Here is a 67252-nt window from a genome sequence, read left to right as displayed (position 1 = left end):
CATGCAGCAACTGCATCCAGTACACAAATGCAGAAGCTTTTTAAGTTTACACCTTGTATAATTTGTTAAGATTACGTTGCTGGGCTGGGCACCATGGCTCATGCCTGTAATCTCAGCACTTTGGGAGGCTGAGGTGGGTGGATCACTTGAGGCCAAGAGTTAAAGACAGCCTGGCCAACATGGTGAGACCATGTCTCTACCGAAAAAAATACAAAAATTAGCTGGGTGTGGTGGCAGGCGCCTATAGTCCCAGTTACTCGGGAGGCTGAGGCAGGAGAATCACTTGAACCCAGGAAGCAGAGGTTGCTGTGAACCGAGATCGTGCCACTGCACTTCAGCCTGGGCGACAGAGTAAGACTCTGTCTCAAACAAACAAACAAACAAACAAAAAGATTACATTGCTGGCATATGGAGATTGGGTCTCACAATGCTGCCCTGGGCTGGACTCAAACTTCTGGTCTCAAAGCAGTCCTCCCACCTCAGCCTCCAAGTAGTTGGAACCAGGGCCTAGCTTTGCTGGCAACTAATGATAGCTGGTACTTCCTAAATCATTAGTAAATTTCAATTTCTATTTTTAAAATTATCCAAAAAGGAAACACAGCACAAATTGCTTTCAGCCTTTTACAAATAAAGGGATAATCAGTGAGTACTTTATAAAGTGGGAATGATGTTTCTGAGCTTTTTTTAAAAAGGAAGTCATTTTTGTTAAAGAAGCATTGATTTAGTTGAGCACTTTAAGAACTTAGTTTCTGTGCTTTATACAAGTGACACCAGCTCTGCGTGCCATTTCAAGGGTTGTGCATCTGGTGGTACCAGTAACATCAAACGGTGATTAATAATCCAATATTATGAATGAATACATGGATATTGGTATTAGAGGTCAAATACTATCTTTGCCCGTGAATTTTTTATGTAGACAAGGGTGATGTAAAATTATAAACTGAGTGGTTTTTTTTTTCATATGAACATTCCCCTATCCTCAAGAGTAGGACAATAATAGTACATTCACAGAACAATTGGAAATTAACATGGGTGCTGGCCAATCTGAAACCAGTATATTAAATGTTCAAGGAGAATCAGGCTGGGCTCAGTGGCTCACACCTGTAATCCCAGCACTTTGGGAGGCCAAGGCAGGCAGATCCCGAGGTCAGGAGATCAAGACCATCCTGGCCAACATGGTGAAACCCCGTCTCTAATAAAAATACAAAAATTAGCTGGGTGTGGTGGTGCGTGCCTGTAGTCCCAGCTACGCGGGAGGCTGAGGCAGAAGAATCGCTTGAACCTGGGAGGCAGAGGTTGCAGTGAGCCGAGAATGTGCCATTGCACTCCAGCCTGAGCGACAAGAGTGAGACTCTGACTCAAAAAAAAAAGTGTTCAAGGAGAATGAAAAGACGGAGGGAGTTGGGCAGATTTTATTTTTTCAAAGCTGGCCACAGCACTATTTCCCATCCTACGTTAACTTGCTAAAAAGCCCAATAGTTCTCACATTGTGTGCCCACAGAACACTGACCAACAGTGCTTTTTAAGGGGGTTAGCATTAATGCAGCACTTCCTATTTATTACTGTCTTTAAGCTGCCTAGACTATGATTATTATAACAACCACCACTAGCATGGAGCATTTACTATGTCAACTGCTTACTGTGTCTCGTTTAGTTGTGTCATAACACTAAGATGCCATTACACTCATTCTGCTGGTGAGGAAACAGAGAAATACAGTAACTTGCCAAGGCCACAGAAATGGTGAAGCTGGGCTTTTCCTCACATACCACACTGCTTTGTCCCAACATTATAATGGTGATCTGTCTCCACTTCACAGGAACATAATTTAAAATAGCCAATAGAATGCTCTCAAGTTGGAAACATTCTTCTATCCATTTTTTTTACCTTTTACATTTCTTTTTCTTTTTCTTTTTTTTTTTTTTTTTTGACTCTGAGAGAGTATTTATCTATGCACCCTGGAGGCCAGACTCTAAATTTGAATATCCAGCCTAGGGCCTTGGCCCTTCTGGCTGTGGGTGGCTGTAGGGATGGGTCCCGGAGCCCTTCCCCGAGAGTGGAACCCAGAGCCTGGAAGTGGGATGCCCCTGAGCCAGCAGCTGCCAATAGCAACCAGGGGAGAAGGAGATGGGAGCCAGGCACTCATCCCAATCCCAGAGACGCCAAGGGGAGGGGAAGATGCTTTGGGCCCCACAGCCAGGCTGAGGGTTGGCCAAGCTGGAGGTGCACACATGTGGAAGAAATGGAGGCCCAGTGCCATGGGCAGAGACTATACCCTAGGTGCCCGCCCCAGTGCCAGCCAACCCAAGACAGGAGAAAGAGGTTGGCAGTTTTGCGTCTGAGAGATACAAGTAGTGCCTGGCCCTCCCGTGAGGTGACACAGTATGGGGGGAGGCACCAGCACGGCAGTCTAAGGGCTTACGGAAGGGGGAGTCTCTGAGACTTTTGCATGGGTGCATGCCCGCCCACGCCCCGCCCCGCCAGTTCTTCAGAGGCTGATGTGGAAGGCAGCCTGCAGCCACTGGTCACAGGCACTGTGTGTCTGGGGCACAGTGAGAAGTGGTGGGTCGGGGGGCAGGCTGGCATTGGGAGGCTCATCATCATCAGACAGGCCAGCATCTGGTGGGTAGGAGCTGTCTGAATGCAGGGAGATGGCGGGTCCTGGCATGAGCTCATGACCTTTCATGTTTCTAGAGAGCAAGTGCCAGCAGATGACAGAATGAATGAACAAGTAGCAAATATACATTCATGGAAAAGGTCAGAGCAGCTGGTTTTGTTTGGTTCACTCGTTCGATTGTGGGTGTGGGTGTGGGTGTGGTGTGTGTGTTTGGGGCAGGCAATGTGGCAGCTGCTCCTCGTTGTGAATATATTACATGCCTATAACACTGTTTTCATGTTTGCTAAGTTGTTGTTTCCATGATGAAATTAAATATATCTTTTCATGGGACTACACAAAGATCAATCATTCTGTGGCAGCAGCTTTTCATGAATCCCCTAAAACTGTGTGCAAAGTTGCGTTCTGTGTATGTGTATGCATGTGTTGTTCTGCTGAGGGAGTTCTGAGGTCAAGCTATAGTTTGATTCCCAAAGAGGTCTGTGATTCCAGAAGGATTAAAAACCACTGACCATCTGTCATTCTACCTATCTGCCATCTCTCTATCATGTTTACAACATCATCTATGCATGCATCTATCTATTTATCCACTGAGAGACAGATTTCTTTCCAGATGGTAGCATTTGAGATGATTTATTTGTAATTTTCTGTCCTGCTTTACTCCTTCATAATAACCATTGTATTAGTCCATTTTCACACTGCTATAAAGAACTGCCCCAGACTGGGTAATTTATAAAGGAAAGAGGTTTAATTGACGCACAGTTCAGCATGGCTGGAGAGGCCTCAGGAAACTTACAATTATGCCAGCAGTCAAAGGGAAAGCAAGGCATCTTCTTCACAAGGCAGCAGGAAGGAGAAGTGCTGAGCCAGGGGGGAAGAACCCTTTATAAAACCATCAGATCTTGTGAAAGCTCACTCACTATCACGAGAACAGCATGGGGGAACCACTCCCATGATTTAGTTACCTCCACCTGCTCTCTCCCTGGACAAGCAGGGATTATGGGATTACAATTCAAGATGAGATCTGGGTGGGGACACAAAGCCTACCCATATTATCCATGTATCATTCTTAGAAAAATAAGGAAGTGATTAAGAGAAAAGGACAAGGGATCTGGGTGTCCCACCATGTGTCCAACTTATCTTTATACCTCCCTTGATGGGAAACTCAACCAGCTCTCTAGGTGGCCTAGTCTGTCTGTTTACCTCAAAGTATTAACATTTCTTCCACATGCTGAATTCATGGCTAGGCAATAAACAAATCAATGAAGAAGGTTGGGCACGGTGGCTCACACCGGTAATCTCAGCACTTTGGGAGGCCAAGGGGCAGATCACTCAAGGCCAGGAGTTCAAGACTAGTCTGGCCAACATGGTGAAACCCCATCTGTACTAAAAATAGAAAAAAGAGCTGGGCGTGGTGGTACATGCCTGTAATCTCAGCTACTCAGGAGGCTGAGGCAGGAGAATCATGTGGGCCTGGGAGGCGGAGGTTGCAGTGAGCCAAGATCAGGCCACTACACTCAAACCTGGGTGATAGAGCTAGAGTCTCAGAAAATAAACAAACAAATCAGTGAAGCTCCAGTGGGCAGATAGAACAGAAGCGAGTCTTGGGGTGGGAGACAGGGAGAGGCATCTGTGGCTGGATCCCTAGAAGCCGTTTGAGAACACCTGCCTGCTTTGCCATCCCAGATCAGGGACGGGGTGCCAAGGACAGCAAACAGGGCTCAGCACAGCCTGGGCATGCAAATGGCTTATCTGTGGTTCACAGAACAAGCTCAGGGAGCTGACAGGGAGAAAGGGGATATAGTGAGGCAGAAAGGAGAAGAACAAAGTTCAAATACACAAGGGAAGGGAGTAGGTGGGGCTCACCTAATATCAAAAGCCTTTGGGTGCAGGAACTCTGTGGGGAATGTGACCCCAAGAAGGGAGTGGTGGCAATGCCAACATGCCTTGGTTGAGAGAAAAGGCCCTTTGGCTATAATACTGCGTCCTAGTTCCCAAGGCAGCCCCAAACTGGACTTCCCTCAAAATGCAGGTGTGTTTATGGGTATGTAGAGAAGGTAGAATAATCACATATACCATATTTTAAATGTCAACCTATTTTTACCTCAAAAATTTCATCTGATCCTCATGGAACCATTAATGCAGGCAAAGTCAAGACTCAGAAAGGAGATGTGCCTGGACTAAAGGACATACAGCTTGATAAGGCAGCAGAGGCATCAGCAAAAGGACCCTATTTTGTGTGTGCATTTATTCCAACTTGTCCCCTTTAAAATAGGCTTTTTAAATGTATCATTTCCCCTTCACTCTTTGATTTGCTTTTTTAGAGTCTTCCTGTATTTTATGTATTGGAATTGATCTACAATAAAATACAAGTAGACTGCGACTCCAAGGTCAATAACTGTTGGAGATCCATTGGTTATTCATGATGCTATGGCATTTCAAGACCGCCTGGGAACTGATGAGAAAACAGATGTAAGTTTGGACTATGAACAAGTCCAAACTTAGCCCATGGGTCACTCCAGCAGACCACAAATGACTTAAAAACCATACACGCATGCACACACACACACACACACACACACACGCACACACACGCACTCCCAGCTTGCCTTTAGTAAGGAGTCACAAATTACCATCCTGAAGTTTTTATTGGAAAAAAGTGTCCCCGGACGGTTGAAGAGTCATCTCTGAATAGAAGGACAAGTCTGTCACTGACATACTGAGTATTTTTACGGTTACAGTGACAGTGAGGAAGAAAAAACTACAGGAGAGGTTGGGGATGAGAGAGAAAAAAACCCAGGACAGTAAACCAAGGAGACTTCACACAGGTGAGAAGAAACTTGGGAGGCTCCCGTGAAGAGCACTGTGTTTTGTTCCAACAAGCTGGTCGAGAAGGGCTTACTCAAGGTGTGCAGATCCCACCGCCTCTGTTCTGACACCACCTGGTGTACCGCACCACAATTCTAACGACCAGCAGAGTTAGATCACATGCCATGGGTGAAGGGACATAGTCCCCAACAGGCTGCCCTCACTTCAGACACCAGCCCCATGTGGGGATCCCAGGCCACCAGCACTTGTGACCAACTGGCTACAATCCCAGGAGGGTACCATGACCTTCCTCAGGTTCAATGATTCACTAAAAATCACAGAACTCACGACTATACTTATGATTAGTTTTATTGTAAAGGATACAAATCAGCTCCACAAGCCAAATAAGACATAGGGAAAGGTCTGGAAGGGTCTCGAGCACAGCGCTCCCATGCCCCCTCTTCGTGGAATTAGGGCACACTGCCCTGTGGGCACAGCCACGGCTTCACCAACCAGGAAGCTGTGCTGAGCTTTAGTGTCCAGAGTTTTTATTGGGGTTTCATGATGTATCGATTAAAGCACTGGCCAGATGATTAAACTCAGCCTCCAGTCCCCCACCGCATAGGGCAGGCTGACTCAAAGCCTCAACCCTCTAATCACATGGTCAGTCTTTCTGGTGACCAGCCCCAGCTCTGAGTCATCCCACCTTTTAGCATAAGCTCAGGTGTGATCCCATGGCCTCACAAATAACAAAGACACTCCTATTACCCTGGAAATGTCAAGGACTGAAAGTCTCCCTCCCAGGAAGCAGGGACAAAGGCCAGTCCAATTCTTTAGACAACCTCCAATCTGCACCTCCTGGAACTCCTACCCCAACTGAAACAAGGATAAAATCCACTGAACAGGGAGGACCCATTGCTGCCCTGAACTATTTTTGTTTCTCTTTTTTTTTTTTTTTTTTTGAGACGGAGTCTCGCGCTGTGTCACCCAGGCTGGAGTGCAGTGGCGCGATCTCGGCTCACTGCAAGCTCCGCCTCCCAGGTTCAGGCCATTCTCCTGCCTCAGCCTCCAAGTAGCTGGGACTACAGGCGCCCGCCACCACGCCCGGCTAGTTTTTTGTATTTTTAGTAGAGACGGGGTTTCACCATGTTAGCCAGGATGGTCTCGATCTCCTGACCTCGTGATCCGCCCGCCTCGGCCTCCCAAAGTGCTGGGATTACAGGCTTGAGCCACCGCGCCCGGCCTCTTTTTTTTTTTTAAAGCTTTTTATTTATAGACATTTTCAAACATATACAACAGTAAAATGAATAATATAATGAACCCTCAAACCTCCATCCCTAGCAACTGATTATCCGTGTGTGGCTTACTCTTTGATCAATACTGCCCCGCTTTCCCCTAGCCCCCGCAGTTAGGATTGTCCCACAGCAAAGCCCAGACAGACATCCTATCGGTCTGAGAATTCCTTATCAAAAGCTTCCCGAAGAGGAGCTCTACTGGGGCAAGACTAAGTGTGCTGGCTATAGGTCTGCAGAAATCTCGACATTTGGGAGCCCTGGGTGAGGCCTGGGCAGGTCCCTGCGTAGTAGCCATCTGTAGTGGGTGGCTCATCTGTTGACAACAGTATGACGAACAAATAGCATTTTCTACCTGCACTACAATGCAGGAGAGAATGCCAAACACCGCTTTATTGCATTCAAAGCTTCTAAGGCACATCAGCCAGCCCTGGCCTTGTCTACAGCCGTGATTATCTCCTTAAAGAATTAACTCTAAAAAAATATTAAGCTCAAGAAATAACAGTTCAAATACTCCTAACTAATTAAAATCAATAGTAAGAGGCAGAATATGGTAAAAGATAACATATTAGTATTATTGATCGCAGATCGATTTCAGAGTACTTAAAACAGGAATAATCAGCTACCACATCTTGAAATACAAAGACTTGATCCTAACCTTTTATTTATCATGCCACACTGACTGAGACAGTCCCCAGTACCTGGGTCTAGGATAGTATTTTATGTGTGTGTTTCTGGGAATTTCTGATACTTCCTGGTGTACCAGAGTGTTTCCCTCACACATGCTATCAGGCATCTCCTCCCTAATGGAACAGCAAGAGTGGTGAACAGAGTGATCCTCTACTTTCTCATCATATTCTGCAAAATGAGAAGTCAGATGGATACAAAGGTTCCTCCAACTCTAGGACTCCAGGGGTGTGTGGCGGCCCTGCAAGGCTAGGTTATGTAAGGTCTTACCATTGCAAACAGAATGGTTCAAGACAGCAAGGATGCATTCCTCAATTTACAACTCCAAAGCACCTTGCACAGAGCTTGGCTTTGGTTACCTACTTGACTCTGTTTTAAACAGAGGGTCTCATGCTTCCCTGTCCCAAGCTGCACATTTGCCAGGGAAGGGGCCTTACTGTTACCCTTATTTCTGCAGAAGAAAGCCAGAGCAGGAGCCACGGATTTATCTCTGGCATTCTACTCCTCCAAGCCCAGCTGTTTCCCAAGTATTAATTGGTTTCAGACAAGGCTTTCATTTCAGAAAATCAATGAAGATGCTTTTGATCATCTTCAAAAGCAGAGAAGAATCACCAAAGAACTTTTCTTCCAAGCAGTAAAGGAAGAAAACTTCTAAGGACCACATATCACCTATTGCAGGGATGTCTTTCCTACAAAGATTATTGCTCTCGAGGAACTGAAAATCCTTGTTAGGAGATGACACCGATCAGGTATGTACCTGCATGTCAGGTGTGTACCTATAAGGAATATCAAGGGTTCTGAGCCTGCCTAGAGTGCCCTAGAGTTCCAGCACAAGGCCTGAGATACATTATATTCTCAGATATCCATATGAAAAGGTCTGGGGTCTCTACTTCCCCAATGGTGACCTCTTTTCATATTATAAAAAGCCTGACAGGAGCTCTCCTCTAAGCAAAGCCCAGAGTTGGACTCATTTCATTTTAAGAGGGTAAATTCCTCACATTCACATCCTGATGACATCAGGCTATAAGGAGCTTGGGGAAAATCCAGCAATCCATTCACTCCCGCCCCTTAGTGGACTGGGTTATTTTCACCGCACAGAAACACTGCAGGGAAAATAGCCACTTGTGTGACCCTCTTTAGCTCTTTCCCTCCCTGATCAATGTGAGCTTATAGAATTGGCTCAAACGAGGAAGGCAGTAGAAGGGGCTAGGGCCAGCTCCAGGCTCTGACTCACGCGAGGGCCATTGCTGGGTCTGCAGCCTGTGGCCAGGGATGAACAGGAATGTTCCTGTTCCCCATGAGGTTTGCTAAAAGACCCTTTTGGTGATAGGCTGACGCCCCAGCAAGTGGCCTAGTGTGGTCCCGAGGCAGCTGCACAGCCTGTCTGCGTGATAGCAGGCTTCAGGGATCCAGCTTAGCTGGCTGCTTGACTGTGCTAGCCTCAGTGGTACCTGCACTGTCACTCCGTATCTCACAATCCAGGGGAGAGAGGCTATCGCTGAGGAGAGTTGTCAGTAAGAAGGCAGGACACTCTAACACGAGCAAACCCACCAGGCTTCTGTTGACCCAGGGCAGCGTCCCCCTCGCCTGGCAGAGTTCCTTGCCCCTCAGCCAAGGATATGGGAAGCAAGGCCTCCAGCAAAGCTCATGGCTGCCACCAAAGCATCTCTGCCAAGATGCTTCTCATGATACTTGGGAAGGATTTCCACCCAAACTGGATCAGGGTCACCGTGATCTTGAATCACAAATCCAACACAGGCTCATTCCAATCACGGTCTGAAGCCTTAGCTGAAAAGTTTCCTGTTTGAAAACCATCAATGGGGGGGCGATGGGTGAGCAGGGTAGGAAGGGAATGCACTATGTTCCAGTGGAGGAAGAGGGCATGCTTCTTTAGGAAACTCTGTTCTGGGGAGAGACTGCTGTGGATGTTTCCTCAAGCACAGATAATGACCAGGAGATCAAGCCCCAACATGCGGGTAATGGAGGTTATATAATATGGAAACTCAATGGCTTTGGAATTTTAAAAACATCTGTAGCGAGTAATCAAAATACCAAGATCTGAAGGCTACCCCAGAGAGCAAAGGGGCAGCCTTCAGATCCAAGTGACCCAAGACAGAACCTACAGTAGCTATGGATTTTCTCTAAGAGGAATCGGGCACTCATGACTTCACTCCCCAGAGCTCTGCCCAGCTGCCCAGCAGCCTGGAGATTTCCAGAACAATGGGGAGCAGGTCACTCTGCCCTGATAGGCACCGAGGGGTGGAAATGCCTCCTCACCTACAACACAATCACCCTCACCCCTTTCCTGGCTAAATCCCATATCCCACCCTCCCACCAGCTCCCCTCCCATGCTCCCAATCCTTGGTACCTCTTGGGGAATTGTCTAAGGAGAGTTCTGCCTGCTGCATTTTCACTAGGGTCTTGGGACCTCTGCAGGCAGTCAGCCCAAGTGTCTACAGCCTGCCTACTTGGGGGAGCAGATGGAGAGTGTGGCACCAGCAGAAAACACCCAGAAAGCCGGGTACAAAGCCTCGGTAAAGTCCACCTTGAACTTATACATCAGGTGGACCCTGTCGGCAACAGCGAAGAAGATGACAAAGCCGTGGTCACAGTTGAGAAGCACGCCCACCCGCGTGGCCTTGGTGGAGGGCAGGGTTTTCTCCACGTTATTGTGCCAGGCAGAGATCTTGGTGTTGAACCACTCCACGCACCAGGAGGCGCTGTTGCGGCCGAGCCTGCTCTCTGGGCCCTGCCGGTTCATGCTGCCGTAGCAGATGCCTACCCCACAGAAGTTGTTCTTCTGCAGCTCCACCTCCCAGTAGTGGATCCCCTTCTTGTAGCAGTGCAGGCCCAGCACCTGAGAGCAGTATGTGAACCTCTGGGGATGCGGCCGGTAGTTCTGAGGCATCTCAGCCACAGAAGCTACTGTATAGGATTCTGACAGAGCCACTTTGTTGTGGGCGGTGTTGTAGTCCAGGATGACTTTAACGTAATCTGAGAAAACATCATCCCAAGGAATTAATTACAAGGGGCCCAAAGTGCTCTCACCTTTAGACCTTTCCCAAAGTGGTACTATTTATTCACTAGTTTTATCCATCCATGCACCCATCTACCCATTGGTCCATCCATCCACTCATCTGTCTGTCTATTCATCCATCTATCCATGTATCTATCAATCCATCCATGTATCCATCCATCCATCTATCCATATACCCATCTATCTACCTATCTATCCATTCTTCCATTCATCCATCTATCCACTTATCTATCCATCCTTCTGCCTTTCCATTTATCCATTCATTCATTCATTAATCTATCCACCCATCTATCTATCTGTCCATTTATCTATCCATCCATCTACCTACCATTATTCATCAGCTCATCTATCCATCCATTCATCCATCTATTCTGTCCAGCCAGCCAGCCATCTATCATCTATCAGTCATCCATATGTCTGTCCATTCATCCATCCAAAACCATTTACCAGGCACCTGACTGACACCAGATTCTGGCACAAGATACACAACCGTGAACCAGAGAGACGAGGTGCCTGGCCTCATGGAGTTCACACTCCAACAAGCAAGGCAAGTCCATCAGTAACAACATGATGAGACTCACACTCTGCCAAAAGGGTAGGCACACACTGTAGGGACACAGAGACAAGGCAACTGATGCTACAGTTGGGGAACATTTCACTGGCAGGCTGGCATTGGAGCCAAGTAACAGATGATGAGAACTAGACAGAGAAGAACAGAGAGAGAAAAGCTGTTCCAGACAGAAGGAACAGTGAGGGTGAAGCCACGGAGTGCCAAGAGGGTTGGCATGTGCCAGGATTGGGGAAGCTGGGTGGCTGGGAACACAGATGCATCAGGAGAAGAGAAACATGATGGGGTTGGAAAGGGCAGGGCTCAGGAGTCTAGACTTTAACTGGTGGGCAGCAGGGAGCCAAGCGAGGTCTGTAAGCACAGACATGGCCTGACTATATTCTTGGTGTGACACGAGAATGCCCTCCCTACTCTTTCTGCCATTTACAAGCAGTTCCAGGACATCTGAGGATTAAGCTCCCCTTAGTGTCATCCCCATACTCAATCTCCTCTGCCTCCGCCCTCACAAGCGATCCTGGACCCATGGGAGATAGCTTATGGGGCAGCAAGGCAGACAGGGACAAACCTAGCTTGGGAACTTGGGAACCAAGAGACTTGGGCTTTCACCCTAGTCTCTTTTGTCCTTACTCACTTGCTAGGTGGCTCGGGACATGACACTTTTCACTGAAGCCCGAGTTTCCCTCCAGGCAAAATGAATAAGCTGGGGGTGGAAAAGGCCCTAAGTTGATAGAACTTTACTTTCCCGGCTTATGCGGCTCTGCCACAGAGTGCACAGCAGCTCCTGAAACACGTGGTTCAGCACCGCTGCTAGCAGCTTGGGCAAGAGTTAGCTGCGCCCAGGGCTGGTCTGGGCCTCTCATGGGGGGCAGGGACAGCGGAGGGCTACAAGAAGGCCAGCCTGAGAAAGCAAGGGACCCACAGATCCCCACCAAGCCTGCTGCAGCTGCTTATGATAAAGGAAGGGCTATATTTTTCAGTGATTGGTTTTGGCCACCACATGGAAGTGGGTACCACTGGCAGGTGCTGCCTGGAGAGTTGCACATGGGTGCAGAGGAAACAAGAAGACGGAAAGTGGGAGGGCCCTAGGCCTGGCCTTGACAACGGAACTCCACCCACTTCCAGGTTGGACGAGCTTGCAAAGGAGGGGTGGGTGGAAACCCCGGGGGTATAGTGGCTCAAGGGGCAAGAGGAGAGAGTGTCAGAAGGAGGAGGAATGCCACTGACAGGTGAAGCTAAATAAAAGCTGAAAGGCATCCCTTGGATTTTGTGACACAGAGGACACTGATGACCTCAGAGCTGCCTGGGTCAAGGGCAGGACACAGGTCAGACTGCAGTGGCACAAGGATTAGACTTCAGGCTCCCACCTCGGCCCCACACTGCAACCCTGGGCAGCCAAACACCGAGATTCTGAATGAATCAGTCTGGAGGACAGCCTGGCATCAGGGATTTTAAAAACTCCCCAGGCTTCCAACACGTGGCTACAGCTGAGAGCCACCAATGTAGACAATCTGCAGAGCTGCTTTTCCCCAACTGTCCTCAAAAGGATCATGGAGGAAATGAGCTAATCATACAGCTTTCTGTGCTTGCCTGAGTCTCATCTTGTAGGACTGGAACAGGGCCCAGTAATTTGTTTTTTGGGGTTTTCTGTTTGTGTGTGTTTGTTTTTTAAGACAGAGTCTCACTCTGTTGCCCAGACTGGAGTGCAGTGGCACAATCTCAGCTCACTGCAACTTCTACCTCCCAGGTTCAAGTGATTCTCGTGCCTCAGCCTCCCAAGTAGCTGGGATTATAGGCATGTGCCACCACGCCTGGCTAATTTTTTGTATTTTTAGTAGAGATGGGTTTTTGCCATGTTGGCCAGACTGGTTTTGAACTCCTGACCTCAGGTGATCCACTCACCTCGGGCTCCCAAAGTGCTAGGATTACAGGCATGAGCCACCGCACCCAGCTAGTAATTTGTATTTTTAACAAGCATTCTGGTGAAAGGGAGGCAGAAAACAGAGCTGCAGCTGAGACAGTTTTGCTGGGTTTTTGTGATTTGGAGAGATGTAAACATGCTACAGATAGGCAAGCCTAGGTAGAGATGCTGAGGGTGAAGAGATGGGAATGGGAAGGCCTAAGAAAGAGCAGAAGATTCCAGAGAGCGCATGGGGAGCAGACTCCAGAGCCCAGGGCCAGGGACTAGCCTTGGGAAAGGGGCCAGGAAGTGAGAAAGGGGGCATGGTAGAAGCAGATGTGATGACAGTAACAGAGCAGGGGGAGCCCCTTTTACAGTGTCTGTCTTTTCCGTGAAGAAGGTGGGAGGGACAGGGAGAAGGCTGGAGCTATGGCCAGTGGGAAGTCTTGGGAATGGTGGCTCTGGAGAGTAGTGGGGAGGAGACAGGAGATGCAGGGCAGGTGTGCCGGCAATGGGACGCCCAGTGAAGGCTGGTGACCACAATCGCCCTGCCTTCTCTGCAGGGGACATGCAGGCGCCAACCCACAGAGAAAGGTGAGCTCAGTTGGGCCAGACTAGACGGCAAGAGGGAGAGTCAAAGGACCGATTGTGAAACCTGAGCTGGTTAGGAAAAGTAAAGAAAGGCACTGATGACTGGGAGAAAATAAGGGAGCAAAGTAGAGGACAAGTGAAGGGGAGCGGCTGATACAGCCAGCCAGCGGCCTCAGAGAGCTGCACAGAGCGGCACAGAAGAGACAGAACCAGTGGAACTGCGCACCAGCCCCGAAGCTACTCACACTCCAGGAGCTCGGGTCTGGACTTGGCCAGGAAGGTCTCCAGCACCTTGGCCTTGAGAGCTGCTGAGTTCGGATGCAAGCTGGTGGCTTTGGCTGCAGCTGGGAGAGGAAACAGAGAGCGATTTGCAGAACAAACTCCGAGTGGACACCCCAAAGCTCCTTGCCTGTGATAACTCACCCTCCGAGCCAGGTTGTTTTAAATCCACTAACTGTTCCGGGGCTCCAAATGTGGGAAGCTTGCTGGATGAGGCAGGGACAGAGGCTGGGGGTAAGGAAAGAGAAACATAATACAGAGCAACGGGATGGCCTCTACTCCCTTCCACACTGATGAAGACCCGCTTCTACAAACACACGCCTGAACAGCAGGGCAACACAGGGGACACCAGACCAGGCTAAAGTCACCTTATTCATCTCATTTATGCTGTCCACCCCTCCAGCCTCAGGCCTGCTGCCATTACAGAATGGACTCATATAGAACCCACCACGGAACCCTGATGAGCGAGGTCGACTCTCTCTACCAGCATTTAGTTCTGTGCTTGGGCAGTCTCAAGAAATAAACAGTTGCAGAAATGTATAACTTACGAGGTTTCTTGGATTTCTTTTCCTCTTCTGCAAAAGAAAGTTTTCAGAATTAAAATCTTTTAAGGTGCAACACAATGACATTTTCAAAATAGTAACATTCATGTGCATTAATTTGATCCAGACAAATAAAAGGATGTTTTAACTTGAAAAATAGAAGGAGTCAGCAGGCAAAATGAATCTATAGTGATAGAAACCAGCATGAGTGGTCGTGGGGGCAGGGACCGACTAATAAGGAGCATGAAGGAATTTTCTGGAGCAAGGGAAATCCTTTATCTTGATTTGGATAATGGTAACACATGGTATGCATTTGTCAAAATAGATCTAACTGCACATTTAAGATTTACTGCAGGGAAAAAAGAGATTTACTGCAGGTAAATCATATTTCCATAAAGGAAAAAACACAAATAAAAACCAAATAGGTAATCAGCAAACAAAAAAAAAAAAAAAAAAAAAGCTTGCCAAGGGCTGGGTGCACGGTGGCTCACGCCTGGAATCCCAGCACTTTGGGAGGCCGAGGTGCAGTGATCACTTGAGCTCAAGCATTAGAAACTAGCATGGGCAACATGGGGAAACCCCATTTCTACAAAAAAAAAAAAAAAAAACTAGCCGGGCCTAGTGGCACGCACCTGTAGTCCCAGCTACTTGGGAGCTGAGGCAGGAGAACTGCTTGAGCCCAGGAGGATGAGGCTGCAGTGAGCTGTGTTCTTGCCACTGTACTCCAGCCTGGGCAAAAAAAATGAGACCCTGTCTCAAAAAAAAAAAAAGAAAAAGAAAAAGAAAAAAGCTTGCCAAATCTTTTAAAAATATCTGGAGTGTCTACCAACAGGAACTGAGTTTGGCTAAAATAGTCGTTCTCAAAGTCTGGTGCCCAAGCCAGCTGCAGTGGCATCACCGGAGAACCCCTAAAAAATGCAAATTATTGGTCAGGCACTGTAGCTTACTCCCACAATCCCAGCAATTTGGGAGGCTGAGGCGGGAGGACTGCTTGAGGCCAGGAGTTCAAGATCAACCTGGACAACATATCAATATCCCATCTCTACAAAAAAAAAAAAAAAAAAAATTGTTTTAATTAGCCTGGTTTGGTAGCACATGCCTATAGTCCTAACTACTCAAGAGGCTAAGGCAGGAGGATCACTTGAGCCCAGGAGTTTGAGGCTGCAATGAGTTCTGTTCGCACCATTGCACTCCAGCCTAGGCAAAAAAGTGAGACTCTGTCTCTTAAAAAATAGTAAATGCAAATTCTTGGGCCCCAAGCCAGAGCCACTGAATCATAAAAGGTTGGGGGTGAGACCAGCAATCTGTGGCGTACAAGCCCTCCAGGTGAGTCCAAAGTCCACTCAAGTGGGCTAGAAGATTCCAGGTTCCTTCTTTGCCACCTTCCACAACACTGGAACAAAAAAGGGTGTTTTTGAAATCATATCTCTGCCCACCTGCAGGACACCTGACATCACAGATAAGCCCCGCTCTCTCCTATTACCCTCTACCTCCCCAGCAGAACTCTGTCACACCACGACGCTCCCGCTACCGCTTCTCCTACTTCAAGGTCACATCACTCGCCGTCGCTCACTCTCTGCCCCATTTCCTCACCTTCTGCCACTTTCCCACCTACTCCCTGTGGACCAGCATCCTGGGAGGCCCAGGCTGTGATATCAGTCTAGGGCACAGGCACCTCCCTCATCACCTACCCTTAGACATCTTTCTGCACTAGGACTAGTCCATCCCTCCTCCCCTAGTTCCCCATTTCAGCCTACAGGAGCCTCGATTCATTCCCGAACTTTATTCTCCAGGGTGTCATTCTGCTGTGACAGGAGGACCTCACCTCACCGGGGAACACACCTGCCTGCTGGCCAGCATCCCCAGCTCATTCATACCAAGGGACGAGCTTTCAGAGGAAGGTGACTGAGGAAGAACACAGGCCAACAGTATTTTCCACTTGCTCTTTCACTTCCCTTTTCACATAAAGCACCCTTTGAAGTTTTCCGGCCCAGCTAAGGGCTCTCTCCTCCATCTGCACCAGGCATCCCAGCCCTGACTCTGTTCCATTCAGGGACCGATACCACACTCTGCCTGCTACAGGAGACCTAAACACTAAGCACAAGCAACAACAACAAAAAAGAGCAAGCCCTGGCTCTCTCATCCCCCCCAACACCAGCAGTGTACAGCCAGCCCTCCTGGGTTCACACCGACTTTTCAGGGAAGCAATGACAGCTAACATTTCAGTGGTATATGGACATGTCAGTGGTATATGAACATGTCAGCACTATATGGGCATGTCAGCAGTATATGGGCATGTCAGCGATATATGGACATTTCAGCAGTATATGGACATGTCAGCGGTATATGGATATCTCAGCGGTATATGGACATTTCAGCGGTATATGGATATCTCAGCAGTATATGGACATTTCAGCCGTATATGGACATGTCAGCGGTATATGGACATGTCAGCGGTATATGGACATTTCAGTGATACATGGACATTTCAGCGGTATATGGACATCTCAGCGGTATATGGACATTTCACTGGTATATGGGCATGTCAGCGGTATATGGACATGTCAGCGGTATATGGACATCTCAGTGGTATACGGCTCATAAAGAGCTCTCATAGTCAGTGTCCCCTCATCACTCACAATCATCCTGTGGTCTCGATATCACTGTTGTCCACATTTGCAGAACAGGATCACTCTTCTCCCCAACCCCCATGTCAATGGCAGGTGCCTGCCCAATGAGGGGGATAGTACCCCTAGGAGGCCAAAATGGATCCTTAGGGGAGGGGGAGTAAAAAATGATTACTCTTTTTATGTGTAAAAGCACAGAACATAAACAGTTATGCAGTAGATGGGAGGTATTAAAATTTCATGGCTTGTAATTAGGAAAAAAAATTTTCTCAAATGGTTCAGGGGATGAAGCAGAAGGAGGGCAATAGTGAGAAACCAAAAAAAAAAAAAAAGGTTGAGAAACATGGTAATAGCAGAAGCCCATTACAACCCAGAGACTGAACGCTGCTGAGATGCCGAGGAGGTTTAGCCTCCGCCCTTCCCGGACCACCATCAGTCTCCTCACCCAAGGCTCTGCCCAGGGACTTGGGTATAGTAAATATTTCTCAAAACAAGCCAGCTTCAGGCATCTTGCCGTTCCAGGCAGCCCCAAAATGCAATGCTGATGGACAGGGGAGCTTCTGCCACAGCCTTGCAACCCCCTGCAGTGGGGACTGCCGCCAACTTCTTTCTCACTGAGGTCCAGACTCCACAGTGACTCGGGATGGGCTGGAAGTGACTTGGCCAGAGCCTGGGGAGGCCACAGCCCATGCTGTTGCCATGGAGACAGGGGTGGGGCTACTTACTGGAGACCTTCTTCGCAGGGCGTGTGGATTTCTGTGTGGACGCTGGGTCATGCTCTCCAGGGTCACCTGTGTCACAGAAGAAGGGCCCAGTGTGTGTGGCTCCTCTCACTGACCTTAGAAGCCAGCTTTGCAGAGGGTTTACACAGACAGCCCCTTCCTCCAACCTTCCCCATCCCATCCGTTACAAGAGCTACAAACAAGGTGATCTAAGAACCAGTTTGGTGTGTTCCCTCTTTTCTCTGACTTAAAATGTAGCGAGGGTCAAGTCTTTTTTCCACCAGCACCCAGCTCGGTGGCCTCTGGACTTCTCTGGGCTTTGGTTTCTTCGAGCACACAATGGGGATGACTTCACCTTGCTCATGGTTGATGTGACTCCTGAATGAGATCAAGGTCGTGCAGCGGAGGCTGGGTCAACACTTGTTCCTTTCCCACCGTTCTTTCTCTCCCTTCCTCCCACATACCAGCCACCTATAGCTTTGCCCCCACGCAGCACTTCCACAATGGGGCTGCACCACCACCGATTTCAGAAGCCCTTCTGCAAGGACACTCGGCAGGCCAAGCTGAGATTCAAGCCCAATCCTGGGCTACACAACAGAGATTTACTATGGGCCAGGCTCTGTGCTAGGCACTAGGGAAATAGCGTTGAAGAAAAATCAGACAGGCCAGGCACAGTGGCTCAAGCCTGTAATCCCAGTGCTTTGGGAGGCCAAGGCAGGAGGATCACTTGAAGCCAGGAGCTCAAGATCAGTCTGGACAACTGAGCGCGACCCTGGCTCTACAAAAAAAAATTTTTTTAGACTGGGCCCAGTGGCTCACGCCTATAATCCCAGCACTTTGGGAGGCTGAGGCAGGCAGATTAGTTGAGGTCGAGAGTTCAAGACCAGCCTGACCAAAATAGTGAAACCATGTCTCTATTAAAAATATAAAAATTAGTCGGGTGTGGTGGCACATGCCTGTAATCTCAGCTACTCAGGAGGCTGAGGCAGGAGAAATGCTTGAACCTAGGTGGCAGAGGTTGCAGTGAGCCAAGATTTGGGCCATTGCACTCCAGCCTGGGTGATAGAGTGAGACTCTGTCTCAAAAAAAAAAAAAAAATTTTTTTTTTTAATTAGCCAGGCAAGATGTTGTGTATCTATAGTCCTAGCTTGTCGGGAGGCTGAGGCAGGAGGATCGCTTAAGCCCAGGAGTCTGAGGTTACAGTAAACTATAATCACGCCATTGCATTCCAGCCTGGGCGATAGAGCAAGATCTTGTCTCTAAATAAATAAATAAATAAGCCACAGCCCCTGACCTCATAGAGATCACAACCTAATGAGGGAGATATATGGGGATCCCGAGGAAGAGTGCGATACTGCCCATGCAAGAGCCCCAGGAGGATGATAAGGACCCTGGGCCCAGTCTGAGGAGTGGGAGCAGTGGCAGGGGAGGCTGGATATAAATGTAATGTTTTGGAGATCTTTGAAGGGTGAGAGGAGTTAATGAGTGAAGACGGTAGAGTTCAAGCCTTCTGGAGAGTGGGGAAGAGCAAACACAAAGGCACTGTGGCAGGAAGTTTTGCATATTTGAGGAACTGAATGCAGAGAGATGTACCAGAGGAGGGTGGGGGGCACCTTGGGGCTGGAGAGAGACCAACAGGGCCTGAGCTGGCTTCTAGACCAGGGTCAAGGGTTTGGTCTGCATCAGGGAGTAATGGGAAGCCTAGTGAGAGGGCAAAGCAGGATAGGTCCCAGGACATGAGCTCTGCATCATGAAAATATCTCTCTGGCTGCCGCAGCAGATGCAGAGGGTTTAGGAAGCTGCCACAGTCATGGGGCGACAGGTGATGGCAATGGAGAACAGGCAAGCAGCGCTAGGATCAGCAGACTGAGTCAGGAGATTGAAAGAAGTGAAATTTGGCAATGGATTGGATATGGGGTGATGAAAAGGGGGTGTCAGAGGAATTCTAGATTTCTCCCCCAAACGAGCCATTCCCCCACCAAACACAGTAACAAGCCCTAGCCCATTCAAAACCCATCCAAGTTGGCCTCAAGATCACAGGTCAAAAGAGCCTATCTGTTCAGCAAGTCCAAGCATGAACATCAAGTCCCCGAAAATGCTTTAGGAAAGATCCTAAAATGTCAGGATGAAGCAGACACCCCACCAGCCTCCAGACGGAGGGCGGATGTTTCAGGAGCCCTGAAACTCAGGCCCCAGGGCTCGGGATCATGCCCCAGTCTCCCATCCCAAAACATTGAGGGGACCCATCGGGTTACAGGGCTCCACAGGGGGCAGCACAGGGGGCTGCTAAGGTCACCTGAGCTGGGGGTGGGCTCCTGGAGCTGCCTGATGCACTGCTTCAGCTCGTTTTTGAGGTCTAAGGTGCTATGGTAGATGCCTTTTATCAGCTTGCGGTTCAGTTCCACCTCGGGGATGTAGACTGGCTTTGTTGAGATTCCTCGCAGTTTTGATGCTTTCTGAAACATGCCAGGGGGTTAGTGCAGGCAGCTCTGGTGAAACTGGGACCTGGGCTCAGTCTTCACCAACCGCAGGAAGCTCTCCCCTAGGCCCATGAGTGCTAAGTTCAATCAGCCTTCTCAAATTACAGGCCAGAGGTCACCAGGAGTTTAAATAACACTTGAAGACACAGTAATCTGGAGCTGGAAGGGTCCCCAGAGGTCACTGATCTTACAGATGGGGAAACTGAGGTCTAGACATGGCCGGTAGCCTGCCAGGAACTCCACCAGCTAGGGGAACAGACACAGCTGGGACTGAGGTCTTCTGATCCCCCAGGACGATGTTCTTTCCACTTTTCTAGCTGAGGGTGGAAAAGCACAGGAAACTCAGGACCGCTCCAATCCTAGGGGAACAGCTCTAATCACACATTCTGGTAACAGACAGGAACATCTCAAGGGATGTGGATTCCAGCCAGGGAATATCTTATGGGAAAGGAGGGTCTTCCTGGAAGTCCCAAACTTTGAGAAAAATAGGGTTGTACAGTATCAAGAGGCCTAGATGTGCACTCAGAACCTTCGAGCGCTCAGGGCAGCTACTCCAACAGACAGGAATGAGCACTTGGGATGAAACTTAACGCCATCCAGACTAGGCACGCATCAGGCCTCAGTGCACAGAGAGAAGGTTCCCATTCACTTCTGCACTGTCTCCCCACTCCGATCTGAACAAGGAATCTAGGCCTTTCAGGTAGAGCTGCAGGTCACCCAACCAATGGGGCACACCACTATATGCCAAGCACTCTGCTATGTGCTGGTCAGATTTGCAGGAGGATGAATGGGGGTAATAAGAGATGGGCTTACAGTCAAAACAGCCATGAAAAAATGCACATCTGAAACAACATCACCCAATGCTACTGTAGAAGCAGTGGGGCATGCTTGGGAACACCGATATGGCAGGACAATGGGATCCAAGGCCCCGGAAGGATACGACTCACTAGGCAAGAATGCCCGGCATAGCATCCCGCCCACGCCCACTGTGTCTGGGGAACAGTGAGTGCACAGGGCATGACCCAGGGGTGGGTGATAAGAGATGAGGCTGCTGGCACAGGCAGGGCCCAGTCACCCAGGACCCTGCAGGCCGTGCTAAGGGACATGAGGCCAGAAATAGCAGGGGGCCCATGCTTTAGAAAGATACTTTGATACAGTCTGGATGTTTGTCCCCTCCAAATCTCACGTTGGAATGTGATTCCCAATGTTGGAGATGGGGCAGGGTGGGAGGTGTTCGGGTCATGGGGGTGGATCCCTCATGCATGGCTTGGTCCCCTCCCCATGGTAACAGGTGAGTTCTTGCACAAACTAGTTGTTTAATGGAAGCTGGCACCTCCTCCTCTGTCTCTTGCTCCCCCTCTAACCCTGTGACATGGCTGCTCCCAGCTTCACCTTCTGCCATGAGTAAACGCTTCCTTCCTCACCAAAGGCCTCACTAAAAGCCAGACAGATGCTGATGCCATGCTTGTACAACCTGTAGAACTGTGAGCCAAATAAACCTCCTTTCTTTATAAATTACTCAGTCTGGTTGGGCGCAGTGGCTCACACCTGTAATCTCAGCACTTTGGGAGGCCGAGGCAGGTGGGTCACCTGAGGTCAGGAGTTCGAGACCAGCCTGGCCAACATGGTGAAACCCCATCTCTACTAAAAATACAAAATTAGCTGGGCGTGGTGGTGTGCACCTGTCATCCCAGCTACTCGGGAGGCTGAGGCAGGAGAATCACTTGAACCTGGGGGCACAGGTTTCGGTGAGCCGAGATCACGCCACTGCACTCCAGCCTGAGCGACAAGAGCAAAACTCCATCTCAAAATAAATAAATAAAATAAATAAATAACTCAGTCTTAGGTACTCCTTTATAGCAATGCAAAAGGGACTACTAACACACACTTCCAGGGGCTGCTGGAGGAAGGATAGGAGGAAGAGGTGGAGTGTGTGTGGTAGGCAACATTCTAAGACGGCCCTCAAGCCCCTGACCCCAACTGATGTACATACCCTATACAATGCCCTCCCCTTGAGCATGGGCAGGACGGTGAATGAAATAGGATATCACTCCTGTGATTAGGTTATGTGATATGGCAAAGGGGGTGGAATATTGCAGGTGTAATTAGCATCTCAAATCAATTGATTTTGAGTTCATCAAAAGGGCAATCATCTGGGGTGGACCTGACTTAATCAGGTAAAAGCCCTTAAAAGAGGGATTGCACCTTTCTAGAGGAGAAATTCTCATGCTGGCCTTGAAGAAGTCAGCTATCAATCTGAGAGATAACCAGCAGGAAATTGGAGGGCGGGGGCCTCAGTCCTACAACCATAAGGAACTAAATTCTGCCAACAACCACATGAGCTTGGAAGACAACCCTGAGCTCCAAAGGAAACAGCCTGGCCTTCCCTCGCAGACTGTAGCCTGGTGAGACCCTATGCAGGCCACCCATAAAGCCATGTCCAGATTCCTGAGCCAGAGAAACTCTGAGAGAATAAATAAACATTTTTTGAAGCCCCTACATTTGTGGTAAGTTGTTGCCCAGCTCAGAAAACTAATACAGCATGTGTCTCAGGGATGCTTCCAGTGACCTCTTCCAGTCCCCAGCTCCTTGAGGGCCTTATTATCAACAGCATGATCTCAGGCAAAAACAAAAAAACAAAAAAACAAAAACCATTCAACAATGCCTCGTGGCCACCCACCTCCAGAAACTCGAACTCATCCCCCTCGGTCAGGCCCTGTTCAATCTCCTCCTTCAGGGTCTGGATCTCACTCTTCTTCTTGAGGAGAATCTGATAAATGGTGTCAAACTTGGTGTTGACCCTCTTCTCCTCTTCCTTTATCTTCCTTGTTGAGGTGGCCTCTGAGGCGTCCAAGAGAGCCTTCATTTCCGTGTATTCTTGTCGTAGCTGCTCCACCTTTCTGTTTGCAGTCATCTGAGAGGGCCAAGGCAAGAGGACACTCATCAAAGGGGAAAAAATGCTAAGGCTGCAGCCTCAAGCATTGGTGAGATGTGGGGTTCCAGGAACTCTTACCTGTATTTTGTGGGAGAACAAACCACTTTGGAGAGCAACTTGGCAATATCTAATAAATTTGGAGGTGCTCATATGCTTTGACTCAGCAACTCCAGTCCTAGGAATCTATGCTACAAAAAATCGCAGCCACCTGCCCCTGAGACACACATAAGAATGTTCACAGGCAGCATTGTCTGAAGTAGCAAAAACCTGGAATCAACCTGAACATCCATCAGAAGATTTGATGCGAAGACTGGGAGGTATTCATAGGATGGAATATTAAAGAGTTATGAAAATTAATAAACTGGAGCTATGCCTGGATGAATCTCCATGAGAGAAAAACAACTTGCAGAAGAAGATCCACCATATGATGCTCTTTCAATAAAGCTTAGAAACAAACAGAATGGTTATATGCACAAAGAAACACGTGAGAATGAATAAATAAATTCAGGAGAGTGGTTACTTCTGGAAGAGAGTAAAGGGGGTAGAATAAGGGAGAAACAGATGGGAGGGGCTGCGTCGATGATATTTTATTTCTTAAGCTAAAGGTGGTTCATGGGCAATTTTTAAAAATAAAAGTCAGCAAGAGATCAAGACCATTCTGGCCAACATGGTGAAACCCCGTCTCTACTAAAAATACAAAAATGAGCTGGTTGTGGTGGCATGCACCTGTAGTCCCAGCTACTTGGGAGGCTAAGGGAGGAGAATCGCTTGAACCCAGGAAGCAGAGGTTGCAGTGAGCCAAGATCGTGCCATTGCACTCCAGCCTGGGAGACAGAGTGAGACTCTCTCAATAAAATAAAAATAAAATAAAACAAAATAAAACGAAACAAAAAACAAAACAAAATAAAAAGTCAGGATGCAGCTCTGGAAAAGTTCTAGAGAATATCATGCTCTAGAACTGTACTTTCCAATAACATAGCCACTTGCTACATGTGGCTACTGAACACGTGAAATGTGGCTAGTCCAAACTGAGACTTGCCATGAGTGTAAAATACATACTGGCTTTCAAGGGTTTCATACCAAAAAAAGGAATGTAAAATACCTTAAAACTTTTAAATTGATGATATGATGAAAGAATAATACTTAAGATATGCCAAATTAAATAAACTGTAATATTAAAATTAATCTCAGTCAGGTGCAGTGATTCATGCTCATAATTCCAGCACCTTGGGAGACCGAGGCAGGAGGATCGCTTGAGGCCAGGAGTTCAAGATCAGCCTGGGCAACACAGAGAGACCCTTTCTCTACAAAAATAAAAAAAAAAATTAGATGGACTGTACTCCTAGATAGTGGGGAGCTAAGGGGGGTAGAGGTTGAGTCAGGTGGATTACTTGAGCCCAGGAGTTCAAACCTGCAGTGAGCTATGATTGCTCTACTGCACTCCAGCCTGGGTGACAGAGTGGGACCTATCTCTAAAAAAGATAAATAAATAAAATAAAATAAATCTCATGTACTATTCAAATTAACTTAAAATTACATCTGCACTCCTACTGTATTTCTGCCGGACAGCACTGCTTTAGCAGCTGCAATTTTGTTTCACATCTTGGGTAGCCTCAATAGCTGCTATGGTTTGAATGTCTCCTGCAAAGCTCATGCTGAGACTGAATTGCCATTGAGGTGATTAGATCGTGAGGGCTTTGCCCTCGTGAATGGATTCATGTCCTTATCACAGGGTTTGACCTCCTTTTTCCTGTCCCGCTCTCCTGCCTTCCATCCTTCCGCCATGGATGATCCTCACCAGATGCCGGAAGCACGCTCTTGGACCTCTCAGCCTCTAGAACTTTGAGCCAAATAAACTTCTCTTCTTTGCAAATACCCAGTCAGTAGACTGGAAGAGAGGAATTCAAGTATTTCTTCCTCAATTTTTTTTTTTTTTTTTTTTGAGACAGAGTCTAGTTCTGTCGCCCAGGCTGGAGTGCAGTGGCGCGATCTCGGCTCACTGCAAGCTCCACCTCCCGGGTTCACGCCATTCTCCTGGCTCAGCCTCCCGAGTGGCTGGGACTACAGGCGCCCACCACCGCGCCTGGCTAATTTTTTGTATTTTTAGTAGAGACGGGGTTTCACTGTGTTAGCCAGGATGGTCTCGATCTCCTGACCTCGTGATCCGCCCGCCTCGGCCTCCCAAAGTGCTGGGATTACAGGCGTGAGCCACCGCGCCTGGCTTTTTTTTTTTTGAGATGAAGTTTCACTCTTGTCACCCAGGCAGTGCAATGACATGACCTCGGCTCACTGCAACCTCTGCCTCCCAGGTTCAAGTGATTCTCCTGCCTCAGCCTCCCGAGTAGCTGGAACTATAGGTATGCACCACCACACCCGGCTAATTTTTTGTATTTTTAGTAGAGATGGGGTTTCGCCATGTTGGCCAGGCTGGTCTTGAACTCCTGACCTCAGATGATCCACCCGCCTTGGCCTCCCAAAGTGCTGAGATTACAGGCGTGAGCCATCGTGCCCAGCCTTCTCTGCCAATCTTTTACTGTGCGACTTCTAATGTGACTACAAGTGTCCCCCAGTGTTCATTTTCCCTTTTTTCCTTTTGGTAAGAGAACATCCCTGGAGTTTCATCTGGGCATGTGGCTACTCAGACTACATTTCCCAGCCTCCCCTGCAGCTAGGCTAGGTGACGTGACAAAACTCCTTCCAATGACCCACGCCCAGGAATGATATGTGCAACACTGTATCGCTTGTGTAGAGGAAAATTGATTGTCCTCCACTTCCTCTTTGTCCCTTTTCTCACAGGCTAGAACAAAGATGTAATGGTAACTCAGCTCCAGTCAAAGAGGTTGGGACAATACCTTGTAGAATAGTAGGGTAATAAGAAGGGAGAACCCTTAATCCCTGAATGATCACATGAACCCTTAGTCTGGGTTACTCATGTGTGGGTTTGGACTGTCAGTTGGCAAAATAAACTTCGATCATATTTAAGCCTCTGAATTTTGGTGTATCTTTGTTATAGCAGTATAGCCTGCCCTCTAACAAATACAGGTACTTTCACGTGCATTCTTTCATTTGTCTCACAATCATCTTCAGAAAGTTGTGATTCCATTGTGCAAACTGGGAAACGAAGGCTCGAAGATCTGTCCACATGACCAAAGCGACATAAGCTAGTATGTGACAGAGCTGGTATTCTAACCTAGATCTCATCTAATTAAACCATAACTGCTGCCATAAAACTGGGTGCTGCAGCTCTGAAAAGGGGTAAAAATCTGATCTTTTCATTTAAAAGCAATTTAAACGTATTGAAAATCTGAAAAACGGGGAACAAAACAATTCCTAATTTACCACTCCAACACTTCCACTATGATCCTTCTATAATATTCCCTTTCAGTTTCTTTCCATGCTCTCTGTAATGGGTTGAATGCTGGGCCCCCAAAAGACATGTCCATATACCAGAACCTGTGAATGTAATCTTACTGAGGAAAGAGGTCTTTGCAGATGCAATTAAAGATCTTGAGATTCGATCATCCTAGATTACGCAGGTGCTCCCTAAATCCAGTGACAAGGGTCCTTATTGGAGATGGAAGACACTAAGGGAAGAAGAGGCAGATATGTGAAGACAGAGGCAGAGATTGGAGTGATGCAGTCAAAAGCCAAGGAATGCCTGAGCCACCAGAAGCTGTAAGAAGCAAGGAAGGGTTCTCCTCTAGAGACTTCGGGAGTGTGGCCATGCCAACATCTTGATTTTGGACTTCTGGCCTCCAGAGCTCTGCCAGAATACATTTCTGTTGTTGTAAGCCACCAAGTTGGTGGCAATTTGTTACAGTAGCCCTACAAAACTAATATACTTCCTTTTTGTAAATGCAACCCTAGGAGGTATATACTTTTGCTTCCTCTTTTTCTCCCACTTTATATCATAATCATTTTTTTGAATTACTACTTTTTAACCCTAATTTATAATGACTTCCCCCACAGTTGGGCTTACAGGTAATTTTCGGTTCGGGTTTGCAAAGGATCTCTCTCGGACACACAGCGGTCTGCATGCTTTGCAAGGTTGATGTTTCATTCTGACACCATGAGTGCACCCAACACCAGCCTTGTCATGGTGAGAGCCACGCCTGTCCTGCCTGGAAGGCGAGGGAAGCCAAAGGGCAGGGCTGGCCTTGGAGAGCCCTGCCACTCACCCGCACATCCTGCTGCCTGTTCCTCACATCATCCAGCGCTCTCGATGCCCCGTTGATCTGACTGTACATGACAGTTAGTTTGTGCCTTAGGGTGGCCTGCAGGGAAAACAAATGAGGGTGAGAATGCACCTCTTCAGCCCAGCCCCACCAGAAGCCATCCCTGGATCTATCCCACAGGATAGATTCTTTCCTCTTCCACTCCACCCAAGTCTTGCCACCCCAAGTTCTGTCACCCAAGTCTTGCCTGCCTGGAGCTTTTTGAAGTATTCTAATACTTACTACCTCCCTTCATCCTTCTCAGAGGACAGTACAGACCAGGGTTCCAGTCCCAATTCCCAGCTGTGCAGCTGTGTCCTTCACCTCAGTTTTCTTTTTTTTTTTTTTTTTTTTTTTTGAGACGGAGTCTTGCTCTGTCACCCAGGCTGGAGTGCTGTGGCCGGATCTCAGCTCACTGCAAGCTCCGCCTCCCGGGTTCCCGCCATTCTCCTGCCTCAGCCTCCGGAGTAGCTGGGACTACAGGCGCCCGCCACCTCGCCCGGCTAGTTTTTTTTGTATTTTTTAGTAGAGACGGGGTTTCACCGTGTTCGCCAGGATGGTCTCGATCTCCTGACCTTGTGATCCGCCCGTCTCGGCCTCCCAAAGTGCTGGGATTACAGGCTTGAGCCACCGCGCCCGGCCCACCTCAGTTTTCTTGGACACAAAATAGCTACAACTGTCCCCAGCTCACAGGGATATTGGGAGGATTAATTGAAACAATGTAAGTACTCAGCCCAATGCCTGGATCTTAGGAAAAACATACTACATGTCAGCTTATATTATTATGAGTTTCTTCTCTAATTACCCATTTTACAGCCAGTGAAACTCAGGCAAGGAAGACAGCAAGGTGGCCAAGCTCACACAGGAATAGAACGAGCTGGGACAGCTGCTTCGGTAATGGCAGGTGGGGCCACTCAGACCAGTCCTCCCACTGCAAACAACCAGGAAAGCAGTCCAAATAACGGGGCAGGGGGCAGATCTGCTAAAAGACGCTGGAGAGCCAATCAAGCAGAGGATTAAGAAGTCAAGGTCCAGGAGAAGGGGGAAGGGGGCCCAGAGAGATAAGCCTGATATCAAGGATGTTCACTCCAGAGGCATCTGCCAATCCCAGAACAAAGCTGGGAGCCTTTGTCAGCCTCACAGGGCAGGGAGACAGAAACCAGAGTCCAAGGCTCACTGTAGACTGGGACCACCAAGGGCTGGGAAGATGAATCAGCCAGCCAGGCGCAGTGGCTCATGCCTGTAATCCTAGCACTTTAGGAGGCCCAGGCAGGTGGATCATTTGCACTCAGGAGTTCGAGACCAGCTTGGGCAACATGGCAAAACCCTGTCTGTACTAAAAATACAAAAATTAGCCAGGCATGGTGGTGCACACCTGTAGTCCCAGCTACTTAGGGGGCTGAGGCAGGAGGATTGTTTGAATCCGGAAGGTTAAGGCTGCATTGAGTCGAGATGGCATCACTGCACTCCAGCCTAGGTGACTAAGTGAGACCCTATCTCAAAAAAAAAAAAAAAAAAAAAAGATGAAGCAGCTCACAGGGGCTGAAGCCCAGCCGTAAATCTGCTCAATCCTCGCCACCTCCAGAAACAAAGGCAAACTGTGTATGACGGAAGCTAATATCCTCATCTGATTTCTATTAATTTTCATAATCAATATCTGAGTCTCCTACCTCCTTGCTCAGATGAAATAATGGGGCACAGAAATGGGAAGGCAAATCACCACCACTATAACAAGAGCAGCTAGTATTTATTATGCACTTACTGTATGCCAGAAATGTTCTAGTGCTTTACCTGTATTAACTTACTTAAAGCTAAGAACAACACTACGAGGTAGGAATTACCCAGCCTTTACAGACAAAGACACTGAGGCATGGAACAATTACGTGACTTGCCCCAGCTACACTACTAGTAACTGGCACAGCTAAGATCCTGATATTAAAATCATAGACACATGTCCAAACTGAGCATGCTGGAGATTTCCAGAAAAAAACCATTTCCTTCCCGAAACTAGCAGACTCAACATACTCTAGCCCTGTCTTCCACTTTCCAGACTCTTCAACTCCACCCAAGATATTCTGGGCGGAACCTGATCTTGAATCTGGATTTGAACAACCCAATGACAGTCACCTGTAGGGGCTGGAGGCAGGGACCAAGGCCACACTAACTCAATCCGAAAAGCCCAAGCTGCTCATGATGTTTCAAACTTGACCTCTGTGACACCGCCCTTCGACCTGGCCTCTAACAGTGGCCAAGATAAGGTGTGGGCCAAAGACCAGGCCTACATACATCCGGCCTTGCTGGCCTCCGAGCAGGAAGAGACCTCATAACACCCCAAGGCTGCCAACTGCTTCACTTTCAAGAGCTGCTCATAGCACTACACCCTGAGCCCTGTATTTTGAAAGATGTGATGCACCATTAATCAAACACATGCAGCAGTACCCTCATCATGAATGGTGCCCACATGACTCCAGACCAAAGGAAAGTGACCCGAAAACGTTGGTAGCAGCAATAATCCCCTAATCAAAGGTAAAGGGCTTTTTGAAATTCTGAGGATCCCTTCACAGACTGGAGACTTGGGTCTTCCACATGGGAGGCACCAGAGTCTCAAGTCTGCCCATACCAGTGGCCAAGACAACCCAACCCCCAAGGCCAAGGGCATTGCCCAGCTGAGACTGGCTCTGCCAACAGTGATGGGCAGCAGTAGCAGGGCTCAAAAAGCAGACCTGTTATAGGACTCAGCAAGTCAGGACAGCAGGGCAGGCGTTGGCAGAGGAAGGCCTGTTGTTAGGAATAAACAGCAGAGTTTAGGCCAGGCTCCTGGCTCACGCCTGTAATCCCAGCATTCTGGGAGGCTGAGGTGGGGGTGGGAGGATCCCTTGGGGTTGGGAGTACAAGACCAGCCTGGACAACATAGTGAGATCCTGTCTCTACAAAAAAGGTTTTAAAATATTAGCTGGGTGTGGTGGCACATGCTTGTAGTCCTAGCTACTCAGGAGGCTGAGGCAGGAGGATCACCTGAGTCCAGGGTTTAAGGTTATAGTGACCTATGATCATGCCACTGTACTCCAGCCTGGGTGACAGAGTGAAAACCTATCTCTAAAAGAAAAGATTAAAAAAATGTATATATATGGGCTGGGCGTGGTGGCTCACACTTATAATCCCAGCACTTTGGGAGGCCAAGGCGGGTGGATCACAAGGTCAGGACTTTGAGACCAGCCTGACCAATATGATGAAACCCAGTCTGCACTAAAAATACAAAAATTAGCTGGGTATGGTGGCACACGCCTGTAGTCCCAGCTACTCAGGAGGTTGAGGCAGGAGAATCGCTTGAACCCAGGAGGCGGAGGTTGCAGTGAGCTGAGACCGCACCACTGCACTCCAGCCTGGCAACAGAGCAAGACTCCGTCTCAAAAAAAAAAAAAAAATCTGATTTTACAGCCAGGCCGGGTGGTAGCACACCTGTAGTCCCAGCTACTCGGGAGGCTAAGATGGGAGGAGCATTGAGGCCAGAAGTTCAAGACCAGCCGAGGCAACATAATGAGATCCTGTCTTTACACAAGAATTTTTTATAACTTAGCCAGGTGTGGTGGCTCACATTTGTAGTACTACCTACTCAGGAGGCTGAGGCAAGAGGATCACCTGAGCCCAGGAGTTTGAGATTACAGTGAGCTATGATCACCCCACTGTACTCCAGCCTGGGTGACAGAGTAACATCCTGTCTCTAAAAGAAGGAAAAAAAAAGCCAAGTTTATAGCCAGGCATGGTGGCACACCTGTAGTCCCAGCTACTCAGGAGGCTGAGATGGGAGGATCCCTTGAGGCTGGAAGTTCAAGAACAGCCTAGGCAACATAGCAAGACCCTGTCTCTAAAAGGAAAAAAAAAAAAAAGCCAAGCTTATATGCTACACAAAGCTGGATGCAGACCCCCAACTCTGACCTTGCTCAGGCTACTGTCTCCTTTGACAACACGAAGACGGGTCTTGTTCTCCCTGAAGGTGCTGTGAGAATGAAATGAAATCAGGCCATGCTTTGGATCTTAGGCTGATGTAACAAAAGGTGGTTTGATTTCAGCCTCTGCTTTGAGTCCACAAGGGAAAGGTATGATCCCCAGACAACCTAAAAACATTGCAGACCTGAAAGGCCCTTAGGAATCCACCTAGTCCCACAGCCTCACTATACTGGTGAGGACCCAGGTCCAGGGGCCAAACCCTGTGCTCAAAGTCACATGGCCAGGACAGAGGACACTATGGTGCAAGAGTGTTGGCTCTCCCTGTGGTTCTGATCCAGTGGTTACTGGGAGGCTGCCCACCCCCCCTCTTAGGCCTCTAATAACAACCCTTCCTGATCACACGAACTCTCCGGCCCACCAAAGGCTTTTGCTTACATGACCTCAAGCTTCCTGGACTGTTTGGTGCTCCAGACTCTACGGACCTGGATACCAGGCTGGTCCATGGGGAGAAATGCAAACTATGAAATCGAACCAACCTGGGTCGCAATGCCTGCGTGGCCATTTACTGCATTAGGTCAGGCTAAGTTCATTTCTCTGAACCTCAGTATCCTCAACAGTAAAATGAAACTAAATCATATCCACCTCCTGGGTGCCACCAGGACTTGGTGAGGGAACAGAGGTTACCTCCAAGATTCATAGTTGACATTCAAAACCCTCTACTAAACACCATCAGATGGTGGGGTGCAGTGGCTCACGCCTTTAATCCTAGCGCTTTAGGAGGTAGAGGTGGGCAGATCGCTTGAGCTCAGGAATTTGAGACCAGCCTGGGCAACATGGCGAAACCTCATCTCTACAAAAAAGTAAAAAAATTAGCGAGTCTGTGGTCCCAGCTACTCTTGAGGCTGAGGTAGGAGGATCCCTTAAGTCCGGGAAGTCAAGGCTGCAGTGAGCTGGGATTCTGCCACTGCACTCCAGCTTGGGTGAGAGGGACGAGACCCTGTCTCAAAAAAATAAAAATAAACACCATCAGACAAAGACAGGCTTACGGCAAGCAACCTAACCTGTCTTCATGGATGATGGCAGAGGACTATAAAATCTCCCAGCCCCTTTCTACTCTGACATTGGAGATGCCTCGGCCTCGAATTCAGGCCCATCTCCCCCAGGGCGTCCAGAGGGTGGCAGAGAGGCCCCCGGTGGCCCCTCTGCACCACCCAGCAGGCCCAGGCTGCCCTCTGCGCCCTCCCGGGCCATTCTTTACCTCCAGGTTGGCGCTGGCCTGGCTCAGGGACGCGGGAGAGCAGGCCTTATGCTCCACCAGGCAGATATGGCAGATGCACTCGCCGTGCTCGGGGCAGAAAAACTCTCGCAGCCGGTTGTGCTGGGAACATTTGCGGCGCAACAGGTCGCGAACGGGAGACTGCAGCGGATGGTCCTGGAAGGCGGGGCTGTCGAAGTGCGGCTGCAGGTGCTCCTGACAGAAGGAGGCCATGCACACCAAGCATGTCTTCACGGCGGCCTCCTTCAGGCAGTGGTCGCAAGCCACCTGGGCACCCGGGCTGGGTGCAGAGGCGCGGGCGGGCGGCGTCCAGCCGTCGGCGGGTGGCTCCCGGGCCAGCTCGGCCTGCAGGAACTGCTCCACCACGTTGCACAGCACAGTGTTCTTGTGCAGCTGCGGTCGCGCCTGGTAAACGGCGCGGCACTGGGGGCACAAGTATGGGGCGCCCTGGACGGCCCACGTCTCGTTCAGGCACGAGCCGCAGAAGTTGTGGCCGCACGGAGTGGTGACCGGCTCCTTGAAGGGCTCCAGGCAGATGGAGCACGACAGCTCCTCGGCCAGGGGGCACAGCTGTGCCATGATGCTCCCAGGGGTCGGGACGCGACTACTGCAACCGCGCTCCAAGGCTGCCGAGGAAACGAAACCTAGCCCGGGAAGGGCAGTCCCTGCAGCCGTCAGGAAGTCACGTGGGGCGCGGAGGGGCGGGCGGCGAGGACTGGGCGGGCCTCGCGAGGTACCCTCGGAAGCCTGCGGGCACCGAAGTGCCAGTCGCCCACGAAGTGGCGAAGGTCGGCCGCGCTGCGAGCCTCGAGAGCTCCCGCGGGCTGGGCGCGGGACGCCGGGCTCGGCCTTAGCTCCCGGGGTTTAGCGCATCCTCGCGACCACCCGGAGGCTTCTGGGGGCCACTCTGCGGATGAGGAAGCTGACGACTGGGTGCAGAACCCCGGACCCCCAGATTCAGAGCCCAGGCCCAGTCGCGCTTCCGCACAAACTTGCGCCCGGAGCAAGTCCCCTCCTTCCCAGCACTCATCTGAGACCAGAGGTGTTCCCATAACTATGGGGCAAGCTTTAAAAAAAGCAAAAAAAAAAAAAAAGGAAACCTGTAGGAACTGTTAAACCACAATGCTTTTTTCTTCTTCTGTTTTTAATCCTTCCTCTTTCCTCGTCCCAGATTGGGACATGCGAACATACAGTCCCTGAAGACTGGAGCCCATAGTCACACACTCAGATTTAAACCTGGTGATTTATTTCCATTCTACTGATACATTATGCTTTTATAAAAATTCCCATTTCTACTTTCCTGGGATTTGGAGTTACCCAGTTTAACAAAGGCTTTCTCTCTCCTTCTCTCTGTCTCTCTCTCTCTCTCTCTCTCACACACACACACACACACAATATTGGAACTTAAATATTTTTCTCAAAGTTACTGATTTAAAGTTACTTCCTTTAATACTTTCTTTTGCTCTGTTTTCCCTCCTCTGGCTTGAGTGCAGGACGTATGGGTGGACTGGAGAGTAGAAGTGTTCAAAAGAGGTGGGAATTGGCCGGGCCCGGTGGCTGACGCCTGTAATCCCAGCACTTTGGGAGGCCGAGGCGGGTGGATCACGAGGTCAAGAAATCGAGACCATGCTGGCGAAAACTGTGAAACCCTGTCCCTACTAAAAATACAAAAAAATTAGCCGGGCGTGGTGGCGGGCGCCTGTAGTCCCAGCTATCGGGGAGGCTGAAGCAGGAGAATGCAATGAACCCGGGGGATGCAGCTTGCAGTGAGTGGAGATGGCGCCACTGGGCTCCAGCCTGGGCAACAGAGCGAGTCTCGTCTCAAAAAAAAAAAAAAGGCGGGGGGGGGGCTGGTGGCAAAGAGAAAGATGGTGTTTTGGAAGGAATTAGTTGGAGTTTGCTTTGGGGACAGAGTGGGTAGCAAAACGAGGAAAAGATAAATGTCTTAGTTTACCTTGTAATAGCTACTCTTTATGGGGTACCCACTGTGTGCTAGATAAGTCACATGGTTATCTCTTATTATCCTTATAAACCCTGCAAGACAGCCAGTCCATTTTAGGAATGAGAGTCTCAATTTATACAAAACAGGACGGGGATTGTAGCTCAGAACCGCTGACCTCCACATTGTCACTCACTCCTGATTCCCCTAATTCTTGTTCTGCAGGCCCCTTTTCCCCTAAAACCTTTTACCATTTACCTTTTTATTCTTTTTCCCTTCTTTCTTTCTTTCTTACTTTCTTTCTTTCTTCTTTTTTTCTTTCTTTCTTTTAGACAAGGTTTTGCTCTGTTGGCTAGGGTGTGGCACTATCATAGCTCATTACAGCCTCGACCTCCTGGGATCAAGCAATCCTCCCACTTCAGCCTCCCAAGTAGCTGGGAATACAGGCACGTGCCCCCACACACAGCTAATTTTTAAAACTTTTTTTTTTTTGTAGAGACAAGGTCTCTCTATGTTGCCTGGGCTCATTTTGAACTTCTGACCTCAAGCAACCCTCTCACCTCAGCCTCCCGAAGTGCCAAAATTACAGGCGTGAGCCACCATGCGCCTGTCCCACGTCTTGTTTGCACAGAGAGGAGGAATACAGAAGAATGAGGGGATCGGAAATGAAAACTGTGCATAGTATCTCATTTCCTCAAAAAAAAAATGTCACAGATGAGGAAACTGAGGCTTAGAGAAACTAAATAACTTGTCTAAGAGTGGACATTGGCACATAACCCATCTGCTTTCTGAAGCCAAGAGTTTCCTACCATAAAATGCTGCCTCACAAGGGAGGAGTGGAGCAGTTTCCAGGAAACACTGTGAAATCCCCTCTGACCTATTTATCATGGGCAAGGTGGCCTGGTGATTCATGCCAGAATGTGGAATTCACTTTCCAGGCTGATTGGTTTAGAAGGGCTTGTTAGACCAATGAGGATGAATAGGAGGGCCATACTTTATCAAATTCCAAGCAGTAGATATTTACTAAGACCTACTGTGCAATAGGCATGCAACAGACTGAGTGCTAAATGAGTAAGATGTGAGTCAAACATGGGTCTGCCTTCCAAAACAGGAAGAAGACAACAACATAAAGCAGTAAAGAGGAATATGGGGAGAAGTCAGGTCCTGCTAGGGGTATGGATTCCTCATCTGGACAGTAAGAATCCCAATAATACCTTCTTCATGGGACGTTGTGGAATAAAAATGAAACGCATGAGTCAGCCACAGTGGCTTACATTTGTAATTCTAGCACTTTGGGAGGATGAGGCAGGTGCATCACTTGAGGTCAGGAGTTCGAGATCAGCCTGGTCAACATGGTAAAAACTCCATCTCTACTAAAAATACAAAACTTAGCCAGGCATGGCAGCGGGCCTGTAATCCCAGCTACTTGGGAGGCTGAGGCAGGAAAGCAGGAGAATCACTTGAACCCAGGAGGCGGAGGTTCTAGTGAGCAGAGATCGTGGCACTGCACTCCAGCCTGAGCAACAGAGTCAGACTCCACCAAAAAACAGAAAGAGAGAGAGAGAGAGAGAGAAGGAAAAACATGTAAATCACAGCGATTTTATTTTATTTTATTTTATTTTGAGATGGAGTCTCGCTCTATCTTGCCCAGGCTGGAGTGCAGTGGTGCCATCTCGGCTCACTGCAACCTCCACCTCCTGGGTTCAAGTGATTCTCCTGCCTCAGCATCCCAAGTAGCTGGGATTACAGGTACGCACCACCATGCCCAGCTAATTTTTATATTTTTAGTAGAGATGGGGTTTCATCATGTTGGCCAGGCTGATCTGGAACTCCTGACCTCAGGACCCACCCACCTTGGCCTCCCAAAGTGCTGGGATTACAGGCTTGAGCCCACCGTGCCTGGCCTTGCTTCTTTTGTGTTTTTTGTTTTGTTTTGTTTAAACACAAGTAAATTATGTAATGTAGGCAGGATTGGGGCATCATGAATGTTAATCCTTAAATGGGATTTGGTGGTCCAGGGTCTGTCCCCAGGGCTGGAGGGTGTGTTTATCATCAGTAACCACGTAGAACAATGTTGCCAAGTCAAATATAACCCAGCTAGTTAAAAGGGAGCTATATGGCCTAATCCAGCAGATGGCTGGCTATCTTAATTAGATTCTTACTCTGCATCTGTAGGCTGGGAAAATTAGGTGGGGTAATAAACTTTATTTGTCTGCAAATATAATCTGCCAATTATTTCTACCAATGGCAATTCACAGAATTTAAGGTAAGATTGTGAGTGTGGTTGTAACACCAAGTGCTCCAGTCCTCAACCCTTTATGAAGGACATCTGTTCTTTTTCTCACTTGAAAGATGACCAGAGAAGTCTAAATCACCTATGATCACACAAACGGCTAGAGACAGTCATAGGATCGTCATTCCTGAGATATGGAAAAGACTATGGTGTCCATGCCCCCACATGATGAAATTTTAAAACAAGCAAACAAACAAAAATATATTCTTAACCATAAAATAAGTGTAAAGAGTTCTAACAAAGTTTCTATCTTTTCCATAATAACTATGATCATTTTGTTGTTGAGGTACTCTCATTAATTTATCAATACTTTTCTAAACAACACTGATCATAGTTTTTTTCTTTCTTGATTTGGCCAATATGGTGAATTATACAAATGAAACATCAAACCAACCATGCATTCCTGAAATAAACCCCCTTGGTCATGATGCATTATTATTTTACAAATTGCTGGATTTGATTTATTGGTATTTTGTTAAGGGTGTTTACATCTGTGAGCATGAGGGATGGTAGTCTAAAATTTTCTTGTAATATCTTTGTCAGGATTTGCTATCAAGGTCATGCTGTCTTCGTCAAAATGAATTGAGAACTGTTCTTTGCTTCTTTATTTTCTGAAACAGCTTGTGTAAAATTAGCATTATTTCCTAAATGTTTGATATAATTCACGGATTCTGAACCTCTTGAACTGGTCTTTGTTTTTTCGCTCTGCCTTCTAGGAAATTTCCTTAACTTTCTCTTCTTTTAAAGCTATCCCAGGGCACATCAGGACCTCCTGACGCTGAGTCATAGTCATGTGTCCTAAAAAAAAAAAAAAAAAAAAAGCCAACAACAACAACAAAAAAACTATCTTGGCCTGGAATTTTCTTCGTAAGAAGATTTTAAATTACTAATTCAGTTTTTTTAACTGTTATAGGAATATTCTGAATTTTTGTTTCTTCTTTTATTTTTATTTTTAACCTTCCTGGCTGAGTGACTTTAAATGAATATTTCTTCTTGTGTCAGTTTTTGTTAAGTTGTATTTTTCAAGGAATTTGTTCATTTTCTTTAATGAATTTATTGCCAAAGGATTGTAATATTGCCATATTATTATTATTCTTTTATTATTATTTTTTAACCTGGCTCATTACTGACAGACCTTTTCCATTATTTTGTATTTTATGTTATATTTTGTATTGAGATATAATTCATATATGATAAAATTCATATTTTTAAGTGTACAATTTGTTGTGCTTTAGTATGTTCAAAAGGTTGTACAACCATCACCACTATCTAATTCCAGAACATTTGCATTATTCCAAAAGAAATTCTACACCAATTTAGTAGTTACTCCCCATTCACCTCTGTATCCCAGCCCCTGGCAATGACTAATCTACTTTCTGTCTATATGGGTTTGCCTATTCTGGACATTTCACATAAATGGAATCAAACATTATGTTCTTTTATACCTGGCTTCTTTCACTGAGCACGTTTCAATGTTCATCCATATTGTAACATGTATCAGTAATTTGTCCCTTTTATGGCTACCTAATACCTGGCTCTTTTACAGCTACAATCATAGATATATCACGTATTTTGTTTATCCGCCCATCTGTTGATGGACATTTGGGTTGCTTGCACTTTTTGACTATTATAAATAATACTGCTATGAACATTTCTGGTTTTGTATGAACATGTGTTTTCTGTTCTCATGGAGATATATACCTAAGTGGAAATGCTGTGTCATGTGGTAATTGTGTGTGTAACATTTCCAGGAACTGCCAACTGTTTTCCAATGCCAGTGTACCATTTTATAATCTCACTAGCAGTATATGAGGGTTCCAGTTTTGCAACATCCTCAGAAACATGTGTTATTGTCCATCTTTTTTAGTACAGTCCTCCTAGTGGGTGTGAAGTGTTAATTGTGGTTATGATTAGCATTTCCCAATGACTAATGATGTTGAGCAACCTTTCATGTGTATGTTGGGCATTTGTATATCTTCTTTGGAAAAAATGTCAGTTGGAATCCTGTGCCTTTTCTTTTTTTCTTTTTCTTTTTTTTTTTTTTTTTTCTTGAGACAAGGTCTTGCTCTGTTGCCCAGGCTGGAGTGCAGTAGTGTGATCACAGCTCACTACAGCCTCAACCTCCTGGGCTGAACCTCCCAGGTAGCTGGGACCACAAGTACTTGCCACCACATCCATCTAATGTTTTAGTTTTTTATAGCGACAGGGTCTCACTATGTTGCCCTGGCTGTCTCAAACTCCTGGCTCAAGCAATCCTCCTGCCTCAGCCTCCCAAAGTGTTGGGATTACAGGCATGAGCCACCACACCTGGCCTCTTCTATGAGATTTATAGTTTAGCTCTTCCATTTAGGTCTTTGATCCATTTTGAATTAATTTTTATATATGGCATGGGGTAGGGGTCCAATTTCATTCTTTTACATCTAGTTATACCAACACCATTTGTTGAAAAGGCTATACTTTCCCCAGTCGAAATATCTTGGCAACCTGGCTGAAACCAATTCTCCCTAAATGCATGGGCTTATTTCTGGACTGTCAGTTCTATTCTATCTATGTCTCTCCTTATGCCAGCACCACAGTCTTGATTACTATATCTTTGTGATAAATTTTGAAATCAGGAAACGTGAGTCTTTCAATTTTGCTCTTCTCTCTCAAGATTGTTCTAGCTATTCTGGGTCTCTTGAATTTTAACATCAGCTCTTCAATATCTGCTAAAATTCCAGCTCAGATTTTAATGGGAATTGTGTTGAATATGCAGATCAATTTGAGGAGTATTGCCATTTTAACAATATTAAGTCTTCAGAATTATGTACATGCGATGTCTTCCCATTTATTTAGTTGTTTCATTTCTTTCTTTTTTTTTTTTTTTTTTTTTTTTGAGACGGAGTCTCGCTCTGTAGCCCAGGCTGGAGTGCAGTGGCCGGATCTCAGCTCACTGCAAGCTCCGCCTCCCGGGTTCACGCCATTCTCCGGCCTCAGCCTCCCGAGTAGCTGGGACTACAGGCGCCCGCCACCTCGCCCGGCTATTTTTTGTATTTCTTAGTAGAGACGGGGTTTCACCGTGTTAGCCAGGATGGTCTCGATCTCCTGACCTCGTGATCCGCCCATCTCGGCCTCCCAAAGTGCTGGGATTACAGGCTTGAGCCACCGCGCCCGGCCGTTTCATTTCTTTCAACAAGTTTTTTTAATTTGTGGTGTACAATTCTTGAACTTAGTTTGTTAAATTTATTCCTAAGTATTATATTCTTTTTGATTCTGTTGTAAATATAATTGCTTTCTTTTCTTTTCTTTTTTTTTCATTTGTTTGTTTGTTTGTTTGTTTGAGATGGAGTTTCACTCTTGTTACCCAGGCTGGAGTGCAATGACACGATCTCAGCTCACCACAACCTCCGCCTCCTGGGTTCAAGTGATTCTCCTGCCTCAGCCTTGCTGAGTAGCTGGGATTACAGGCATGTGCCACCACATCCAGCTAATTTTGTATTTTTTTTTTTAGTAGAGATGGGGTTTTTCCATGTTGGTCAAGTTGGTCTCGAACTCCCGACCTCAGATAATACGCCTGCCTCGGCCTTCCAAAGTGCTGGGATTACAGGCGTGAGCCACCGCGCCTGGCCAGAATTGTTTTCTTAATTCATTTTCAGATTGTTCACAGATATTGTATAGAAATAGAATTGATTTTTGTATATTGAGCTTGTATCCTGCAACTTTGCTGGACTAGTTTATTACCTGTAATAGTTTTTATGTGTTAATTCATTAGGATTTTCTATATACAAGATTATGTCATCTGTAAGTAGAAATAGTTTTACTTCTTCCTTCCCAATATTTTATTTTTTAATTTATTTGTAACTTGTTATTTTTATTTTTATTTCCTTCTTGGTCAATTGTTCTGGCTAGAATCTCTAGTACAATGCTGAACATAAATGGCAGTAGCAAACATCCTTGTCTTATTCTTCACCTTAGGGAAAAATTTTTTAGTCTTTCACCACTGAGTATGATGTTAGCTATGGGTTATTTTTGATGCCCTTTATTAGGTTGAAGAAATTTTCTGCTCCTAAATTGCAGAGTATATTTATCATTAAAGTGTGTTGGATTTTGTCAAATGCTTCTTCTGACTCTATTTAGATAATTATCAGTTTTTACTCTTTTATTAATATGGTGTAATCGTACTGATTTTCATATGTTGAAAAAACTTCACGCTCCTGAGGTAAATCCCACTTGGTCATAGTGTATAATGGTGTATATTACGGGGAAAAAATGCTTTTTATACATGGCTGAATTTGGTTTGCTAGTAGTTTGTAGAGAATTTTTGTGTCTATATTCATAAGGGATATGATTCTGTAATTTTTTCTTGTCATATCTTTGGCTAATACTGGCCTCAAGGAATGAATTGGGAAATGTTCTCTATCCTTTTATTTCTTGGAAGAGTTTGTGATGGATTGATGTTAATTCTCTTCAAATGTCTGCATAATTCACCAGTGAAGCTATCCACTCTTGGGCTTTTCTTTCAGGGAAGAGTTTTGATTACTAATTCAATCTCTTTACCTGTTATAGGCCTATTCGAGTTTTCTATTTCTTCTTAAGTTGGTTTTGGTAATTTGAGTTTCCAGGAATGTGTCCATTTAATCTAGGTTATCTAATTTGTTGGTATGCAATTATTCACAGTATTCCTTTATAATATTTTTTCTTTCTGAAAGGTCAGTAGTAATATCATGACTTTTCTTTCTTTCTTTTTTTTCTTAGACAGAGTTCCACTCTTGTCACCCAGGCTGGAGTGCAATGGCACGATCTCGGCTCACCGCAACCTCCGCTTCCTGGGTTCAAACGATTCTCCTGCCTCAGCCTCCCAAGTAGCTGGGACTACAGGTGTGTGCCACCATATCCAGCTAATTTTTGTATTTTTAGTAGAGACGGGGTTTCACCATCTTGGCCAGGCTCATCTCGAACTCCTGACCTCGTGATCCACCCGCCTTGGCCTCCCAAAGTGCTGGGATTACAGGCATGAGCCATGGCACCCGGCCCCAACTTTTATTTCTGATTTTAGTAATCTGAGTCTTCTTTTTTATTCTCGTTCTATCTAGCTGAAGTTCTGTCAATTTTGTCAATCTTTTCTTTTTTTTTTTTTTTTTTTCCTGGAGACGGAGTCTCGCTCTGTCACCCAGGCTGGAGTGCAGTGGCCGGATCTCAGCTCACTGCAAGCTCCGCCTCCCGGGTTCACGCCATTCTCCTGCCTCAGCCTCCCGAGTAGCTGGGACTATAGGCACCTGCCACCTCGCCCGGCTAAGTTTTTGTATTTTTAGTAGAGACGGGGTTTCACTGTGTTAGCCAGGATGGTCTCGATCTCCTGACCTCGTGATCCGCCCGTCTCGGCCTCCCAAAGTGCTGGGATTACAGGCTTGAGCCACCGCGCCCAGCAATTTTGTCAATCTTTTCAAACAACCAAATTTCGACACTATTTTCTTTATTGTTTTTCTATTATCTATTTCCTTTCTTTCCACTATAATCTTTATGATTTCCTTCCTTTTGTTTCTCTGAGTTTAGTTTGTTCTTTTCTGCATGCCCTTTATTAAGTTGAGAAAGTATTTTTTCCTAATTTTGTAGAATGTTTTAGTCATGAAAAGGTATTGGATTTTATCAACAAAATTGGTGATTTGAGGTTGAGATCCTTCTTTTTTTCTTTCCTCTTTGTTTTTAATATAGGTATGTAGAGTGATAAGTTTCCTTCTAAGCATGTTTTTGCCTGCATTTCAAGAGTTTTGGTATGGAATATTTTCATTTTCAGTGACCTCAAACTATTTTCTAATTTCCCTTGTGATTTCTTATTTAATCCATTGGCTACTTAGGAGTATGTTGTTTAATTTCCACATATTGTTTTACTTTCCCAAATTTCCTTGTGTTACTATTTTCATGGTGGTTGTGCTAAGGACGATAATATGCATCTCTAATTTAGCACAGTCTATTTACAGTTAACATTGTACAATGAGACTGAGGTTGGGAGGATTGCTTGGGGCCAGAAATTCAAGACCAGCCTGGGAAATATAGCAAGACCTTATTTCTAATAAATAAATCAATAAATCACATTGTACTATTTCATATAAAATATAAGAACCTTATTACATTAAAATTTCACTTCCCCTCTCTTTTGCTATTCTTGTCCATTTACTGTGGTTGTATTTAACATCTGCCTATATAGTAACCCCACAATATCATATTATTATATTTGTTTTAAACAGTAAACTTTCTTTTCTTTTCTTTTCTTTTTCTTTTTTGGAGAAAGAATCTTGCTTTGACACCTAGGCTGGAGTGTAGTGTCGTGATCTTGGCTCACTACAACCTCCACCTCCAGGGCTCAAGCCATCCTCCCACCTCAGCCTCCTGAGTATTTGGAGGTGTACACCACCATATCCAGCTAATTTTTGTATTTTTTGTAGAGACAGGGTTTTGCCATGTTGCCTAGTCTTGTCTCAAACTTCTGACCTCAAGGGATCCTCCCACCTCAGCCTCTCCAAGTGCTGGGCTTACAGGCATGAGCTACCACGCCCAGCCAACATCAGTCTTTCAAAACTTTGTGGGTTTTTTTTTTTTTTTTTTTTTTGAGACGGAGTCTCGCTCAGTCGCCCAGGCTGGAGTGCAGTGGCACGATCTCGGCTCACTGCAAGCTCGGCCTCCCGGGTTCACATCATTCTCCTGCCTCAGCCTCCCAAGTAGCTGGGACTACAGGCGCCCGCTGCCACGCCCGGCTAATTTTTTTGCATTTTTAGTAGAGATGGGGTTTCACCGTGTTAGCCAGGATGGTCTCGATCTCCTGACCTCGTGATCCACCCGCCTCGGCCTCCCAAAGTGCTGGAATTACAGGCGTGAGCCACCACGCCTGGCCTCAAAACTTTGTGTTTTTCTTGGCTTTTATTCCCCTTTCTACTGATGCCCTAAACTTAGATCATATCCACCATTTGGTTAATCCAGCACTACCCTGTCTCTAATTACTTTTTTTTTTGTCACCAAAACTTTCTAAATTAACTGAGACCTGTCTCAGATTTTCGAAGTTCACATTTTGTTAACCACAGAGGGGTTCTATGTGGAGGTGCCCCTGACCTTTGACAAATCTCCTATTGGTGCTTGGCACCAGCTTGAGCTATCTTTATGGCTCAAACCAATAGGACAATTTGCTGAGGCCTGGAAGCACCCCCTCCAGAGAATCTGATTTCCCAATATTTGATTGAGATATAAAGTTTATTTTGCTGTGCAACTCCTTTTTTTATTTTGGAGTTTTACTTGCTTCCAACACAAGGAAGGCAAGTTTTTCCTGCTTCCATGATGATGGAAAGCAGGTAACTCCTTTATGGAGTCTCAGCTCACTTACAACAGGGAAGAAGAGGTTATTTTTTTTCCTGCCTCTAGGATGGTAGAGAGCAGTCTTCAGCCTGAGACCCATCCCTAGGTAAGTAACTGAATTGGGGTTTCTCTTGGCTAAATTTGAGATTAACAACCAGCTGGTGTGCTGAGGGGAGGAAAACAGCCCGCAGAAGGAAAAAAAAAAAAAAAAAGAGGAAAAATTTTGACTACTAAGGGCCTTTATTTACATAACAAGGCCACCTTTTTGCTAACCAGGCTGAACTGAAAGAGCAATGGCTGTACTTCGAAATAGCAGCAATGGTCCTCGCTGAAATGTGGTAATGAGATTTAAAAATATTTTTTAAAAGGAGCTCAATAGTTAAAAGGCACCTTAATTAAAAGCTAACATCCAAGATGTGTGTGTGTATCTGTGCATATGTGTGTTTGTGTTTAAAAGGCCTTCATATTTTTTATTTGTTTTTCTCCTAGTGTAGCAGGACGAGCCACAGACAAAAGTCCTCAGACACCGAGTTAAAGAAGGAAGGGGTTTATTCGGCCGGGGCCATCGGCAAGACTTCTGTCTCAAGAGCCGAGCTCCCCGAGTGAGCAATTCCTGTCCCCTTTAAGGGCTCACAACTCTAAGTGGGTGCATGTAAGAGGGTCGTGATTGATTGAGCGAGCAGGGGGTACGTGACTGGGGGCTGCATCCACCGGTAATTAGATTGGAACAAAACAAGATAGGGATTTTCACGGTGCATTTCTATACAATGTCTGTAATCTATAGATAACAGAACCAATTAGGTCAGGGGTCGATCTTTAACTAGCAGGCCCAGGGTGCGGCACCGGGCTGTCTGCCTGTGGATTTCATTTCTGCCTTTTAGTTTTTACTTCTTTCTTTAGCGGCAAAACTCGGGCATAAGACGATGTGAGGGGTGGTCTCCTCCCTTACTAGGACCTTGTCTCTTTTTTGAACAAAAGTTTTTCTTCTCAGTTGACTGAATTCTTTGTTTACTTCTGCTATCTCTCCTTTCTCTTGCACCCTCTGCTGTATGGGGGACCTAAAATAGCTTGTAATAGCCCGGGGTTCCTTAAAGCAAACAGAGAAGGCACCAGAGTCCCTTTAGGGGAGAAACCTGTATTTCCTTATGGAATCCTAAGAGTGTAAACAGACAAATTTGTCTAAGCCCTTAAACTGCTTGCTTTTGTATGGTGTTACCTAATTTATTGACTAAATAGTTATTGCAACAGAGGATACTCTTGGGTTTTTAAAGAAGCATGGGGTATAGACATTTAAAAAATGTCTTTGTTAAAAAAAAATTTTTTTTAAGTGTCCTGTAAAAACATCACGTGGTTTACCCTCATAATAATTCTCCCTGTTTGGAGACCCAGGATTCAGTGTGGGCTCTGCCCAGAGATCCAGGTAAAAGACAGGTAATACCTGTCATGCGCATCCGTGTGAAGAGACCACCAAACAAGCTTTGTGTGAGCAATAAAGCTTTTTAATCACCTGGGTGCAGGCGGGCTGAGTCCGAAAAGAGAGTCAGTGAAGGGAGATAAGGGTGGGGCCATTTTATAGGATTTGGGTAGGTAAAGGAAAATTACAGTCAAAGGGGGGTTGTTCTCTGGCGGGCATGAGTGGGGGTCACAAGGTGCTCAGTGCGGGAGTTTTTTGAGTCAGGATCAGTCAGGAAAAGGACTTTCACAAGGTAATGTCATTGCTTAAGGCAAGGACCAGTCATTTTCACTTCTTTTGTGGTGGAATGTCATCGGTTAAGGCGGGGCAGGGCATTTTCACTTCTTTTGTGATTCTTTAGTTACTTCAGGCCATCTGGGCATATATGTGCAAGTCACAGGGGATGCAATGGCTTGGCCTGGGCTCAGAGGCCTGACAATACCTATCGAAATAAAATTGGTCTCCATGTACAATCCTATGATACATTTTTATAATTTTGTGTTTGATCTGGCATCCATCTTTAATCTTTCTCTAGCACACCAGACTTTTTCTCTCCACACCTTATGATGTAAATTTTGCTATTTGATTTTCAACTGAGTTGTTTCCTTTAATACACAAATTTAAGGCTATTTAACTGACAACTGCCTAGGGCTGTCTTAAGAAAATAAAAGTGTTTGAATCAAATACTTTATCAGGAAAAAAAACTAGTCAAATGCTTTTCCAAGTTTACATACCTTAAGTAAAAATTTTTTTTTTTTTGAGACAGAGTCTTGCTCTGTCACCCAGGCTGGAGTGCAGTGGCGTGATCTTGGCTCACTGCAGGCTCCGCCTCCTGGGTTCATGCCATCCTCCAGCCTCAGCCTCCCCATTAGCTGGGACTACAGGCGCACGCTGCCACGCCTGGCTAATTTTTTGTATTTTTAGTAGAGATGGGGTTTCACCGTATTAGCCAGGATGGTCTCGATCTCCTGACCTTGTGATCCACCCGCCTCGGCCTCCCAAAGTGCTAGGATTACAGGCGTGAGCCATCATGCCTAGCCAAATAAAATCTTTAATAAATAAGCTAGCTTTAAAATTATTGGTAATGGCCAGGCGTGGTGGCTCACGCCTGTAACCCCAGCACTTTGAGAGGCCAAGGCAGGCAGATCACCAGGTCAGGAGATTGAGACCATCCTGGCTAACACAGTGAAACCCCATCTCTACTAAAAATAAAAAAAATTAGCCGGGCATGGTGGCGGGCACCTGTAGTCCCAGCTACTCGGGAGGCTGAGGCAGAAGAATGGTGTGAACCCAGGAGGCAGAGCTTGCAGTGAGCCCAGATCACACCACTGCACTCCATCCTGGGCAACAGAGCAAGACTCCGTCTCAAAAAATAAATAAATAAAATTATTGGTAAATTAATATTAGAAATGTCTTAATAATTGCCAGCATATATCTTTTTGTTTACATTTATTGACCAAACAATTTCATACTAATCCCTGCCAAATACTATAACGTGTCAAAATTTGACATAGGGGTTACAAAACTATAAAGTCAGCCCAAAACATAATGACCTTTGCTCATGTCATCTTTAATAAATAAAACACTGACATTGATTTAATAAAAATAGCTGCATCTTGAATTTAATAAGATTACCATAACTTCTATCTTGTGGCTTTAAGCGGTCTAGTCCACAGGCAGTAAGGTGTGTTTTCAGAAAGGACTGTTATCATCTTCGTTTCAGAGTGAAACTATAAACTAAGTTCCTCCCAGAGTTCAGGAATGAACAAGGACAGCTTGGAGGTTAGAAGCAAGATGGAGTCCATTAGGTCATATATTTTTCACTGTCTCAGAATTTTGCAATGGCAAGTTTCACAACTTTAAATGATGACTATTGCAGTTTTCATAAATAATCTAGGTAAATAATTAAAATAAAATAGATAAATGTAATGGGATAGATACTTATAGACAAACTTGTCATAATTTAGAATCTAAACTTATATTAAATAATAGGTATATCATTATTTGGGTATTTTCCAATTAAAATATATTGTAGGAAAACATTCTTTCTATTTAAAAAAATGTATTCTGGCTGGGTGCAGTGGCTCACACCTGTAATCCCAACACTTTGGGAGGCTGAGGCAGGTGGATCATGTGAGGTCAGGAGTTCAAGACCAGCCTGGCAAAGATGGTGAAACCTCGTCTCTACTAAAAATACAACAATTAGCCAGGCATGGCAGCAGGTGCCAGTAATCCCAGCTACTTAGGAGGCTGAGGCAGTAGAATCACTTGAAACCAGGAGGCAGTGGTTGCAGTGAGCAGGGATCATGCCATTGCACTCCATCCTGGGCAACAAGAGCTAAACTTCCGATCTCCAAAAAAAAAAAAAAAAAAAGAGTCCTTTTAAAAAAGGTGAACAATTTTTATCTGATTTAAAGCTTATTTAAAGGTCATGTATAAAAGAAGGTAAAAGGAACAAGGAAATAAGAGAGATGTAAGGAAAGTTATAAAAATAAAGAGGGATTTTTAGTAATAAAAAAAGCTTAAAGAGAAATAATTTCTTATGAGAATCTTGTATGGTAAATTTAATCCTAAAATAAAATAATGGGTTGTTTAAGAAAGGGATATTCAGGACAAACCAGAAAGTTCAAGCATGTCATGAATGGTCTGTGTAAATCACAATAAGAGGATTTATAGAAGCAAAAAAAAGTTTATACCATCAAGTTGTCATATTATTATTAAGTTTTCATTTGCTTAGGGAAAAAACTGAAATTAAAATTTGTTTAAATTAAGGTTATTACATTTGTGTATCTCCCTGTATGCACTTTAAAGTACTTGTGACATTGAGTTACAGGGCTTTGACTCCTGGGTCCAAAAAGAACACCAAGTCTTGCTAAATCTTAAATACTGGCAGCAATTAAAGCCTCATCTTCAGGCCTGATAGAAAATGCTAATCAAAACAAACTGCATTCCTGAGACACAGGGCCAAAAATTAAAGCTATTCAACTCCTCAAGGCCCAGGGACTGTTGCAGAAGAGGTGGGCATGTGAGATTGTAAGGGCTGATTTTGAGAGATAAAATAAGTTCAGTTTCTCTATAAATTAATCATTAATGTCAAAGGCACACTGATGCAAGACCAGCATATGGGCCCCTGTGTCAGATTAACAAGGTTTTCTTGAAGCATTAACCAACTCCTTATTAAAGGTTATAAAGGTTTATGGAAGTTATATCTTATCGTCAAGACAAAAATTTTATAGATTGTTTATAAAATTTTGGAAAAAAATTTAATTGTCTTCATGCAATATGGTCAAGATAAAAATTTTATAGATTGTTTATAAAATTTTGGAAAAAAATTTAATTGTCTTCATGCTATCTTTATTAGGGCTTATTGTTTGAAAAATTAAGTCTCCTGTATCAAAGAACGAAGGTTTTTGCCTTTTTAATAAAATCTTTGAATTCTTACTTTGGTTAAATGAATGACTTATTTTACAATGACCTGGGATCCTATTTTGTAATATCAAGCGTTTTAAACTTTTGATATTTGACAAACTTTCCAAAATTAAATTATAAATTACATCTTTTTCTGACCTAGTAATTCTTTAAGATATTAATAGGTTCCCTAAAGTCCAAAAATGACATATTTGGCTTATTTGGTATAAAAATTATACAGGAAGCATTGTCAAATATGAAATGGTGTTTCATTTTCTTTGGGCTGTATTTGTATAAATATGTTATTCATATGTGTTCCAAAATTATGGGAAACTCCTATAATACTGATATGACTTAATGTGTGTTATAAGTAATAATTATAATTGTTATGTTAAAGTATTATGTGCCACAGAAGTGACAAATTTCCTTGTCAATTGTGTCCTTTGACTATGGCTGCCCTAAAACTTTTTGTCATCAACAGACAATTTTTATCTTGTTTTGGTCCTTTTTAGAAGGTAGTTTTATAATCAGCTATAAAACTCTTAACAGGTGCTCTTGAATGCAGGTTTCTGATAACTTTGGAGGTTGTGACATCAGATTTAAGGAAAAACTTTCAGGACTCATGGAGAGCTTAATGTTCATGAATATTAAGCAGAACAGGAATTCACTTCATAGACTAAACTAATAGAAGTCTGAAGTAGTCTTTTTAACTTTTTGCTTAAAGTGTTGCTGATCCTTTGTTTTGTTTTTCAGAGTGAAGAAAACTTTTCTTTTAAGCTATTTACAGCTTTTAACAATTGAGTATGCGCCTATGAACAAAATTTGGAGTCTATTTGTTTCTCTCTACCTGATTTCTACAGAATTTGGAAACTATTTTTGAGTATTCTTAATTTATGACAATACAGTTATTTGCATAAGTGTAATAAGAATCTGTTTTAATTTGTAATAGGACACAATTGGAGAAACTAGTTATTTTACTAAGGCTTTGACTAGAATGGTGTGCTTTCCTTTAAGGAATCAAACTTGACTTATGGAGCCAGTAGGAATCCCTTGGAAAAACTGGCCTCATACCTTTGTCTACAGTTCCTGTACAGGGTTTCTGACCTGTGATAAGTAAACAATGTCACTTTCTGACAGGCCCAGGAGCACCAAGTTTATCTTGGAACCATAAGAGGACAGGAATTCACCCAACTCATAGGTATTTGATGGTACAAATCCATGGCCAGGTTTGGCTTTTAAAAAGTCTTATCTGAGATTCCTTCTATGGAATAAGGTTCCATCAAAGCCAATTTAAAAGTCTATGTAAGGCCGGGCGCGGTGGCTCACGCCTGTAATCCCAGCACTTTGGGAGGCTGAGACGGGCGGATCACGAGGTCAGGAGATCGAGACCATCCTGGCTAACCCGGTGAAACCCCGTCTCTACTAAAAAATACAAAAAACTAGCCGGGCGAGGTGGCGGGCGCCTGTAGTCCCAGCTACTCGGGAGGCTGAGGCAGGAGAATGGTGTAAACCCGGGAGGCGGAGCTTGCAGTGAGCTGAGATCCGGCCACTACACTCTAACCTGGGCGACAGGGCGAGACTCCGTCTCAAAAAAAAAAAAAAAAAAAAAAAAGCCTATGTAAAAAAAAAAAAAATTATACTTGCTGCACTGTATACAAATAATTAGGCCAAGTATAGTAATGCAAATCAGTCCATAATGATTTGTCTTTAGTAAAAATGGGAAACTGGAGAGAGAAAAATTGTTTCAAAAACTATAGTACACATGTTGCTAGATTCTAATCTTGCCTAATGTTTTTCAATTTTTATTATTTTTTACAGTTTGCACTGAATTCTAATTTTTCTTAGCTACAACTCTTCAAAATAATGTTTCCATTATTTTTCCTTTTTCACAATTTTTCCTAATTTGGAGTCAATAAAAACTAAGCTGTGTTTTTGTAAAGTTGTATGGCCAGGTGCAGCGGCTCTTGCCTATAATTCCAGCACTTTGGGAGGCTGAGGCGTGTGGATCACTTGAGGTCAGGAGTTCATGACCAGCCTGGCCAACGTGGTGAAACCCCATTTCTACTAGAAATACAAAAATTAGTCAGGCGTGATGGCACACGACTGTAATCTTAGCTACTCGGATGCTGAGGCAGGAGAATTGCTTGAACTTGGGAGGCAGAGGTTGCAGTGAGCCAAGATCATGCCATTGCACTCCAGCCCGGATGACAGAGACTCTGTCTCAAAAAAAAAAAAAAGTCAGAAGCTCCTTACCCATCAGTTCCTCTGCAGAGCAGTCAGTGACCATCATTACGTTTCATGCATGCCCTTCCAGAACATTTTTATCCATATACTATATCAGGAGCCTTTTTTTTTTTTTGGACCAAGTCTCGCTCTGTCACTCAGGCTGAAGTGCAGTGACACGGTGACAGCTCACTGCAGCCTCAACCTCCCAGGCTCAAGTGATTCTCCCACCTCAGCCTCCCAAGTAGCTAGGACTACAGGCATACCACCACACCCAAGGAGCTTCCTTTTAAAATTCAAATGAGAAATAAACTCCGTAAGTATATAATGTGCTACAATTTACGTTTTCACTTAATTCTGCACCTGTTTCTTTATGGGACATAGTGGTTAAGTACAAGTTCTGGAGAAGACAACCTATGTTTGAATCAGGCCCTTTCATTTGCTGTATTCATAGGCAAGGAGCTCAACCTCTGTGCCTCAGTTTCCTCTTCCATGAAAGGGAGAAAATAACAGTACCTATCTCGTAAGTAAGTTATAAATGAATTAATACATGTAAAGTGCTTGGAAAAATAGTTGGCACATAGCTACTGTCATTTCTCTTCTCCAAAGCTTCCTTGTAATAATTTTCTTGTCTCCAGCTGTGGATCTCCATCTGGGGCCACAGTGGCAGTGATGGCTTCTCCTATGCTGATGGTGGCCAGGCCAACATGATGGTATGGATAGTCAGTGCTGATCAGGGCATTCTGGTCCTAAACTACTAATTCCTTGCCCCTAAACTAACTGCTATGTTGCAAAGCACTGGTATGCTCAAATGGCTCACATTACCTGCATTCCAAGACTTTGAGCTCTACAGCTCTGCTTACCCCAATGTACCCTACAAATATCATTTTTCTTTTTTTTTTGTTTTTTTGAGACAGTCTTTGCTCTGTTGTCTAGGCTGGAGTGCAGTGGTGCAATCATAGCTCACTGCAGCCTTGAACTCCTGGGCTCACGTGATTCTCCCACTGCAGCCTCCTGAGTAGCTGAAATTACAGGCACACACATCACCAAGCCCAGCTGATTTGTTTTTATTTTTCTGTAGAGATGCGGTCTCACTATGTACCCAGGCTGGTCTGGAATACCTGTCTTCCAGCAATCCTCCCACCTCAGTCTCCCAGTGTTGGAATTACAGGCATGAGCCACTGCACCCTGCCCAGACATTACCTTAATTGCCTTTTTTTTTTTTTTTTTTAGACCAAGTTTCGCTCTGTCACCAGGCTGGAGTGCAGTGGCGCGATCTAATTGCCACATTTTATATGATGAAACTCTGCCAAAACCCTGTAAACGGTGTCTCTAAATCTGGTCACTTATCATGTGGGTTTGTGTTACTGCAAGATTAATAAAATGATTGAGGGAAGCATCTGCAGAAGACAGGAGGCAAACACCCTTCCCATTATATCCCAACTGCATTCTTCTGTCGTTTCACTGTGCTTATTTTCCTGTAATCTATCACTAATCCATCTGTGAATGACTGCTCTCTCCTGTGCAATTTAATAACCCCACAAAACTGGGTTGGGTTTTTTTGTTTTGTTTTTGTGACAGAGTCTCACTCTGTTGCCCAGGGTGGAGTATGATGGTGCCATCTCAGCTCATTGCAACCTCCGCCTCCTGGGTTCAAGCGATTCTCCTGCCTCAGCCTCCCGAGTAGCTGGGATTACAGGCACCCACCACCATGCCTGGCTAATTTTTGCATTTTTAGTACATAGAGACAGAGTTTCGCCATATTGACCAGGCTGGCCTCATACTCCTGACCTCAGTGATCTGCCCACCTTGACCTCCCAAAGTGCTAGGGTTACAGGCATGAGCCACTGTGCCCAGCCGCTATTGTCTTAATATAACCTCTTTGAAAGTGGGATCATTTGTTTTAAGTGGCTAGAGCCGTGGGAAGAAAGCTATGTCACTTCAACATCAGAAGACACAACGGTCAGGAGATAATGGATGAAGGTAGTCAGCAGAAATCTCCCAAGCCCTACAAGATAAAAGTATCTCTGATGAGAATTAGGTGACTGATTTCCTCCTACCCAAAGATGTAATTAGAGTTTAAATATGGCAGCTATAATATGAAATGTGGCACACGTTGTTTGTAACAGATGAAAATAAATTTAGAAGGATGGGATTCAAGTTCTGCTGAAAATCTGGAGCAGGACCTTAGGCAAGTCACAAAACAGAAACATAAAGAATAACATCTCATGCGCACTTAACAATGTACAAGGTCCTGCGTTAACTGCTTTGCATGCATAATCTCATTCTGTCCTCACCATGCTACTGTTGGTGGGTACTGTGATGAGGAAATTGAGGCTCAGAGGGGTTAGAACTTGCCTGAGGTGAAGTGACTAAGACCAAAGCAGAATTTGCAGCTGGGTCATCACTGTGGCAGCCACACTCTAACCATTCACCGTCTCTGTGATGTCATCTCCTCTTGAGTCTGTTGTCTCAGAAGTAAAGTGGAGGGTGGGCTTCTTTCTTTGGAAGGCGGCTTCTGGTTTTAACATTATAAGACCTCCCAATGGCCACAAGATTGGGTGCCTAAATTCCAGCTGAGACTCACTATTTAGACCACTGCATTATTTCCTCATTAAGTCCATCAGAACACGGGAGATCCCAGCAGTGGATCCTTAAGTCATTTAATTAAAAAAAAAAAGGAACATGGGAGATATATTCTCACGGCTATCACATTCTCATAGGTACACCTTGTTGTTTCACGAGCTGGGTGTTGATTGCACTCTTATGTTTAGGCAGTGAACCTTTAGAGTGAACAACCATTTGAGGCAGGATGCAAATGCCCTTTTGATTAAATTAATGTAACTTTTGCAGGCTGGGCGTGCTGGCTCACGTCTGTAATCTAAGCACTTTGGGAGGCCGAGGTGAGCAGATTACTTGAGGCCAGGAGTTCCAGAACAGCCTGGCCAGCGTCGTGAAACCCGGTCTCTACTAAAAAGACAAAGAAATAGCCAGGTGCAATGGCGCACACCTGTAGTCCCAGCTGCTCAGGAGGCTGAGGCATCAAAAACGCTTGAGCCTGGGAGGTGGAGGTTGCAGTGAGTTGAGACTGTGCCACTGCACTCCAGCCTGGGCAACAGAGCGAGACTCTGTCTCAAAATATATATAACTTTCGCAAAGTGAAATGAATCCACCATAAGAATACGCCATGCTAATAACTCAGTCATTACTTTTTTTCTGAATTATTAATGAGTTGAACTTTATCAATCACCGTCTTTTGAGTCTGATTAGAGGCTTAAGAGTAGATCAATACTTTCTGCTCATCTGCTGTGTGCCAGGGTCTAGTCTAGCATGATTTTAACTTTTCACTGTTAAGTCTGAGCATGGGTTAGGCCCATGCGGCAAATGAAGACACTCACCCTAGGTCACCTGGCTCAGATGTGGACCCACATCTGACTTAAAACCTGTTTTCTTTCCACGATGTCAGTGGTTCTCCAAGTGTGGTCTATGGACTCCTCCCCTCAAGACCCTTTTAGGAATCTGCAAGGTCAAAGCTACTATGATTATGTTGTCTTTTCACAGCATTGATGTTTGCTCTGATGCTGCAAAAACAATATGGAATGAACCGCTGCACTTCAGCACAAATCTGCCAGCCAGTGGCATCACTGGGCCACGCACTCATAGTAAGGGGCAAAGCCAGCTGTGCTTAATATCCTTGATAGAATAACAATTTTTTTTTTTTTTTTTTTTTTTTTGAGACAGAGTCTCGCGCTGTGTCACCCAGGCTGGAGTGCAGTGGCGCGATCTCGGCTCACTGCAAGCTCCGCCTCTCAGGTTCACGCCATTCTCCTGCCTCAGCCTCCGAGTAGCTGGGACTACAGGCGCCCGCCACCACGCCCGGCTAGTTTTTTGTATTTTTAGTAGAGACGGGGTTTCACCATGTTAGCCAGGATGGTCTCGATCTCCTGACCTCGTGATCCACCCGCCTCGGCCTCCCAAAGTGCTGGGATTACAGGCTTGAGCCACCGCGCCCGGCCGATAGAATAACAATTATTAACATTATTAAGTCTTGACCCTTAGAGACACAGCTTCTTAATACATAAAGCACTTCTGCATTCCATAATACAATGGTTGTCTCAAGGAAAAGCACTTACGCAATTATTTGAATTGTAAGCTGAACTAGCCACATTTTCCATGAAAGCACTATTTTTACTTGAAATAATCACTGACAGAAAACTTGTGGTCATTCAGACTTGAGGACTGGTATACATTTTCTTTTTTGAGATGGAGTCTCGCTCTGTCGCCCAGGCTGGAGTGCAGTGACACGATCTCCACTTACTGCAACCTCCACCTCCTGGGTTCAGGCAGTTCTCCCTGCCTCAGCCTCCTGAGTAGGTGGGATCACAGGCACGTGCCATCACGCCCAGCTAATTTTTGCATTTTTTAGTAGAGATGGGGTTTGCTATGTTGGCCAGGCTGGTCTTGAACTCCTCATCTCAGGTGATCTGCCTGCCTTGGCCTCCCAAAGTGCTGGGATTACAGGCATGAGCCACTGCACCTGGCCCACATTTTCTTGACAATAAAGTGAGCCACTTAATTCAAGAACGAACAGTATTTGTTGCCAATGAAAAACTGAGCTTTCAAGCAAAAATTAGAATTTTGGAAAACTTGTATCTGCCATCGTGAGCTGACAACTTCCTGATACTTAAGACTTTCTTGATAAGATCACATATTTAGCAATATTAACAAATGCAATTTTAAAATATCACTTAATTAAATGTGTCAACATTTGGAAGATGACAGGTTTCCAGCAAGTTCTGCTGGTGCAGTATCATGGTGACTCCTCATGTCCTTCAGTGAGGTAGAGCCATGCCTTCCCAAAGGAGCCTGCTCACAGCCTGAGGGTGGAGTCTAGGGGCTCTTCCTTGGGTGTGTCTATCTCAGCCCCAGGGTAGTAGCTGCTCCTTGTATCTGCTATTCTGTGTTTTTAGAGTTCTCTTTACTTCTTACTAGCCAATTCCTCATCACTCCGATCCCAGTGAGAATCAGGAATTCTTTATAGTAAGCTTTTCCTGTTTGGATTACTATGTGGTTTCTCCCTCCTGATTAGACCTACACTGATATAGCAGGTCTTGCAAACAAGAGCTGTGAACAGTCAAGTGGGGAGAAAAACAAATCAGTGCATTCACTACAATGAAGGCAAGGGCACAAAGGAGAGGCACATGTTCCTGCCTGTCTTGGTTTGTGAACTGCAAAAGGTTGTCAAGCTGACACTAGGGGATGAAGGCTTACGGAAAAAGTTTGCAACAGCTGCTTTTAAATAGAAAGAAGTTGAAAATTAGAACCAAACAGTATCCATGTGTTGAGTGGGCTAGTTCTTTTGTCTGTGAAAAAGAGTTTTTGTGATGTCATCCCTTCAGAACAGTTGAAGGAGCAGAAAGACCCAACAAATCCAGGTTTGGAAGTAGCTAAAAAGAAAAGTTAACAGGTAATTAAGTTATCACCGCAGTGCCCAACAGGAGGACAGCAAAGAAGAGACCAACTGTATCAGTGATATGGTTGGAGTTGGAGAGCTTAAGCACTTCAAGAAAACAGAAAAATGGTGGCCGAGCGTGGTGGCCCATGCCTATAATCTCAGCACTTTGAGAGGCCAAGGTAGGTGGATCACCTGAGGTCAGGAGTTTGAGACCAGCCTGGCCAACACGGTGAAACCCTGTCTCTACTAAAAATACAAAACTTAGCCAGGCGGGGTTGTGTGCACCTGTAGTCCCAGCTACTCGGGAGGCTGAGGCAGGAGAATCGCTGGAACCCAGGAGGCCGAGGTTGCAGTGAGCGAGACTGAGCCATTGCACGTCAGCCTGGGCAACAGAGCAAGACTCCGTCTCAAAAAAAAAAAGGGGAAAAATCACCCAATGGGACACTGGGCTGATGAAGTCAGCGTCAGTCTTTTTATGCAGAGTTAAAGCAGCTTAGAACTTAACATTGCATAGACAATCTGAAGATGAACAAAACTGAGTCATGGGGTCAGAAAGGTAGTAAGTCAGAGGTTCATGCTCCTAAAGATAATGGCAGCACAGTGGGAAATGTGAGGCAGGGGCCTGACTGCTACTTACACTTGAGGCCAGGACACAGGCACTTGAGCGACAGCCCAAAACATCCTGGGGAAAGAGAACACTGCTCTGAAGTTACATTACGCTCTCCCTCGGTTAGTTGGTCTTTGGCAAATAATCATCCTATAATAAAAAGAGCTGGTGTTTGAGTGCTTCCTCTTTTCCTCATCTAGGAGAGTGCTCTGGACCACTAGTCCAGAAACAATGAGGCAGAGATTGAGTCCTTGGCAAGCACTTCTTGCTCAGCATCTTCATTTTCACCTCCCCTTTTCTCTCTCACTCCTGGGTAAATGACATTGTTTAGAGTTTCCAAGTTTGAGTACATGACAATTGTATCCCTGACTTCAAGCAATAAGAAATACATTTACACTTTACAGGGTGATCCAGTACAGACATGGCTCTATGTCATGAAACAAAAGTTTCATAAAGCAGGTTTAGGCTGGGCGTGGTGGCTCACACCTATAATCCCAGCACTTTGGGAGGCTGAGGTGAGTGGATCACCTGAGGTCAGGAGTTTGAGATCAGCCTGGCCAACATGGTAAAACCCTGTCTCTACTAAAAATACAAAAATCAGCCAGGCATGGTGGCGGACGCCTGCAATCCCTGCTACTGGAGAGGCTGAGGCAGGAGAATTGCTTGAACCTGGAAGGCGGAGGTTGCAGTGAGCCGAAATAGATCATGCCACCGCACTGCAGCCTGGGCAAAAGAGTGAGACTTGGTCTCCAAAAAAAAAAAAAAAAAGCATTGCTGGATGTGACACACTTTTTGTTTTTCTATTCTATTGTATTTTATTTTTCAAAATGCTGGTCATGGCCCCCTAAATTGACTTCATAATCCTTCTGGGGGACTCTATTCATAGTCTGACAAACACAACAAAGGAAAAAGGTGACTCATAAACTGATTGTAATCTGATGAAAACACACCCTGAGGTCAACATTTTCCTTTGGTCAATGTTTACTATCTATCTTAATTTGTTTTCCAACCCTGGAAGGCAAGTGTGCTACAGAGAACCCCAGTGCCAAGATCCCACCATTCACATTACTCTCATCCTTTCGGGAGTAATACTTCTCATTACAAATCAATAAATGCACATTTTGAAACACATTCATGACATACAAAGTAAAACTGGCCAGCATCTCCACTGGTGCAGTGGCTCCCAGATCAGACAAACTCCACTGGACCAAACTCTGCAACATCAGACTCATCAGTCAAAGCAAACCTTCTTGTTACAGAAAATTGTAATCTCTCACATTATTGTAAAATAAGACAACAATTTGCAATACTCAACATGATGACTCGGTAGAGGTGTTTAGTTCAATATGATTTTATTTAAAAATGTGTACAGCTGAAGGAGGGATCTGATCTTTTGTTAAATGAAACATATTTTCACAGTATATATTTGGCCATTTTAGCTTTGTAGTGAATAATAACAGAAAAGGAAGTTTCTGTTTAAGATCCTCACTCCAGCACACTCAGCCAGGCGCCTGGCAAGATGACACATTTCCTGGTCTGAAGCTCACAGCCAATCCTCTCACCCAAGTGGAACACCAATTCTCCTCCAGGCATACACACACACACATACATCTTATTTTCACTGCTCTACACAGGGCCCTGAGAATCCTTAATTTTAAAGTTGGGAAAAACGTGAAAGGATTCCTTAACTCATTGTCTGTGACACATCCAACTACCTTTTAACTCTTAACAATTGCAAGTATAAAATACTTGAAATTTACGAGATGCTCCATTTAATGGAACAACTCAAATGCTAAAAAATTAGATCAAGTAACATGCTTTAATATTTTTAAGTGTTACTTAAAACTTATTGAGACAAGATACGCAGCACATTCTTGGTATTATAAACTCCTACCGACGACTGCTACTTGATGGCCAAAAATATTTAAAGAAGAGAAGAAACCATACTGGTATACAACAATGTCTGCAAGGAATGTCATGTTTTACATTTTGTTAGCTGAAATTAAACCTGACAAAAAAAACCAAAGATCTACAAAACCAACACCCATGTCATTTTAAATGATGAGGTAGATTGTTTCCTATGCAGTAAAGTGAAGATAAAAATCCATACAACTTCCAAATCCTCTTTAAAAAAAAAAAAAAAAAGGTTCGGGTTAGAGTCACTTTCACTAACAAGACATTCATAAACTCTAAGGTGGAGAGGTCATACTCAGGCAGGTTCTGTACTTGATGTGTTACTTGGAGATTCAATAATCAGTCTTGGGTCAATCAACTCTCTCCAAAATACAGTGATCTGAGGAAAAAGACAAAATCCCCAGTTTAGGCACTTTATTTTGAGGTCATACAGGTTTTAGTAAGTTAAAATTTTTAGCCAAGTAAATTTTCCATCAGTGTAGAATGACTGAAGAATGGGAATAATTTGGGTTCCAATAAATTGAGTTCAATTAGGGTATAGTAACTCTTTAGGCCAGGCGCTGTGGCTCACGCCTATAATCCCAGCACTTTGGAAGGCTGAGGGGGAGAAACGCTTGAGCCCAGGAGTTCAAGATCAGCTTGGGAAACCTAGTGAGACTCCATCTCTATTTTTTTTTAATTAAAAAAAAAAAAAAAAGAGGCCAGGCATGGTGGCTCTTGCCTATAATCCTAGCACTTTGGAAGGCCAAGGCAGGTGGATCATCTCAAGTCAGGAGTTCAAGACCAACCTGGCCAACATATGTCTCTGCAAAAATACAAAAATTAGGCCGGGCGCGGTGGCTCAAGCCTGTAATCCCAGCACTTTGGGAGGCCGAGATGGGCGGATCACGAGGTCAGGAGATCGAGACCATCCTGGCTAACACGGTGAAACCCCGTCTCTACTAAGAAATACAAAAAATAGCCGGGCGAGGTGGCGGGCGCCTGTAGTCCCAGCTACTCGGGAGGCTGAGGCCGGAGAATGGCATGAACCCGGGAGGCGCAGCTTGCAGTGAGCTGAGATCCGGCCACTGCACTCCAGCCTGGGCTACAGAGTGAGACTCCGTCTCAAAAAAAAAAAAAAAAAATACAAAAATTAGCCAGGCGTGGTGACGCATGCCTGTAGTCCCAGCTACTCGGGAGGCTGAGGCAGGAGAATTGCTTGAACCCAGGAGGCAGAGGTTGCAGTGAGCGGAGATCGCGCCACTGCACTCCAGCCTGGGTGACAGAGTGAAACTCTGTGCTGGGAAAATAAATAAATAAATAACTCATTTACTTAGAATGAAGCTAAATTTTACATTAAATATATTTCATCTTTCTTTGATTAAGAACAGGGGATGAGGGGTTGCGGGAGGGAGTAGCTCCCCCAACCCCTCCATTTGATTTGCCCTGTGGACAGGTGGCTTGGAGACCTTCTGGGAACTAGATGCGGTCCAGATGGGTATCACTAGGATGCTGATGCCCTTTCGCACTGCTCTGTAGTTCTTATCCTAACTTACCTAAAAACAGGAACTATTATAAACATACGTGTGTAGCAAAGACTTGGAACCAACCCAAATGTCCATCAATGATGGACTAGATAAAGAAAATATGGCACATATACACCATGGAATACTATGCAGACATAAAAAAGGATGAGTCACATCCTTTGCAGGGACATTCTCAGCAAACTAACACAGGAACAGAAAACCAAACACCACATGTTCTCAGTCATAAGTGGGAGTTAAACAATGAGAACACATGAACACAGGGAGGGGAACATCACATACTGGGGCCTGTTGGGGGGTGGGGACATGGGGAGGGATGGCATTAGAAGAAATACCTAATGTAGATGACGGGTTGATGGGTGCAGCAAACCACCATGGCACATGTATACCTATGTAACAAACCTGCATGTTCTGCATATGTATCCCAGAACTTAAAGTATAACAACAATAAAAAAAGAAAAAAAAAGAAAAACAAAACAAAAAAATACGAACTATTTCACAGCCCACCAAGAGAAAGCAAACGCTAAGGCTTGGTCCTATGAATGAATAATGAGGGCCATCTAGTGTCAAAAACGGTAATTACAGGCTTTTTGCTTTTGAGACAGGGTCTCACCTCTACAGTCCAGGCTGGAATGCAGCGGCATTCAGGACTCACTACAGCTTCAACCTCCTGGGCTCAAGTGATCCTCCTGCCTTGCCCCCACCACCCCCAAAGGTGGCTGGGACTACAGGCATGTGTTACCACTCCCGGTTAATTTTTGTATTTTTTGTAGAGACGGGGTCTTGCCATGTTGCCCAGGTTGGTCTTGAACTCCTGGACTCAAGGGATCAGCCCGCCTCAGCCTCCCAAAGTGCTGTGATTACAGGCATGAACCAGGGTTCCCGGCCTAATTACAGGCTTTCTATTCTACTTTAGGCCTCTGTTTAGGGCATAGAGAGAAAAGCCTCCAAGGTTTAATTTTCCAATGCAGTTTCCAATTTCAACCAAAAAAAAAAAAAAACATATATATATATATATATAAAGTACAGGAGACCAGGCCAAATCTGCTGATCCTACCACAAACACTAAAAACGTGTTTCTGGAATAAATCCCTAAAAGTGTCATCTACCTTAAAGACAAGGTAAAACATACAGTCTGGCTAAGGTTTCTACAAGTTCACACTTCAGAAAAAATGTTTGCAATATTGAAATTTATAGAATAGTATCTATAACATTTCAAGTATAAACACCTTAAAAGAGAGCATTTTCTTAAATCTAACTTCTATTTAATGCCACCATAACCTAATGAGCTAGCCACCACCAGCAACTCTGGTAGGTCTGGCTGCTTAAAAAGGTATAAACCATCTACTTCCTAAAATGGCAATTTAAGGATTTAAAGTCAGAGGACGGGATCATCATTTTATGTCACTCTTCAAACTGTTGTGCTATTGTAAGTTGGAACTCTCAGGCCAGGCACGGTGGCTCACGCCTGTAATCCCAACACTTTGGGAGGTCTAAGTGGGCAGATCACTTGAGGTCAGCAGTTCGAGACCAGCCTGGCCAACATGGTAAAACCCAGTCTCTACCAAAAATACGAAAATTAGCTGGGCGAGGTGGCAAGTGCCTGTAATTCCAGGCACTCCAGAGGCTGAGGCACGAGAACCACTTGAACCTGGGAGGCGGAGGTTGCAGTGAGCCAAGATCATGCCACTTCACTTCAGCCTGAGCCACACAGTGACACTCTCAAAAAAATAAAAGTTGGAACTGTGGTAACACTTGGGGGACAGTAGTGACTGCAAGGGGACATAATAGAGGGTTCTGGGAGTGGGTGTTATGTTCTATTTCCTGATCTGGGTCTGGTTACATGGGTATGTGCATGTGAAAATTATTCCAGCCATGTAATTATATGCGCTTCTCTGAATGTATATGCCAATAAAGTTTCTAAATACGCTACCCTTTCCTGCTGGAATCCTTATATAGCTATAATTTTAAACAACTGTACATTCTTAAAGTTTGTTATTTGTGCATCTTGTCACACAGGCTCTATGAGGGCCAAGATGGAGCCCTGATTTGGCACTTAGCACTGGTATTGCCATACCATAGATTCCCTCCAGAGCCTGTAGTGCAATGTCACCTTCCAAACCACAGGTAATCGGTCAAGAGAGAACGTATGGCCAAGCAGTGCGAGAAGAGAAGCACACCTACCTTGCTCTCCTGTGTCACAGCATACTCCACTACCTCGGTTCCATTTTCATTGTGATAAACCAAATCAAATTTCCCAGGTTCTCTCAAGGCTGAAACAAGAAGATAGGGAGGAAAGAGGGTAAGTTATTTCTCAATAGTTAAAAATGTTCCTCTACAGGGAATTTCTATCATTAAGATACCAGCCACAAACTGTCAATTAATGTGAAGGCTGGGTATGTACAGGAAAGCACGGGGTGCTCAATACAGGGGGATCCTGAGAAAAAGCCTGGACCAGGGGGACTTCTCAGCCATTTATCAGAGAAAACCTTTCCTTCATAAGCTTGATGAACTGTCATTAGTACTACCAGAATTGAATATGGCACCACAACATAATCCCCAAAATTAATTAATTTATGTGTTTCAACAAGGGAAGGTAATATGAAATGCTGCTCTGTCCTTAGAAATCACATATGCTTCCTACTACTTGATAACACAGGCAGTCCCTTTTTTTTTTTTTTAAGACAGAGCCTTGCTTTATCGCCCAGGCTGTAATGTAGTGGTGCAATCTCGGCTCACTACAACCTCTACCTCCTGGGTTCAAGTGATTCTTGTGCCTCAGCCTCCTGAGTAGCTGGGATTACAGGCATGGCATGCACCACTATGCCCAGCTAATTTTCGTATTTTTAGTTGAGACAGGGTTTCACCATGTTGGCCAGGTTGGTCTCAAACTCCTGGCCTCAAGTGATCTGCCCATCTCGGTCTCCCAAAGCGTTGGGATTACAGGCATGAGCCACCGTACCCGGCCTCAGTCCTTGCTTTCTATGGTAGAATGGGATTCGAAAAATGATTGTACAAGCTGAAACCACACAAAACAATCTTAATAATCAATAGGAAAAATTATTACTGTCTTAGGAGTTTTAAAAAATTTTGCCAAAACATTAAAAACCTTTACTACATAGGGAAACTAAAAATGAGTAAAGTAAAAACACTGAACTTATGAGTACACTGTAATTACATTAGGAACACTGAGAGCTAACTTTCTCTCTCTCTTTCTAGGCGTTTTATTTCTCTGTAAGAAACTTATCAAGGGAAGTTTGAACAGTGCTTGTGCTCTTGCCCTGTAACTTATGATACAGCCCAAGCACCTTCTCTGTGCTTTGTACAACTGTTGTACTCTTTTCTAAGTTTGAAACTGCTGTCTACATTTTATCCTCTGAACTTCTAATGTCATGAAATAGCTCAAAGAATTTGTTTTTTACTTTGTAAAATCTTTGTTTTTGCTGGTGTCACTTTGGGGACATTTTCATCCTTTTTGCCACGACCACTTTCCTTATTCAAGTCAACAAGTTCACCTCACTGGCAGTGTCAACATTCCCACAGTGAGCTCTTTCTTCTACAGACTCTCCTTAAACTCAGTTTGGATGGTACTTTCAGCATCACCACTTTTGTTTCTTTGCTGTGCCTTTATCTTTGTAGGCCTATTCCTTACTTCGATTATAAGTTTTGTAAAATGTCATGCAGTTTTATCAATGAGAGACAAGGAGGCACCACAACTGCATGCTCTGCTCTGTATGTGAAGTGAATAACAGATGCACAGTGACCAGTCACTGAGACTCTGAAAGCACTGACTTGATGGGTCATGGATCGTGACGCGTATCTGTTATTTACGTTATATAGTTATATGTGGACTAAAGAGCTACTGGCAGTACTTTATGCACTTACTCAGTTAACATACGCAATGTTGCTGCGGGACTGGTATTACTTAACTAAACCATGGTAACTGAAATTTATGTATATCAGAACCACCACATCAAGGACAACTGACATTGCTATTAGAGAACAGATACATCCATTTCTTTCTTTCTTTTTTGCTTTTGAGACAGGGTCTTGCTCAATCACTCAGGCTAGAGTGCAGTGACGCAATCATGACTCACTGCAGCCACGACTTCCTGGGCTCAAGTGATCCTCCCACCTCAGCCTCTCAAGTAGTGAGAACTACAAGCATGCACCATCACACTCAGCTATGTTTTTTTTTTTTTTTTTAGAGACAGAGTCTCACTATGCTGCCCAGGCTGGTCTTGAACTCCTGGGCTCAAGTGATCCTCCCACCTTGGCCTCCAAAGCCATTTCTTGATGCCCTAAAGAAGAAAAACTTTAAGTGGACATTATCACTATTAATCACTTGGCAAGCACTGATCAGGCTGTATGTGCAGAATTTGACAGCGGACAAACTTTTCTGTCCACCATTCTTAAGAAAGGGGATTTCTATAAATGAAACCTCATCAGAAGGCGGCTAGGAAACTAGTATAAGTTATATATAAACATTTACTTAATATCATAAAGGAACTTTGTTGAAAAACTCTTTTGACTGATTTCTGTCAACTGAATCTTTTATTCAATCCCTTATTTAAAAATAAACAGAAGGCGGGTGTGGTGGTTCACGCCTCTAATCCCAGCACTTTGGGAGGCCAAGGTGGGTGGATCACGAGGTCAGGAGATCGAGACCATCCTGGCTAACACGGTGAAACCCTGTCTCTACTAAAACTACAAAAAAATTAACCAGGTGTGGCAGCAGGCGCCTGTAGTCCCAGCTACTCGGGAGGCTGAAGCAGGAGGATGGTGTGAATCTGGGAGGTGAAGCTTGCAGTGAGCCGAGATCGCGCCACTGCACTCCAGCCTGGGTGACAGAGCAAGACTCCGTCTCTAAAATAAACAAACAAACAAACAAACAGAAAACAGGCTGGGCATGGTGGCTCACATCTATAGTCCCAGCACTTTAGGAGGCCAAGGCGAGTGGATTGTTTGAGGCCAAGAATTCAAGACCAGCCTGGCCAAAATGTCAAAATCCATCTCTACTAAAAATATGAAAATTAGCTGGACATGGTGGTGTGTGCCTGTAGTCCCAACTACTTTGCAGGCTGAGGCACGAGAATTGCTTGGATCTGGGAGGCAGAGGCTGCAGTGAACAAAGATTGCACCACCGCACTCCACCCTGGGCGACAGAGTGAGACTCTGTCAAAAACAAAACAAAACAAAACAAAACACACACACACACACACACACACACAGAAAACAATTAATTGCTTTAGGATCTGCTAAAGGAAAAGGCATCTCCCCTGTCCTCTGGCCAGGGACCCCCTATAGTACACTCCAAGTTAAGCTACATATTATAAAAGCGCTCTTATTCCAGGCATTCAGTTCCAGTAACAGGTGGGTTAATCAGAGATAAAGCCAGTAACTATTTAAAATGATATGTGAAAGTGTATGTATACACACAGTTTGGACATTTTGTTTTGACTTAATATACAAAAGTATATTCATTTGACAATCTTTTGAAATAGAGCTGAGTAGGTTTTATGAGTTCACTGAATAGAGCTCTTTCTTTTATAAACCATACCATTGTATTGTCTGCAATTTCCACAATTTACAGTTTTGGTGTTTATTTTTATTTTTATTTTTTTGAGACTGAGTCTTGCTCTGTCACCCAGGCTGGAGTGCAGTGGTGCGATCTCAGCTCACTGCAACCTCCACCTCCCGGATTCAAGCCATTCTCCTGCCTCAGCCTTTCCAGTAGGTGGGATTACAGGCACGTGCCATGATGCCTGGCTAATTTTTGTATTTTTAATAGAGACAGGGTTTCACCACGTTGGCCAGGATGGTCTCAAACTCTTGACCTCAAGTGATCCATCACTTTCGGCTTCCCAAAGTGCAGGGATTACAGGCGTGAGCCACCATAACCAGCCTGGGCTTTTTAAAAATAATGCAAGATTGCAAAAATTTGCAAGACAATCTAAGTGCAGAATCTTCCTCAGTTTTTACAAAATTCCTCCCAATCTTTTATAGCTGACCCACCCATCCATAATTTCATAGCATTTATTGAGTCAGCATTCAACTTAGGCTTCCTAGGAATAATTATTTTTATAATCAATTTTCATCAGTTCATACAAACTTTTATGAAATTATATAATTACAGTAATAAGAACTAGCCCAACAGTTTTGGAATATATCCAACATCTCTTATGAATCCCCAGGGTTACAGTGTGCTGAAAGAAGTGGGGAGCGCCAGTTATATAGAGGCCAAGGAAGAGAACATCTCCTGCGTATAAAAGCTATTCATAAACCACTGTAGATAGAAAGAGCCTAAATTTTCAAATTCTTTTCTAAAAGACTCACCAGGTAAGGATGAAAGAATTTCTATATCTACTTGCTGGGTCTCTGGATTGTGGCTTAATATTCTTCCTTCCTTTCAAAAATAAAAGTCCAAGTCAAAATCAATATGTAAAACACTGTGAATATACTAAAAACCACTGAATTGTAGACTTTAAAATGGTTAAAATGTTGAATTTTATGTTATGTGAATTTTATCTCAGTTGAAAAATTTAAAAATAAATTCATATATAAAGAAAATAAAAACAAGTAGACTAATAAACCCTTTA

At 45.1% G+C, this 67252-nt stretch overlaps 2 protein-coding genes across 2 annotated transcripts in view; both read right to left on the bottom strand.

The window, feature by feature from the left end:
* Window positions 1-6690: 6690 nt before the first annotated feature.
* On the bottom strand, window positions 6691-33161 carry TRIM25 (tripartite motif containing 25). The gene is made up of 9 exons (XM_025362764.1): window positions 32498-33161; window positions 27256-27351; window positions 22823-23056; window positions 19959-20118; window positions 17666-17731; window positions 14320-14346; window positions 13916-13999; window positions 13738-13836; window positions 6691-10393 (listed from the first exon to the last, which is right to left on the bottom strand). Exons 1-9 carry the CDS (start codon window positions 33092-33094, stop codon window positions 9864-9866), a joined length of 1893 nt encoding a protein of 630 aa, XP_025218549.1. The 5' UTR covers window positions 33095-33161; the 3' UTR covers window positions 6691-9863.
* Window positions 33162-58551: 25390 nt separating this feature from the next.
* Window positions 58552-67252, bottom strand: part of COIL (coilin) — a 23365-nt gene continuing 14664 nt past the window's right edge. Inside the window, exons 5-7 of the mRNA XM_025363551.1 lie at window positions 66990-67059; window positions 62838-62926; window positions 58552-59509 (exon numbers count right to left, since the gene is read on the bottom strand). Coding sequence (XP_025219336.1) covers window positions 59426-59509; window positions 62838-62926; window positions 66990-67059 — 243 coding nt within the window. The 3' untranslated portion in view covers window positions 58552-59425. The remainder of the gene's footprint in view (window positions 59510-62837; window positions 62927-66989; window positions 67060-67252) is intronic.

Source organism: Theropithecus gelada, chromosome 16 (assembly GCF_003255815.1).
Source record: "Theropithecus gelada isolate Dixy chromosome 16, Tgel_1.0, whole genome shotgun sequence".
NCBI classification, from domain to species: Eukaryota; Metazoa; Chordata; class Mammalia; order Primates; family Cercopithecidae; genus Theropithecus; species Theropithecus gelada.
Note: the sequence above shows the minus strand (reverse complement) of the source record. Positions and strands in the feature narration are given on the sequence as shown.

What these genes read in the sequence shown, in the direction of transcription:
- TRIM25 (XM_025362764.1), bottom strand. Translation starts at nt 33,094, where the DNA reads ATGGCACAGCTGTGCCCCCTGGCCGAGGAGCTGTCGTGCTCCATCTGC. An exon ending in ATGAGTTCGAGTTTCTGGAG is followed by an intron (nt 20,119 to 22,822) that starts GTGGGTGGCCAC and finishes GGCATGTTTCAG; the next exon opens with AAAGCATCAAAACTGCGAGG. An exon ending in AAAACAACCTGGCTCGGAGG is followed by an intron (nt 13,837 to 13,915) that starts GTGAGTTATCAC and finishes TTCCTCTCCCAG; the next exon opens with CTGCAGCCAAAGCCACCAGC.